Source organism: Epinephelus fuscoguttatus, linkage group LG1 (assembly GCF_011397635.1).
Source record: "Epinephelus fuscoguttatus linkage group LG1, E.fuscoguttatus.final_Chr_v1".
NCBI classification, from domain to species: domain Eukaryota; kingdom Metazoa; phylum Chordata; class Actinopteri; order Perciformes; family Serranidae; genus Epinephelus; species Epinephelus fuscoguttatus.
This window is the reverse complement of record NC_064752.1, coordinates 10,932,655-10,988,154: the sequence shown is the minus strand read 5'-3', so window position 1 is coordinate 10,988,154 and position 55,500 is coordinate 10,932,655. Positions and strand designations below refer to the sequence as shown.

The 55,500-nt window shown below is 37.5% G+C and overlaps 7 protein-coding genes and 6 pseudogenes across 8 annotated transcripts in view; all 13 read right to left on the bottom strand.

Annotated features, from left to right (window-relative positions):
• Positions 1 to 1,465: 1,465 nt before the first annotated feature.
• LOC125889476 (transcription factor HES-5-like) lies at positions 1,466 to 2,063 on the bottom strand. The gene is made up of 2 exons (XM_049577509.1): positions 2,016 to 2,063; positions 1,466 to 1,935 (listed from the first exon to the last, which is right to left on the bottom strand). Exons 1-2 carry the CDS (start codon positions 2,058 to 2,060, stop codon positions 1,603 to 1,605), a joined length of 378 nt encoding a protein of 125 aa, XP_049433466.1. The 5' UTR covers positions 2,061 to 2,063; the 3' UTR covers positions 1,466 to 1,602.
• A 4,268-nt stretch (positions 2,064 to 6,331) lies between these two features.
• Positions 6,332 to 6,963, bottom strand: LOC125889404 (transcription factor HES-2-like). Its single transcript, XM_049577369.1, has 2 exons — positions 6,805 to 6,963; positions 6,332 to 6,695 (listed from the first exon to the last, which is right to left on the bottom strand). The coding sequence occupies exons 1-2, from the start codon at positions 6,925 to 6,927 to the stop codon at positions 6,363 to 6,365; spliced, it is 456 nt and encodes a 151-aa protein (XP_049433326.1). The 5' UTR covers positions 6,928 to 6,963; the 3' UTR covers positions 6,332 to 6,362.
• A 3,570-nt stretch (positions 6,964 to 10,533) lies between these two features.
• LOC125889406 (transcription factor HES-2-like) lies at positions 10,534 to 11,101 on the bottom strand. Its single transcript, XM_049577401.1, has 2 exons — positions 10,979 to 11,101; positions 10,534 to 10,866 (listed from the first exon to the last, which is right to left on the bottom strand). The coding sequence occupies exons 1-2, from the start codon at positions 11,099 to 11,101 to the stop codon at positions 10,534 to 10,536; spliced, it is 456 nt and encodes a 151-aa protein (XP_049433358.1).
• A 3,716-nt stretch (positions 11,102 to 14,817) lies between these two features.
• On the bottom strand, positions 14,818 to 15,385 carry LOC125889407 (transcription factor HES-2-like). Its single transcript, XM_049577416.1, has 2 exons — positions 15,263 to 15,385; positions 14,818 to 15,150 (listed from the first exon to the last, which is right to left on the bottom strand). The coding sequence occupies exons 1-2, from the start codon at positions 15,383 to 15,385 to the stop codon at positions 14,818 to 14,820; spliced, it is 456 nt and encodes a 151-aa protein (XP_049433373.1).
• A 3,839-nt stretch (positions 15,386 to 19,224) lies between these two features.
• LOC125889420 (transcription factor HES-1-like) lies at positions 19,225 to 37,856 on the bottom strand (annotated as a pseudogene).
• On the bottom strand, positions 19,255 to 19,910 carry LOC125889391 (transcription factor HES-5-like; annotated as a pseudogene).
• LOC125889413 (transcription factor HES-2-like) lies at positions 23,899 to 24,712 on the bottom strand. Its single transcript, XM_049577430.1, has 2 exons — positions 24,590 to 24,712; positions 23,899 to 24,478 (listed from the first exon to the last, which is right to left on the bottom strand). The coding sequence occupies exons 1-2, from the start codon at positions 24,710 to 24,712 to the stop codon at positions 24,146 to 24,148; spliced, it is 456 nt and encodes a 151-aa protein (XP_049433387.1). The 3' UTR covers positions 23,899 to 24,145.
• On the bottom strand, positions 28,038 to 28,604 carry LOC125889455 (transcription factor HES-2-like; annotated as a pseudogene).
• LOC125889396 (transcription factor HES-5-like) lies at positions 32,179 to 33,082 on the bottom strand (annotated as a pseudogene).
• A 4,171-nt stretch (positions 37,857 to 42,027) lies between the features above and the next one.
• On the bottom strand, positions 42,028 to 42,731 carry LOC125889429 (transcription factor HES-2-like; annotated as a pseudogene).
• Positions 42,732 to 45,964: 3,233 nt separating this feature from the next.
• LOC125889438 (transcription factor HES-2-like) lies at positions 45,965 to 46,554 on the bottom strand. Its single transcript, XM_049577464.1, has 2 exons — positions 46,432 to 46,554; positions 45,965 to 46,319 (listed from the first exon to the last, which is right to left on the bottom strand). Exons 1-2 carry the CDS (start codon positions 46,552 to 46,554, stop codon positions 45,987 to 45,989), a joined length of 456 nt encoding a protein of 151 aa, XP_049433421.1. The 3' UTR covers positions 45,965 to 45,986.
• Positions 46,555 to 49,649: 3,095 nt separating this feature from the next.
• LOC125889466 (transcription factor HES-2-like) lies at positions 49,650 to 50,358 on the bottom strand (annotated as a pseudogene).
• Positions 50,359 to 54,777: 4,419 nt separating this feature from the next.
• Positions 54,778 to 55,500, bottom strand: part of LOC125889390 (uncharacterized) — an 11,274-nt gene continuing 10,551 nt past the window's right edge. For both annotated transcript variants that reach the window (XM_049577318.1, XM_049577330.1), the window contains exon 7: positions 54,778 to 55,500. This exon is cut by the window's right edge and continues 9 nt beyond it. The gene's annotated coding sequence lies outside the window, so the exon portion shown is untranslated.

Genomic DNA, 55,500 nt, shown 5'->3' with positions numbered 1-55,500 from the left:
CTGGATGGAATTACAATAGTTTAAAAGCGTGTTGAAGCTGATATATATCAGAGGAACAGTTACAACCAACAGCAAATATTCAAAACAAGTTTCAGCCTGAGAAGCCAGGGTGTCTTTAATCTCTGTCCCCTCAGGGCAAAGGTCTTTATCTATTGTCCCTCAGGGCTCTGTGAGTGAGTTTCCTCTGGTTTCCCACACTCTGTCCTTTCACTGCTTTTATTGGAGGAACAATAGAAGTGTGCCTCATTATGCATCTCATCAGATACAATGCCTGACCTCTTTAAAGTGAGAGATGGTTAACATAACATTTTCACATTAAAATACCTGAAACAGACAGTTATACAAAATAATGATGTAGCAAAACTGTCTTTGAAATGTAGATTTTGTCATTTGGTTTGATGATTTCACCTACTCCATAATGATAGAGTGAGATAACACTGATTTCTTAATTGAACCACATTCCAATGCTTAGTTTAACACTGAACAGCCATGTTATGGGTAAACAATAAGTGTGTGGGCTGAGTTTTATCTTGATTTGTCAATCAAAGGTAGAACCAATGATGGAGCCCTGTGTCAATTATTTTTAGATGAAAATAAAGGATGAAAGTCTAATTTTCATCATCATAAAAAGACACAACAACATGAGAAATATTTTCAGCTGGCAATGTTTTTTATTCAACATGGCACAATGAGCCATATAAAGCATGAAAGCTCCAACTAGAGGTGATGATACATCACAACAACGGTACTCAGAGAGAGTAAAGGAACAACTGTCTTTATAAAAGACAAACACAATATTGGAGGACACAGTCCACATCATACTTTTGAGATTTTTACCTCAAATGGATAAAAACATTTACATTTAGTCAACAAAAGACAAAATATTAAAAACTGACCTTACAACAGGTCACATTGTTCTTAATAACCACTAAACTGGTTTGATAATCAAAATGTAAAAAAATCACATGGTCACTGGAAAACTGTGACAGTGAGACATTAAAAAAATGTTTTCAGTAAATGAATAAACATGTTGATCTTACAACAGATCATTTTTCAGTAATCACATAAAGTGAGAGAATGTTCATTACAATTCAGATAATCAGTACCTATCAAGAGGTAATACATTTTTCCATGCACATTATTGTACCAAAACATGATGTGCAATGAGACATAAAAGTATCACAAAAAAATTGTGACACTAATCAAATCTTTTAGCATAAAAGGATAAACAATTGGATCTAAAAACAGATTCGTTAAAAGTAATCAGAAAGATCAAAGGCTATCATGACAGTATGTCAAAATAAGAGTTTTAAAGTTTTTTGATCACTATGATCAATAACAAATGTTGAAATAGCATTATATACTACCAATACAAGAAGTACAGTGATGTATGATGACAGTAATTGCATGACAAGAAGTTCTCTTTCTTAATGAAAGATATTGTTGTTGTCATTTCCTCAGGAAAACACACAAAATAAAACCTTGTGTAAAACAGAAGAACAAGTTCATCAAATGTCAGAATTCAGAAGAATTCATTTCCAGTAATCTTTGACCAATATGGTCATCTGAGTTTGTCTGGTAGTAACTCCAGTCTGTAGGTGTCTACCACGGCCTCCAGAGGGCGCTGTTGACTGGACTCTGTTCTTTGGTGATGCTGGTCTGGACTGTGGAGCTCAGAGGAGAGAAGTCAGCCTCTGTCAGGTTGTTATCAGAGGAACACTGCAGCTTGTTGAAGTGGTTCAGCAGTCTTCTCTGCTGTTGATGCTGCTGCTGCAGCTGTGTCAGGACACAAACTGTCATCTCCAGGATGTCTGCTTTCTCCAGCTTGGAGTCTGGCTGCTGTTTGAGGAACTCTGGACCCAGGAGAGACTTGAGCTGCTCAATGCTGCTGTTGATTCGCTCTCTGCGTAACTTCTCCACCAGAGGCTTTCTGAGCTGCAGGAAGAAGAACAAAGTCATTAATAAACTTATTCTGGAGTAAATGTTGGCATGAACAAAGACAAGCTTTCAATAACAATATTTAAATGTTGTTGGATGGCTGCAGTGATTGTAGGTGCCATGTCTGGATCTGGGAGACAGACAATGAATTCCATCTTGGTTAAAAAGTACTGTAAACTTGTAACATGTAACTAACAAACAATCAATGGAAATAGATGTTTGGGTTCATAATTTTTGTGCCAAACCCTGAAATCCAGCAGGTGCCATTCATGTCATTTATTCTTTGTTTGTCCTTGATTACTCTTTAATAGGGCCGTAACTGTACATGTATTTGTGTCGAACCGTTTGGTACGCGACTTTCGGTTTGGCACGACCCTGTACCGAATTATTGGGCGCCGGAAATTATTTTATTTTATTTTGTTTTATTTTAATTTTGTTTTTGCAAGCTGAACCATTTAAAATATCTAGTTCCCTGACGGACATAATTCAGTGACGGACCGAGTCCCGTAAATCTCCGCTTTCACTTTGTGCAGCGCATTCTTGCATTTTGACAACATGGCAAGTGAGCCTGACGAACCTGAAGACCCACCGGCAAACCTTAAGTCCTCCGTTTGGGAACACTTTGGTTTCAGGGTAAAATACGAAGATGGAAATAAACAATTTGACAAGACAAAAGCAGTGTGCCGACACTGCAGAACAGCGGTCGGGTGTGTACTTGGAAACACGTCTAACATGCTAACGCATCTAAAGCGACACCACCCGAGTTTGAACGTTAACTGGCGTGACTAGAAAGAGCAATCTGGTGCAAACTACGATATCGTCTTCGTTTGAAAAGAAAGAGCGTTTCCCTGACCATCGCGGTAAAGAAATAACCAACGCCATTGTTGTTGAGTAAAATTTTTTAAGCTGCACTTTAGATATAAGCATGTTTTGTTTACTTCACTTTAACAAAGTGGGAAAGCTAAGTAAGTTCCTAGTAAAACTGAATCTGAGCAGGCTTTAAAGCTGACCAGCTGCACTATACTTTTTATTTTAATTGAGTAAAACTGTTTAAGCAGAAATTTATATTTATATTTTTCATTCAAAAAATGTGTTAAAAAGACAGAAGGATTTTTTTTCGCTTTTATATTTTTATTTTCATTCAAACAATGTGAAAAAGCAGGATTTTATATATATTTGTTTCATTCAAAAATTGTGTAAAAAGAGTTAACTGCTGTGGTGGTACGTTTTAATAAGGTTACCAATAAGTAAAAGATATTTAATAGTTGTCTATTTTTTTCATTACTGTACCGAAAAACACCGAACCGTGATTTTTGTGTACCGTTACACCCCTACTCTCAAACAATTTTCATCTAATATGATTTGACTTGTTAAATATTTAAAAGACCTACCACATTTTTTTGACATTCAGTTCTTTCATGTTTTCATACGACTGTTAAAATAGGTCTTTGTGTTAAAATGCTTGTGTTGTGCCACAACCTAAAGTAAATTTCATTTCATTTATCCCCATTTTTTTTGTCAATAAATCACGTGACAATTTTCACTTAATGAAATTTAACTAGTGTCTGGAAATATTTAGATTATTTTATTTAAGAAAGTCTGTTTTAATGCAGTAATAAGACTGTGATGATCACAATATGTTTAGAAGCTTGAGAACAACACTCACTCTGCTGTCCAGATGTTTGAGTCTTCTGACTTGTGTGTTGTGGTCAGTGTGGGTAGAAAGTTGGTCTCAGTTTCCCACACTGACTCCTTGAATGCTGTGGTCAATGAACGACAAAAGGACTTTGAATGGAGCCTTTGTGACTGATACTGGACGTGTGTTGTAGTAGAAACAGAGCCTGACGTCACCAACCATCTGGAGGGAAAGAACACCATTGGCTGACTGGGACAGTTTGAGAAGTTTCAAATTCTGATAAAGAATTTATATTAATGGGGCAGCTACATTTATTTGGCAAATCATTATATGAACTCCATAATTATGACACATTGTCCATTCAGTCAAACTTGTGTACATATTTTTTTCTTTTAATCAGGACCTGGATCAAGATCTCAGCTCTGTAGATGAGGGTGGGAGGTTGAGGCAGCATTTCCTGAAGTGTGCCAAATCCCTTTAGAGAATAATCTGCTGCTGGAGGGTTTCGGATGATAATCACACTATGGTCTGATCAGAGTTTTCCAACACTCTGTCCAGTACAAGAAATTAGCATGTGTGTCTAAAAACAAATGGACCTTTTCATTGTTTTTATTTGTTTTTATCACACGTTGCTATTAAATTTTCCTTTCAGTTTTCTTCTTTTCCCATCTCTCTCTCTCTCTCTCTCTCTCTCTCTCTACCATTTTACAACTCATGAACTTTTCCTTTCACTCTATATATGAAGTCAATATTGGTTGGCTTGGAAACCAGCTCAGAAAGCACATGAAACAGATATGTTGATATAACCAATATACACTGAGGTCAATGTGTGATATTTGGCTGTAGTTGTATTCTGTCAGCAAAATTCTGACCTGTGTGGTTTAGATACTGAAAAATATTTTATTCCTCAGTGTCTTGATTTCAGTTTTAAAATATTATACGACTGTGATCCTGAAACAAAGCAGATATTTCACAATTTAAATTTATGAATAACAATTCAGTTTTACAATTAACCTCGCTGACAGAAACTTATAGAACATTTTTGGCAGATAATTTTTTATCATGGTCAAAAAATGTTGCAAAAAAAGTTTGAAACAGATTTGGATTTTGTGTTCATTTATTTTGGCGCCAGGGTGTCTTTAATCTCTGTCTCTTCAGGGCAGAGGTCTGGATCTATTGTCCCTCAGGGCTCTGTGAGTGAGTTTCCTCTGGTTTCCCACACTCTGTCCTTTCACTGCTTTCATTGGAGGAACAATAGAAGTGTGCCTCATTATGCATCACATTAGATACAATGTCTGACCTCTTTAAAGTGAGAAATTGATAATCCTTTTTTTTTTTTTTTTTACATTAAAGCACCTAACACTTACGTCAAAATATGTTTGCGTTCAAAAACGATCTCAATTTTTGATTTGATTTGATGACTAGACTTACTGGAAATAAGTGACCTAATTTTATCAATTATCAGAATGAAACCAGGTAAAAAACTGTCTTACATAAATTTACAGTAACCAGGTATGTTCAAAGGCAACAGTGTTGAAGTGGTTAGCATTGTGGTCTCACAGTAGGAAGGTTCTGACTTTTGAGCCTGTTGGGGCCTCTGTGTGCTGTCTGCAGGTTTTCTGCTGGTGTCCTGGCTTTCTCCCTCAGTTCAAAGACATGCACGTTGAGTGCTATACAGAGGTAGCATGGCTACAGAGAACTCCATGAATTAGGTGACCAACCCCCTGCCACTTTTTCATCATCATAACTAGGTCAGGTATTAGGAAAAATAACTCAAGACAACAATTTTCAGCTTGCAGTGTTTGTTTATTCAACACAATGAGCCACATAAATTATGACAGCTCCAACTAGAGGTGATGATACATCACAACAACATCTTGTAGATTTCCACAAGACACACTGTACTCACAGAGAGTAAAGGAACAACTGTCTTTATAAAAGACAAACATTTACAATCATTAAGGACACAGTCCACATTGTACTTTTGAGATTTTTTTTCTCCAAATGGATCAAAACAATTAGCTGTAGTGAGCAAAAGGAAAAATACTAAAAACTGACCTTACAACAGGTCACATTGTTCTCAATAACCACTAAATTGGTTAGATTCTTAAAATGTACTGGAAAACTGTGACATTTAACAAGCCTTTTACAGTAAAAGGATAAACACACTGATCTTTAAACAGATCATTTTTCAATAATCACACAAGTGAGGGAAAGTTCATAATGACAAAATGTCCTTAAAAGAGAACAGGTAAGATTTTTGATCAGTTCAAAATAAATACCTATCAAGAGGTAATAAATCTCTCAACGCACAGTATTGTACCAACACATGACGTGCAATGAGACATAAAAGTGTCACAGGAAAATTGTGACAAAATAAAACTCAAAAAGCATAAACATTTTGATCTAACAGCAGATCAGTTTTGAGTAATCAAAGATATTCTTGAAAAAGAAAAGTTTCTGACCAAATGATCAATAACAATTTAAAGATAACAAATGTAACCATACTGTGTTCCATCAATACAGGAAGTACAGTGAGATATAATAATAATAATTGCTGATGCAATCAGATTTGGTTCATGCAACATGCATGATAAGAAGTTCTTTTTCTTAACTTGAAAGATATTGTTGTTGTCATTTCCTCAGGAAAACACACAAAATAAAACCTTGTGTACAAACAGAAGAACAAGTTCATCAAATGCCAGAATTCAGAAGAATTCATTTCCAGTAATCTTTGACCAATATGGTCATCTGAGTTTGTCTGGTAGAAACTCCAGTCTGTAGGTGTCTACCACGGCCTCCAGAGGGCGCTGTTGACTGGACTCTGTTCTTTGGTGATGCTGGTCTGGACTGTGGAGCTCAGAGGAGAGAAGTCAGCCTCTGTCAGGTTGTTATCAGAGGAAGACTGCAGCTTGTTGAAGTGGTTCAGCAGTCTTCTCTGCTGTTGATGCTGCTGCTGCAGCTGTGTCAGGACACAAACTGTCATCTCCAGGATGTCTGCTTTCTCCAGCTTGGAGTCTGGCTGCTGTTTGAGGAACTCTGGACCCAGGAGAGACTTGAGCTGCTCAATGCTGCTGTTGATTCGCTCTCTGCGTAACTTCTCCACCAGAGGCTTTCTGAGCTGCAGGAAGAAGAACAAAGTCATTAATAAACTTATTCTGGAGTAAATGTTGGCATGAACAAAGAGAACATCTTATGATGGATACATTTTTCTTGGATGTTGAGTTTACCTTGTGGGTCAGAGTGAGATGCTCCTGAGAATTGGTCATTGCTGCAGTGATTGTAGGTGCCATGTCTGGATCTGTGTGCTGTAGAGGTCTCTGTAGAGAGAATCTGATCTGTGCTGGCTTCATCCCTCCTATTTATAGTCCCACATCTCCATATCAATGTGTGGGTCTGGGTCTGGACAGAGTTTCTCACACTCTCAGCCAATCAGAGAGCCTGGTCAGACAATAAGGGATGCAGCACACTTAATGCTGTTATCGCCCCGGGGGACAATGGTTAGATCTCAGGGGAACAGGTGGAGGACTGGGGGGGGTGATGGAGAGAGACTCACAGAGCTCTGTGTGAATCTGAGAAAGTGTTGACCCTGTAGAGAGAGCAGATCTGCTGCCTGATGCTGGGATCAATGACTTTGACTGAGCACACGCTCATCATCACATCGCACACGTGGAAGACAGACAATTAATTCCATGTTGGTTAAAAAGTACTGTAAACTTGTAACATTTAACTAAATTACATAATCAATGGAAATAGGTATTTGTGTCTGCTTGTGTTGTGCCACAACCTAAAGTATATTTCATGGCATTCATCCTCATTTTTGTCCTTCATAAATTTTACGATATTTTTTATTTAATAAGATTTGACTTGTTTCTGGAAAAACTTAGATTACTTTATCTTACAAAGTCATTTTTATTGCAGTAATAAGGCTGTGATGCTCACTATGTATTTAAAAACTTGAGAACAACATTCACTCTGCTGTCCAGATGTTTGAGTCTTCTGACTTGTGTGTTGTGGTCAGTGTGGGTAGAAAGTTGGTCTCAGTTTCCCACACTGACTCCTTGAATGCTGTGGTCAATGAACGACAAAAGGACTTTGAATGGAGCCTTTGTGACTGATACTGGACGTGTGTTGTAGTAGAAACAGAGCCTGACGTCACCAACCATCTGGAGGGAAAGAACACCATTGGCTGACTGGGACAGTTTGAGAAGTTTCAAATTCTGACAAAGAATTTATATTAACGGGCCAGCTAAATTTATTTGGCAATCATTTCCTCAACTTTCAATAATTTTGACACATTGACCATCCAGTCAAAATTTGTTCTTTCTTTTTTTTTTTCTTTTAATCAGGACCTGGATCAAGATCTCAGCTCTGTAGATGAGGGTGGGAGGTTGAGGCAGCTGTTTCCTGAAGTGTGCCAAATCCCTTTAGAGAATAATCTGCTGCTGGAGGGTTTCGGATGATAATCACGCTAAGGTCTGATCAGAGTTTTCCCACACTCTGTCCAGTACAAGAATGTAACATGTGTGCCTAAATTCAAGTGGACTTTTTTTTTTTTATTTTATTTTTTAAACACATGGTAGCCATTAGATTTTTCCTTTCAGTTTTCTTCTCTTCCCAGTGCTCTCCCTCTCTCTTTTTTTCTGTTGACATTTTACAGCTCATCAAAATTTCCTTTCAAACTGTACATTAAGTCAATATTGGTTGTGTTGGAAAGCAGCTCAGAAATCACATAAAAGCTATATGTTGATATCACCAATATATACTGAAGTCAGCATGCGGTATGTCATATTCGATATGGTCATATTCTGTCAACAAAATTCTGACCTGTGTGGTTTAGATGCAGAACAGTGTTCTCATTCAACAGTGATTTGATTCCAGTCTTAAAATATTATACGACTGTAGTCCTGGAATAAAGAAAATATTTCACATTTTTAAATTGAGAATTAACAATTTAGTTTTACAATTAACCTCACTGACAGACACTTGTAGAACATCTTTAGCAGGTCTTTTTTTTTTTATCACGGTCAGAAAAAATAGATTTAAAACATATTGGGAATGTTTGCGGGGAGCCGGGGTGTCTTTAATCTCTGTCTCTTCAGGGCAGAGGTCTTTATCTATTGTCCCTCAGAGCTCTGTGAGTGAGTTTCCTCTGGTTTCCCACACTCTGTCCTTTTATTGGAGGAACAATAGAAGTGTGCCTCATTATGCATCACATTAGATACAATGTCTGCCCTCTTTAAAGTGAGAAAATAATTATCCTAAATTACATCTAGCACGTATACCAAAATACCATTGCCTCCAAACACTATCTTGAAATATATATATATATGTATATATAGTTTTTTTATTCGACTTTGATGACTCGACTTACTGGAAATAGGTGACTTATTTTACGAATTATCAGAATGAAACCATAGGAAAAAAATGATTTACATACATTTACAGTAAACAGGTATGCTCAGAGGCAACAGTGTTAAAGTGGTTAGCAATGTGGTCTCACAGTAGGAAGGTTCTGATTTTAAACATGTTGGAGCTTCTGTGCGGAGTTTGCATGTTTTCCTCTGGTGCCCCGGCTTCTTCACTCAGTGCAAAGACATGCACGTTAAGTTAATGGGTGACTCTAAATTACCTGTATGTGGTAATTATTGTCCATCTAAGATGTCATCCCTGTGATTTTTTTTTTTTTTGGCAACCTGTCCAGGGTGTGCCAGCCTACAGCACAGTTTCAGCTGGAATGGGCTCCAGCCCCCTGTGACCCTCTAAAGGATAAGCAGTTCTAGCAGGTGGATGGATGATATTTTAAGGATAGAAAAATATTATCTTATAGCATGGCAATAGAGAACTCTGTAAATTAGGTGACCAACCCCCCGCCACTTTTTCATCATCATAACTAGGTCAGGTATTAGGAAAAATAACTCAAGACAACAATTTTCAGCTTGCAGTGTTTGTTTATTCAACACAATGAGCCACATAAATTATGACAGCTCCAACTAGAGGTGATGATACATCACAACAACAACTTGTAGATTTCCACAAGACACACTGTACTCACAGAGAGTAAAGGAACAACTGTCTTTATGAAAGACAAACATTTACAATCATTAAGGACACAGTCCACATTGTACTTTTGAGATTTTTACCTCAAATGGATAAAAACATTTATATTTAGTCAACAAAAGACAAATTAGTAAAAACTGACCTTACAACAGGTCACATTGTTCTCAATAACCACTAAAGTCATTTGATTCTTAAAATGTAAAAAAATACATGGTCACTGGAAAACTGTGACATTTAACAAGCCTTTTTCAGTAAAAGGATAAACATACTGATCTTTAAACAGATCATTTTTCAATAATCATACAAGTGAGGGAAAGTCCAGAATGACAAAATGTCCTTAAAAGAGGACAGTTAAGATTTTTGATTAATTCAAAAATGTAAATATCTATCAAGACGTAATAAATACCTCAACACACAGTATTGTACCAACACATGACAGTGAAACATAAAAGTATCACAGGAAAATTGTGACAAAAGGCAAACTCTTAAAAAAGAAAAGCATAAACATTTGGATCTAACAACAGATCAGTTTTGAGTAATGAGAGATATTCTTGAAAAAGAAAAGTTTCTGACCAAATGATCAATAACAATTTAAAGATAACAAATGTAACCATACTGTGTTCCATCAATACAGGAAGTACAGTGAGATATAATAATAATAATAATTGCTGATGCAATCAGATTTGGTTCATGCAACATGCATGATAAGAAGTTCTCTTTCTTAACTTGAAAGATATTGTTGTTGTCATTTCCTCAGGAAAACACACAAAATAAAACCTTGTGTACAAACAGAAGAACAAGTTCATCAAATGTCAGAATTCAGAAGAATTCATTTCCAGTAATCTTTGACCAATATGGTCATCTGAGTTTGTCTGGTAGTAACACCAGTCTGTAGGTGTCTACCACGGCCTCCAGAGGGCGCTGTTGACTGGACTCTGTTCTTTGGTGATGCTGGTCTGGACTGTGGAGCTCAGAGGAGAGAAGTCAGCCTCTGTCAGGTTGTTATCAGAGGAAGACTGCAGCTTGTTGAAGTGGTTCAGCAGTCTTCTCTGCTGTTGATGCTGCTGCTGCAGCTGTGTCAGGACACAAACTGTCATCTCCAGGATGTCTGCTTTCTCCAGCTTGGAGTCTGGCTGCTGTTTGAGGAACTCTGGACCCAGGAGAGACTTGAGCTGCTCAATGCTGCTGTTGATTCGCTCTCTGCGTAACTTCTCCACCAGAGGCTTTCTGAGCTGCAGGAAGAAGAACAACGTCATTAATAAACTTATTCTGGAGTAAATGTTAACATGAACAAAGACAAGCTTTCAATAACAATATTTAAATGTTGTTGGATGTTGAGTTTACCTTGTGGGTCAGAGTGAGATGCTCCTGAGAATTGGTCATTGCTGCAGTGATTGTAGGTGCCATGTCTGGATCTGTGTGCTGTAGAGGTCTCTGTAGAGAGAATCTGATCTGTGCTGGCTTCATCCCTCCTATTTATAGTCCCACATCTCCATATCAATGTGTGGGTCTGGGTCTTATCTGACTTTCTCACACTCTCAGCCAATCAGAGAGGTTTGTGAGACAATAAGGGATGCCACAAGCCAACTGGTTTTATTGATGCCCAGGCAATTGTTAGATCTCAGGGGAACAGGTGGAGGACTGGGGGGGTGATGGAGAGAGACTCACAGAGCTCTGTGTGAATCTGGGAAAGTGTTGACCCTGTAGAGAGAGCAGATCTGCTGCCTGATGCTGGGATCAATGACTTTGACTGAGCACACGCTCATCATCACATCACACACGTGGGAGACAGACAATTAATTCCATGTTGGTTAAAAAGTACTGTAAACTTGTAACATTTAACTAAATTACATAATCAATGGAAATAGGTATTTGTGTCTGCTTGTGTTGTGCCACAACCTAAAGTATATTTCATGGCATTCATCCTCATTTTTGTCCTTCTTAAATTTTACGATATTTTTTATTTGATAAGATTTGACTTGTTTCTGGAAAAACTTAAAATTACTTTATCTTACAAAGTCATTTTTATTGCAGTAATAAGGCTGTGATGCTCACTATGTATTTAAAAACTTGAGAACAACATTCACTCTGCTGTCCAGATGTTTGAGTCTTCTGACTTGTGTGTTGTGGTCAGTGTGGGTAGAAAGTTGGTCTCAGTTTCCCACACTGACTCCTTGAATGCTGTGGTCAATGAACGACAAAAGGACTTTGAATGGAGCCTTTGTGACTGATACTGGACGTGTGTTGTAGTAGAAACAGAGCCTGACGTCACCAACCATCTGGAGGGAAAGAACACCATTGGCTGACTGGGACAGTTTGAGAAGTTTCAAATTCTGACAAAGAATTTATATTAACGGGCCAGCTAAATTTATTTGGCAATCATTTCCTCAACTTTCAATAATTTTGACACATTGACCATCCAGTCAAAATTTGTTCTTTCTTTTTTTTTTTCTTTTAATCAGGACCTGGATCAAGATCTCAGCTCTGTAGATGAGGGTGGGAGGTTGAGGCAGCTGTTTCCTGAAGTGTGCCAAATCCCTTTAGAGAATAATCTGCTGCTGGAGGGTTTAGGATGATAATCACGCTCAACTCTGATCTCCAGAGTTTTCCCACACTCTGTCCATTAAATGAAGTTAAGCTGTGTGTCTAAATCCATATGAACCTTCTGATTATTCTTTTATGACGGCCATTAAATAGATCCTCCTTGTTTTTTTCCCTTTGTTATTCAGATCATACACCTCAAAACATTTATTTAAAAATATATATTCAGTCAGTAGTGACTGTATTGGAATCGTGCACAGAAATTGCATAGCTGGTATTCCATTTGAAAACCTATAAGTTAATATAACCAGTATACACTGAGGTCAACATGTGGTATTTAGCTGTGGTTGTATTCTGTCAAAAAAACTCTGAACTGTGTGCAGGGTGGCCGCAGGTCCTTAAAAAGTCTTCAGTTATCCTAAATAAACATTTACCAATATAAGGCCTTAAGAAGTATTAAAGTGTCTTAAATTCAGATTGATTGGGTCTTAAATGTTTTTAGTCACATCACAGATGTAATTGTTGATGTTGGTGCTACAGGAAACATAATTTTAACAGGAAGGAAACACTATTTAACAAGGTACTCCACTTCGACACCCCTGTATGTGTGCAATGCTGCTATTTAAAAAAAGACTTTGCCCAGCATTTTTTCATCATGGTATGAAAATATTGAAAACTTTAATCTATAATTTTAAACTGATAAGGAGTTTTGCATTTCTGGGAGCCAGGGTGTCTTTAATCTCTGTATCTTCAGGGCAGAGGTCTGGATCTATTGTCCCTCAGGGCTCTGTGAGTGAGTTTCCTCTGGTTTCCCACACTCTGTCCTTTCACTGGAGGAACAATAGAAGTGTGCCTCATTATGCATCACATTAGATACAATGTCTGACCTCTTTCAAGTGAGAAATGATTACTTTTTTCTTAAAATATCCCCACCAAATCTAATACTTAAACCAAAATTCTTTTGCTTTAAAGTTGTATTTTGAAATTCATCTTTTATCATTTCATTTGATGACTTGACTCACTGGACATAAGTGACCTAATTTCATGAAAAATCTGAATGAAACCACATAAAAAAAATGTTCCACATAGAAATTTACAGTAAACAGGTTTGTTCAGGGGTGGCACGTTGTTGAAGTGGTTAGCATTGTTGCCTCACAGCAGGAAGGTTCTGGGTTTGAACCTTTTGGGGCTTCTCTATGTGGAGTTTACATGTTTCTCTGGTGCCCTGCCTTCTTCCTTCAGTTCAAAGACTTGCATGTTAAGTAAATTGGTGACTCTAAATTATCTGTATGTGGTAATTGTTGTCTGTCTTCATATTTCAGCCTTGTGACTGTTAGTGGACCTGTCCAGGGTGTACCTGCCTAGTGCAGTGTTAGATGGGATCAACTCCAGTCCCCCTTTGACCCTCTAAAGGATAGGCAGTTATAGCAGATGGATGGATGGTATCAAGATAATCTGTGTCATACACAGATGGGATGCAAAAGAATCCTTCAAGTAAGTGGGAAAACACATTTTTATCATCATAATGAGGACAGATGTAAAGAAAAAAACTCATTTTCAGCTGATAGTGTTTTTTTATTCAACACAATGAGCCACATAAAGTGTGACAGCTCCAACTAGAGGTGATGATACATCACAACAACAACTTGTAGATTTCTACAAGACACACTGTACTCAGAGAGAGTAAAGGAACAACTGTCTTTATAAAAGACAAACAATTTACTATCTTTACGACACAGTCCATATTGTACCTTTGAGATTTTTACCTCAAATGGATAATGGTCTTTCTAAAAGACAAACGAACTGCTGTATTTGAAGACACAGAAGTCACTACATTTAAAAAATACATTTCCAAATGGAAAACTTGTATTTATTAAACAAAAAAAATTAAATTGACCTTACAACAGGTCTCAGTGTTCTTAATAACCACTAAATTCAGTTGACTGTCAAAATATAAGAAGCACATTGTCAGTGGAAAACTGTGACATTTAATAACCCTTTTTCCAGAAAAGATTAAACACGTTGATCCTATAACAGATCATTTTCAGTCATCACATAAAGTGAGGGAAAATCCATAATGATAAAATGTCCATAAAATGGACAATTAAGATTACTGATAAATTCATAATCATCAATACCTATCCATTTGCACACACAGTATTGTACCAACACATGATGTGCAGTCAGGTATAAAAATGTCACAGGAAAATTGTGACATAAAGCAAAACTTTTAGAAACAAAGGTATAAACATTAGGATCTAACAGCAGATCAGTTTTGAGTAATCAAAGATATATTCTTGAAAAAGAAAAGTTTCTGACCAAATGATCAATAACAATTTAAGGACAACAAATGTAACCATACTGTGTTCCACCAATACATGAAGTACAGTGAGATATAATTATAATAATTGCTGATGCAATCAGATTTGGTTCATGCAACATGCATGATAAGAAGTTCTCTTTCTTAATTTGAAAGATATTGTTGTTGTCATTTCCTCAGGAAAACACACAAAATAAAACCTTGTGTACAAACAGAAGAACAAGTTCATCAAATGTCAGAATTCAGAAGAATTCATTTCCAGTAATCTTTGACCAATATGGTCATCTGAGTTTGTCTGGTAGTAACTCCAGTCTGTAGGTGTCTACCACGGCCTCCAGAGGGCGCTGTTGACTGGACTCTGTTCTTTGGTGATGTTGGTCTGGACTGTGGAGCTCAGAGGAGAGAAGTCAGCCTCTGTCAGGTTGTTATCAGAGGAAGACTGCAGCTTGTTGAAGTGGTTCAGCAGTCTTCTCTGCTGTTGATGCTGCTGCTGCAGCTGTGTCAGGACACAAACTGTCATCTCCAGGATGTCTGCTTTCTCCAGCTTGGAGTCTGGCTGCTGTTTGAGGAACTCTGGACCCAGGAGAGACTTGAGCTGCTCAATGCTGCTGTTGATTCGCTCTCTGCGTAACTTCTCCACCAGAGGCTTTCTGAGCTGCAGGAAGAAGAACAAAGTCATTAATAAACTTATTCTGGAGTAAATGTTTGCATGAACAAAGACAAGCTTTCAATAACAATATTTAAATGTTGTTGGATGTTGAGTTTACCTTGTGGGTCAGAGTGAGATGCTCCTGAGAATTGGTCATTGCTGCAGTGATTGTAGGTGCCATGTCTGGATCTGTGTGCTGTAGAGGTCTCTGTAGAGAGAATCTGATCTGTGCTGGCTTCATCCCTCCTATTTATAGTCCCACATCTCCATATCAATGTGTGGGTCCTGGTTTCACTGGACTTTCTCACAGTCTCAACCAATCAGAGAGCTTGGTCAGACAATAAGGGATGCAGCACACTTAATGCTGTTATCGCCCCGGGGGACAATGGTTAGATCTCAGGGGAACAGGTGGAGGACTGGGGGGGTGATGGAGAGAGACTCACAGAGCTCTGTGTGAATCTGGGAAAGTGTTGACCCTGTAGAGAGAGCAGATCTGCTGCCTGATGCTGGGATCAATGACTTTGACTGAGCACACGCTCATCATCACATCACACACGTTTTGTGTAATCTACAAATAAAGTACATGTATGATAAAAAAACAAAATCGAATTTTCTTTTTATCACTTTTATTGAGCAAACATTTAAAATGTAGTAGGCAAAATAACTGTAATTGAAATGATGATTTAGTTGGTCGTGTCCTTTTATTTTTACCTTGATCATTTTTTCTATTAATTTGGCTTCATTAAATGCACTATTTTGCAAAAAGCACCATAACGTGTTAAAAGACAGTGTGCTGCCCATTCATGGTACTTGAATTAAACTCAGCATAATATTCATGCAGCTGTCCAGATGTAGTCGAGTCTTTTGACACGTGCCTTGTAGTCGGTGTGAGGAACAAGCTGAGCTCAGTTTCCCACACTGACTCCCTGTATGGTGTGGTCAATGAACCACAAAGGGACTTCAGTGACAGATGCTGGCTGTGTGTTGTTATAGAAACACAGTCTGACATCATCAGCCATCTGGAGGGAAAAGATACCATTGGCTGGCTCTGACAGTTTGTAATATTTTAAATTTTAGTGGAAAATCTTGCACTGAGTATCACCAAAATGTCTCATTGTCACATGTTTTCAGTTTCTAGTCATTGCCGTACAATTTTGAACCTCCAGTAATAATCCTGCCTCATAACTGACCATCAACTGGATCAAAGTTTCAGCTCTACACATGAGGGTGGGAGGTTTCCCGGGGGGCTGCTGTTTCATGAAGTGTGCCAAATCCCTTTGGGCAGTGACTTGGCTGCTGGTGGGATGAATGTCATTCACACTGAAGTCTTCCCTCCAGAGCTTTCCCACACTCTGTCCATTAGCAGAAAGCATGTGCCCCACTACAAATGGACCTTTTGATGATTCTGTACAGAATCAGTGTGCGCCACCAAGCATTAAGTGTGAGACCCCCCCTGAAAAATAATTAACCATTAAAGTGAGTAGTTAGTACATAAGTTAAACTACAGGTTTCTGATCAAATTGCAGTGTGAATGCTGGATGTAGAAACTGTTAAACAGCATTTTGCCTAAAATGTGTCAAAGATATGAAAAAGTTAAATTAATGTGAGAACATCCGACATGTCCTAGCCAGTTTACAGTTTACGATAACCATCTCAGAAAATATTACGGTTTCATGGTATTAAAGAATTATTATCAGTCACAATAATCCTTACAGGAAGGGTTGTTTTAAAGTTGAACAAACTTTTTATTACTATAACTGAAACTCCAAAACCATTCTTTAAAGTAGAAGTATGTGTAAAAGGGTTTGTCTCCTGAAAATAACTAAAATACAGGTGAGATTCTCTACCCAGTTGTTTTATTTTTCAGTATAGATTAACAAATGTACATGGTTTTCATATCACAGTATACCCTGAAAGCGATATCGCTGAAACCCTAAGTTTGACAAAAGTTTCTACATGAATGTATACATCTTTATGGCAAGGTTAAAGATAAATGGATTTTGAGGGGGTTTGTTGCATTTGCTTTCAGTATTACTAACCTTTAGAATAAGTAAAACATTAAAAAGCATTTAAAAGTTGAATAATAGGAATTTATGAAAGATTTGAACTATTTTAAAGTTTGAGTGTAGTTTCAAGCTGAAAATATGAACGAGGACACAGAGTTTCAAAATGCATGGAAATAGGTAAATTCTGAAAGTTCCATTGATTTATTTAAATTTGGAAAGTTCCTGAAAATGTGGAATATTTTGGAAAGTATCAAAAGTAACCTAAAGTGGTAGCATACATGAAGTTTCTGTGTTGAAAAATATGTAAACAATTAAGTTGCAAAAATACCAGCTGAAGAATGATAAAAGGTGAGACAATCATTGGTTGTGAACACTTCCAGTATTCACACCAACTAACCAACTTCTTAGGTTAACTTACAAAGAATGAATGATTGACACTTTGCCAAAAATATTGGCTTCCATCAATGAAATGAACATTTAAAAAAAAAAAAAAAGTAGGAATCCTGATTTATGACAAAGGTTCAGTAACAAACCACAGGTGATAAAACCAGCTCCAGTTTTAGGAGCCAGGGTGTCTTTAATCTCTGTCTCTTCAGGGCAAAGGTCTTTATCTATTGTCCCTCAGGGCTCTGTGAGTGAGTTTCCTCTGGTTTCCCACACTCTGTCCTTTCACTGCTTTCACTGGAGGAACAATAGAAGTGTGCCTCATTATGCATCTCATTAGATACTAAGTCTGACCTCTTTAAAGTGAGAAATGGTTAACTTAAAATTTTCACATTAAAAGTGTCTGAACCTGACAATATTACAAAAACAGTGGAGCTTCAAATGTGTTTTTGAAATGTACATTTTTTTTTATCTTGGCTTGACATGGCTTTATATAAATAGAGTGACATATTAATAATGATGCCTCTGTGTCAGAATTCTTGATTGAACCACATTATCAGGCCTAGTTTTACAATAAACAGGTATGTTATGAATAAATAGTGTGTGCTGAATCTTATTTCCCAATTAATGATTGAGACCTAGGTCAGTTAAGTTAAAATAAAAACAAATGTAGAACGTATATTTCATCTTTGTGAAGAGTATAACCATGACACACAATGACACAAGAGCATAACATTTTCAGCTTGCAGTGTTTGTTTATTAAACATGGCACAATGAGCCACATAAAGTGTGACAGCTCCAACTAGAGGTGATGATACATCACAACAACTTGTAGATTTCCACAAGACACACTGTACTCAGAGAGAGTAAAGGAACAACTGTCTTTATAAAAGACAAACAATTTATAATCTTTGAGGACACAGTCCACATTGTACTTTTGAGATTTTTTTGTCCAAATAGATCAAAACATTTGCATGTACTGAGCAAAAGAAAAAAATCTGACCTTACAACAGGTCACAATGTTTTTAATAACCACTAAATTGGTTTGATCATTAAAACTTAAAAATTACATTGTCACTGGAAAACTGTGACAATGTGACATTAAACAAATCTTTTAAAGTAAAAAATTAAACATGTTGAATTTAAACAGATCAATTTTCAATAATCGCATAAAGCGAGGGAAAGTCAATTGAGACAGAATGTCCTTAAAAAAGACAGTTAAGATTTTTCACAACAAAAATCATCAATACATATCAAGAGGTAATAAATATCTCCATGCACAGTATTGTACCAACACATGATGTGCAGTGAGACATAAAAGTATCACAGGAAAACTGTGACATTAATCAAACTTTTAGAAAAAAAGCATAAATATTTGGATCTAACAAACAGATCAGTTATGGTTAATCAAAACGATTAAAGTCAATTATGACAATATGTCCATAACATAGAAGAACATGAAATACAGTGAGATATAATAATAATAATTGCTGATGCAATCAGATTTGGTTCATGCAACATGCATGATAAGAAGTTCTCTTTCTTAATTTGAAAGATATTGTTGTTGTCATTTCCTCAGGAAAACACACAAAATAAAACCTTCTGTAAAACAGAAGAACAAGTTCATCAAATGTCAGAATTCAGAAGAATTCATTTCCAGTAATCTTTGACCAATATGGTCATCTGAGTTTGTCTGGTAGTAGCTCCAGTCTGTAGGTGTCTACCACGGCCTCCAGAGGGCTGTTGACTGGACTCTGTTCTTTGGTGATGCTGGTCTGGACTGTGGAGCTCAGAGGAGAGAAGTCAGCCTCTGTCAGGTTGTTATCAGAGGAAGACTGCAGCTTGTTGAAGTGGTTCAGCAGTCTTCTCTGGGACTGTGTCTTCACCTGCTCTTCGGACAGGAAGTGTGTCACCTGTTGGACACACCTGGAGTAGCCCTGACCGACAGCTGCTGAGTCCACAGCTTGATGCTGCTGCTGCAGCTGTGTCAGGAAACACACTGTCATCTCCAGGATGTCTGCTTTCTCCAGCTTGGAGTCTGGCTGCTGTTTGAGGAACTCTGGACCCAGGAGAGACTTGAGCTGCTCAATGCTGCTGTTGATTCGCTCTCTGCGTAACTTCTCCACCAGAGGCTTTCTGAGCTGCAGGAAGAAGAACAAAGTCATTAATAAACTTATTCTGGAGTAAATGTTGGCATGAACAAAGACAAGCTTTCAATAACAATATTTAAATGTTGTTGGATGTTGAGTTTACCTTGTGGGTCAGAGTGAGATGCTCCTGAGAATTGGTCATTGCTGCAGTGATTGTAGGTGCCATGTCTGGATCTGTGTGCTGTAGAGGTCTCTGTAGAGAGAATCTGATCTGTGCTGGCTTCATCCCTCCTATTTATAGTCCCACATCTCCATATCAATGTGTGGGTCCTGGTTTCACTGGACTTTCTCACAGTCTCAGCCAATCAGAGAGCTCGGTGACACAATAAGACATGTGGAGCGGCAACGTACTGAATGCTGTGATATTGCTCCAGGGACAATGGTTAGATCTCAGGGGAACAGGTGGAGGACTGGGGGGGTGATGGAGAGAGACTCACAGAGCTCTGTGTGAATCTGGGAAAGTGTTGACCCTGTAGAGAGAGCAGATCTGCTGCCTGATGCTGGGATCAATGACTTTGACTGAGCACACGCTCATCATCACATCACACACGTGGGAGACAGACAATGAATTCCATCCTGTGTAAAAAGTAAGATATCACTTACATGAAACAAAATTAAACAATCAGTGGGAATAGATGTTTATGTCTTAATGCTGCAGTTGTGTTAAAACCTGAAATCTAGCAAGGATTTGTGGATTTTGTCTTATTACATTAGTTGCAATTTTGTATCTCAGAAATTGTGACATTTTTATCATTGGAAATATAAATGAATACATAAAAGATTTTTTTTGACATTCAGTTTTTGACTGTAATGCCCATGCTGTATTTAAAAACTTGAGAACAACACTCACTCTGCTGTCCAGATGTTTGAGTCTTCTGACTTGTGTGTTGTGGTCAGTGTGGGTAGAAAGTTGGTCTCAGTTTCCCACACTGACTCCTTGAATGCTGTGGTCATTGAACGACAAAAGGACTTTGAATGGAGCCTTTGTGACTGATACTGGACGTGTGTTGTAGTAGAAACAGAGCCTGACGTCACCAACCATCTGGAGGGAAAGAACACCATTGGCTAACTGGGACAGTTTGAGAAGTTTCAAATTCTGATGAAAATTTTATAATATTTTATTTTTGCCATCCTCTAATCGTTTAAGACATTTTGATCATCCAATGGTAATTGTACTGTGGTATCGGCAACTGGATCAAGATCTCAGCTCTGTAGATGAGGGTGGGAGGTTGAGGCAGCTGTTTCCTGAAGTGTGCCAAATCCCTTTAGAGAATAATCTGCTGCTGGAGGGTTTAGGATGATAATCACGCTAAGGTCTGATCAGAGTTTTCCCACACTCTGTCCATTAAAAGAAATTAACATGTGTGCCTAAATCCAAACAGAACTTTTGATGATTCTTTTTTTTTTTAACACATGGTTATTTTCAAATTTTTCCTTTTACACTGCCCCTCCCTTGTTTTAACATTTTACAGCTCAACAACATTTAGTACAAACCATATATGAAGTCTGAATTGTCTGTGTTAGAAACCAGCTCAGGAATCACATATCCCATTTAAATATTTGATAAAACAGTATTGGTAATATAACCAGTATACACTGAGATCAACATCTAATACTTGGCTGTAATCCATTGTCCTGAAATATAGGCAATCTTTGTTCCCTTTTCATTTTTAATTTATTTTCTTTCCTTTTTTTTTCATAATTCCCAATAACACTTTAGTTTTACTGAATGGACATTAACTTATAGAACAACACTGGAAGGCAATTTTTATTATGGCTTGAAAACATTTGAAACAGATTAGGAATTTACTTTTAGGAGCCAGGGTGTCTTTAATCTCTATCTCTTCAGGGCAGAGGTCTTTATCTATTGTCCCTCAGGGCTCTGTGAGTGAGTTTCCTCTGGTTTCACACTCTGTCCTTTCACTAGAGGAACAATAGAAGTGTGCCTCATTATGCATCACATTAGATACTAAGTCTGACCTCTTTAAAGGGAGACACTACTTATTTGTACTTAATACATTAAAACAACTGCACCTAACACTTATTCAAAAATTGTTTTGCCTTAAAAAACAATATCATCTATACATTTACCACTTGACTGGATGACTTAAAGGGCCAGTGTGTAATATTTGGCATGGTTTATTGTCAATCTGAATCTGAATATTCTACCCATTAATATGTTTATATAAGTGTATAATCGCTATAAAATAAAATTCGTTTGGTTTTCATAGCCTTATAATTATGCTTTCTTTTATATATTTATATATGTATATATATATATATATATATATATATATATATATATATGTCACTGTTTTCAACCCATTTTACACAATGGCCCTTTAATGCAAATAAGTGACTTAATTCATGAACTAGGGTACAGATCTCTGCCAGGCAGCTGCTTGAGCTGATCATGGCCACACTGGACAATTTTTGTAATTCCAGAAGATATGTCGCAACACATTTCAGAAGCTAATAAAGATAACTGGTCTATAGTCCCTTTCATACTGACTGTTTGAGGCGGGAATATCGCATCATCATACCACCTTGCTGTTCTGTAGAAAAGGTACGATTGCAGAATAGGGGGACAGAGTTGTGGTTCAGAATACCAAACTTTTGAAAGGATGTCAGTTTTGAGCCACGACGAAGGCCACAGCACGGCTTGCAGCAGACTATAAGGCTTGTTGTTTTTAACTAAGCCAAAATCCAGAAAACTTGCAGCCCCTACCAGCTGTTGAAAAGGACTGAGGAGTCAGCAGTTAGTGATGGTCTAAAACAGCCAGTAAAACAGGTTTTTCAACAACTATGAATAAACACACAACAAAGAGAAATCCTTGAGCATACAGTTATAGATATGCACTAAAATATTAGGCTGATTGGGCCGGTAGTTTGCAAGATTAACTGTGGACAGACAGAACCACACACACACACACACAACCACATGCACACACACACACAACCAAATGCATGACCCCCTTAAGGCTCAGGCCTGGTGAAGATACTAATCAGAATGAAACCATGTAAAAGATGTACTACCCATAGGTTTACTGTAAACTGGGGTGTCACAGTGGTGCAGTCGTTACAACTGTAGCCTCACAGAGGGAGGGGTCTGAATTTAAACCTGTGAAGTTAATTGTATGTGATAAAGCTAGTGTTCGTCTGTCTCTATCTGTCTTGTTATTGATAGGTGACCTATGGATGGTGCACATGCCTAGCGTAATGTCAGCTGAAACTGTCTCCAGGACACTTCAACCCAAGAGTTTATAGCTGTAGAGGATGGAGAGATGGATGATATTTTAAAGGTAGACAGATATTAATCATACAAAGGTGGGATGGCTGTAGAGAACTCTTAATTAGTTATGTAAGGGGAAAAGAAATGACTTTTTCATCATCATAACAAGGACATGTAAAAGGAATAAAATAACTCGAAGTATTTTCAGCTTACAGTGTTTGTTTATTCAACACAATGAGCCACATAAATTATGACAGCTCCAACTAGAGGTGATGATACATCACAACAACAACTTGTAGATTTCTACAAGACACACTGTACTCAGAGAGAGTAAAGGAACAACTGTCTTTATAAAAGACAAACAGTTTACAGTATTTGAGGACACAGTACTCATTGTACTTTAGAAGAATTTTTCTAAACAGGTTTGAATATTTGCACTTACAAACCAAAGAAAAATAGTAAAAACTGACCTCATAACAGGTCACAGTGTTCTTAAAAAACACTAAATTGGTTTGATTCTCAAAATGTAAAAAATACATGGTCACTGGAAAACTGTGACATTTAAACAAATCTTTTAAAGTAAAAGGATAAACATGTTGAATCTTTAAACAGATCATTTTTCAATAATCATAAAGTGAGGAAAGTCAGAATTGAGACAAAATGTCCTTAAAGAGGACAGTTAAGATTTTTCACAACAAAATTCAAAATGTAAATACCTATCAAGAGGTAATAAATCTCTCCATGCACAGTATTGAACCAACACATAATGTGCAGTGAGACATAAAGGTATCACAGGAAAATTGTGACAGTAATCAAACTTTTAGAAAAAAAAGTATAAACATTTGGATCTAACAACAGATCAGTTTTGAGTAATGAGAGATATTCTTGAAAAAGAAAAGTTTCTGACCAAATGATCAATAACAATTTAAAGATAACAAATGTAACCATACTGTGTTCCATCAATACAGGAAGTACAGTGAGATATAATAATAATAATTGCTGATGCAATCAGATTTGGTTCATGCAACATGCATGATAAGAAGTTCTCTTTCTTAATTTGAAAGATATTGTTGTTGTCATTTCCTCAGGAAAACACACAAAATAAAACCTTCTGTAAAACAGAAGAACAAGTTCATCAAATGTCAGAATTCAGAAGAATTCATTTCCAGTAATCTTTGACCAATATGGTCATCTGAGTTTGTCTGGTAGTAGCTCCAGTCTGTAGGTGTCTACCACGGCCTCCAGAGGGCGCTGTTGACTGGACTCTGTTCTTTGGTGATGCTGGTCTGGACTGTGGAGCTCAGAGGAGAGAAGTCAGCCTCTGTCAGGTTGTTATCAGAGGAAGACTGCAGCTTGTTGAAGTGGTTCAGCAGTCTTCTCTGCTGTTGATGCTGCTGCTGCAGCTGTGTCAGGACACAAACTGTCATCTCCAGGATGTCTGCTTTCTCCAGCTTGGAGTCTGGCTGCTGTTTGAGGAACTCTGGACCCAGGAGAGACTTGAGCTGCTCAATGCTGCTGTTGATTCGCTCTCTGCGTAACTTCTCCACCAGAGGCTTTCTGAGCTGCAGGAAGAAGAACAAAGTCATTAATAAACTTATTCTGGAGTAAATGTTAACATGAACAAAGACAAGCTTTCAATACAATATTTAAATGTTGTTGGATGTTGAGTTTACCTTGTGGGTCAGAGTGAGATGCTCCTGAGAATTGGTCATTGCTGCAGTGATTGTAGGTGCCATGTCTGGATCTGTGTGCTGTAGAGGTCTCTGTAGAGAGAATCTGATCTGTGCTGGCTTCATCCCTCCTATTTATAGTCCCACATCTCCATATCAATGTGTGGGTCCTGGTTTCACTGGACTTTCTCACAGTCTCAGCCAATCAGAGAGCTTGTGAGACAATAAGGGATGCAGCACAACTTAACTGCTGTTATTCACCCCGTGACAATGGTTAGATCTCAGGGAACGGGTGGAGGCCTGGGGGGGTGATGGAGAGAGACTCACAGAGCTCTGTGTGAATCTGGGAAAGTGTTGACCCTGTAGAGAGAGCAGATCTGCTGCCTGATGCTGGGATCAATGACTTTGACTGAGCACACGCTCATCATCACATCACACACGTGGGAGACAGACAATGAATTCCATCCTGTGGTAAAAGTAAGATATCACTTACATGAAACAAAATTAAACAATCAGTGGGAATAGATGTTTATGTCTTAATGCTGCAGTTGTGTTAAAACCTGAAATCTCATGGCATTGCATCCTCATTTTTGTCTTATTACATTAGTTGCAATTTTGTATCTCAGAAATTGTGACTTTTTATCATTGGAAATATAAATGAATACATAAAGATTGACATTCAGTAATAATTTGACTGTAATGCTCCATGCTGTATTTAAAAACTTGAGAACAACATTCACTCTGCTGTCCAGATGTTTGAGTCTTCTGACTTGTGTGTTGTGGTCAGTGTGAGGAACAAGTTGGTCTCAGTTTCCACACTGACTCCTTGAATGGTGTGGTCAATGAACGACAAAGGACTTGAATGACAGATGCTGGCTGTGTGTTGTAGTAGAAACAGAGCCTGACGTCACCAACCATCTGGAGGGAAAAGAACACCATTGGCTGGACAGTTTGAGAAGTTTCAAATTCTGACAAAATTTATATTAAAGAATCACCAAAATTTATTTGGCATGATCACCTCATATTCATACAATGACCTCAAATCATAATCTGTTCATAACTGACCATCAACTGGATCAAGATCTCAGCTCTGTAGATGAGGGTGGGAGGTTGAGGCAGCTGTTTCCTGAAGTGTGCCAAATCCCTTTAGAGAATAATCTGCTGCTGGTGGGATGATGTCATTCACGCTGAAGTCTGATCTCCAGAGTTTTCCCACACTCTGTCCATTAGCAGAAAACAGTCAAGTGCCGCTCTAAAAATGGACCTTTTGATCCCTGTGCTAAAGCAGTGTGTGCCACCAAGTAAAGTTTGACCTCCTCTAAAAATAATAACCCATCAAAATAAATAGTTGGTATTCACATTTGACACCTATAAGTGATAACTAGACAATCCAATTTTTAGAAAATTATGATGTGAATGTCCTTAATGTTATAAAACATAAACATAATTTTACCTAAAATGTATGAAAGATATCAGATAGTTGAATTATTGTGAGAAAGTCTCACATGTCTTAACGGGTTTACAGTTTGAATAGAGAAGTACAGTAGCACACATGAAATTTCTACATTGAAAAGTGTGGAACTAGTTATGTTGCAACAGAGGTCTTTATCTATTGTCCCTCAGGGCTCTGTGAGTGAGTTTCCTCTGGTTTCCACACTCTGTCCTTTCACTGGAGGAACAATAGAAGTGTGCCTCATTATGCATCACATTAGATACTAATGTCTGACCTCTTTCAAGTGAGAAATGATTACTTTTTTCTTAAAATATCCCCACCAAATCTAATACTTAAACCAAAATTCTTTTGCTTTAAAGTTGTATTTTGAAATTCATCTTTTGTCATTTCATTTGATGACTTGACTCACTGGACATAAGTGACCTAATTTCATGAAAAATCTGAATGAAACCACATAAAAAAAATGTTCCACATAGAAATTTACAGTAAACAGGTTTGTTCAGCAAGTACGTTGTTGAAGTGGTTAGCATTGTTGCCTCACAGCAGGAAGGTTCAGGTTTGAACCTTTTGGGGCTTCTCTATGTGAGTTTACATGTTCTCTGGTGCCCTGCCTTCTTCCTTCAGTTCAAAGACTTGCATGTTAAGTAAATTGGTGACTCTAAATTATCTGTATGTAGTAATTGTTGTCTGTCTTCATATTTCAGCCTTGTGACTGTTAGTGGACCTGTCCAGGGTGTACCTGCCTAGTGCAGTGTTAGATGGGATCAACTCTCTAAAGGATAGGCAGTTATAGCAGATGGATGGATGGTATCAAGATAATCTGTGTCATACACAGATGGGATGCAAAAGAATCCTTCAAGTAAGTGGAAAACACATTTTTATCATCATAATGAGGACAGATGTAAAGAAAAACTCATTTTCAGCTGATAGTGTTTTTTTATTCAACACAATGAGCCACATAAAGTGTGACAGCTCCAACTAGAGGTGATGATACATCACAACAACAACTTGTAGATTTCTACAAGACACACTGTACTCAGAGAGAGTAAAGGAACAACTGTCTTTATAAAAGACAAACAATTTACTATCTTTACAACACAGTCCATATTGTACCTTTGAGATTTTTACCTCAAACGGATAATGGTCTTTCTAAAAGACAAACGAACTGCTGTATTTGAAGACACAGAAGTCACTACATTTAAAAAATACATTTCCAAATGGAAAACTTGTATTTATTAAACAAAAAAAATTAAATTGACCTTACAACAGGTCTCAGTGTTCTTAATAACCACTAAATTCAGTTGACTGTCAAAATATAAAAGCACATTGTCAGTGAAAACTGTGACATTTAATAACCCTTTTTCCAGAAAAGATTAAACACGTTGATCCTATAACAGATCATTTTCAACATCACATAAAGTGAGGAAAATCCATAATGATAAAATGTCCATAAAATGGACAATTAAGATTACTGATAAATTCATAATCATCAATACCTATCCATTTGCACACACAGTATTGTACCAACACATGATGTGCAGTCAGGTATAAAATGTCACAGGAAAATTGTGACATAAAGCAAAACTTTTAGAAACAAAGGTATAAACATTAGGATCTAACAACAGATCAGTTTTGAGTAATCAAAGATATATTCTTGAAAAGAAAAGTTTCTGACCAAATGATCAATAACAATTTAAGGACAACAAATGTAACCATACTGTGTTCCACCAATACATGAAGTACAGTGAGATATAATTATAATAATTGCTGATGCAATCAGATTTGGTTCATGCAACATGCATGATAAGAAGTTCTCTTTCTTAATTTGAAAGATATTGTTGTTGTCATTTCCTCAGGAAAACACACAAAATAAAACCTTGTGTACAAACAGAAGAACAAGTTCATCAAATGTCAGAATTCAGAAGAATTCATTTCCAGTAATCTTTGACCAATATGGTCATCTGAGTTTGTCTGGTAGTAACTCCAGTCTGTAGGTGTCTACCACGGCCTCCAGAGGGCGCTGTTGACTGGACTCTGTTCTTTGGTGATGTTGGTCTGGACTGTGGAGCTCAGAGGAGAGAAGTCAGCCTCTGTCAGGTTGTTATCAGAGGAAGACTGCAGCTTGTTGAAGTGGTTCAGCAGTCTTCTCTGCTGTTGATGCTGCTGCTGCAGCTGTGTCAGGACACAAACTGTCATCTCCAGGATGTCTGCTTTCTCAGCTTGGAGTCTGGCTGCTGTTTGAGGAACTCTGGACCCAGGAGAGACTTGAGCTGCTCAATGCTGCTGTTGATTCGCTCTCTGCGTAACTTCTCCACCAGAGGCTTTCTGAGCTGCAGGAAGAAGAACAAAGTCATTAATAAACTTATTCTGGAGTAAATGTTTGCATGAACAAAGACAAGCTTTCAATAACAATATTTAAATGTTGTTGGATGTTGAGTTTACCTTGTGGGTCAGAGTGAGATGCTCCTGAGAATTGGTCATTGCTGCAGTGATTGTAGGTGCCATGTCTGGATCTGTGTGCTGTAGAGGTCTCTGTAGAGAGAATCTGATCTGTGCTGGCTTCATCCCTCCTATTTATAGTCCCACATCTCCATATCAATGTGTGGGTCCTGGTTTCACTGGACTTTCTCACAGTCTCAACCAATCAGAGAGCTTGGTCAGACAATAAGGGATGCAGCACACTTAATGCTGTTATCGCCCCGGGGGACAATGGTTAGATCTCAGGGGAACAGGTGGAGGACTGGGGGGGTGATGGAGAGAGACTCACAGAGCTCTGTGTGAATCTGGGAAAGTGTTGACCCTGTAGAGAGAGCAGATCTGCTGCCTGATGCTGGGATCAATGACTTTGACTGAGCACACGCTCATCATCACATCACACACGTTTTGTGTAATCTACAAATAAAGTACATGTATGATAAAACAAAATCGAATTTTCTTTTATCACTTTTATTGAGCAAACATTTAAAATGTAGTAGGCAAAATAACTGTAATTGAAATGATGATTTAGTTGGTCGTGTCCTTTATTTTTACCTTGATCATTTTTCTATTAATTTGGCTTCATTAAATGCACTATTTTGCAAAAGCACCATAACGTGTTAAAAGACAGTGTGCTGCCCATTCATGGTACTTGAATTAAACTCAGCATAATATTCATGCAGCTGTCCAGATGTAGTCGAGTCTTTTGACACGTGCCTTGTAGTCGGTGTGAGGAACAAGCTGAGCTCAGTTTCACACTGACTCCTGTATGGTGTGGTCAATGAACCACAAAGGGACTTCAGTGACAGATGCTGGCTGTGTGTTGTTATAGAAACACAGTCTGACATCATCAGCCATCTGGAGGAAAAGATACCATTGGCTGGCTCTGACAGTTTGTAATATTTTAAATTTTAGTGGAAAATCTTGCACTGAGTATCACCAAAATGTCTCATTGTCACATGTTTTCAGTTTTTGCCGTACAATTTTGAACCTCCAGTAATAATCCTGCCTCATAACTGACCATCAACTGGATCAAAGTTTCAGCTCTACATGAGGGTGGGAGGTTTCCCGGGGGGCTGCTGTTTCATGAAGTGTGCCAAATCCCTTTGGGCAGTGACTTGGCTGCTGGTGGGATGAATGTCATTCACACTGAAGTCTTCCCTCCAGAGCTTTCCCACACTCTGTCCATTAGCAGAAAGCATGTGCCCCACTACAAATGGACCTTTTGATGATTCTGTACAGACACCAAGCATTAAGTGTGAGACCCCTGAAAAATAATTAACCATTAAAGTGAGTAGTTAGTACATAAGTTAAACTACAGGTTTCTGATCAAATTGCAGTGTGAATGCTGGATGTAGAAACTGTTAAACAGCATTTTGCCTAAAATGTGTCAAAGATATGAAAAAGTTAAATTAATGTGAGAACATCCGACATGTCCTAGCCAGTTTACAGTTTACGATAACCATCTCAGAAAATATTACGGTTTCATGGTATTAAAGAATTATTATCAGTCACAATAATCCTTACAGGAAGGGTTGTTTTAAAGTTGAACAAACTTTTTATTACTATAACTGAAACTCCAAAACCATTCTTTAAAGTAGAAGTATGTGTAAAAGGGTTTGTCTCCTGAAAATAACTAAAATACAGGTGAGATTCTCTACCCAGTTGTTTTATTTTTCAGTATAGATTAACAAATGTACATGGTTTTCATATCACAGTATACCCTGAAAGCGATATCGCTGAAACCCTAAGTTTGACAAAAGTTTCTACATGAATGTATACATCTTTATGGCAAGGTTAAAGATAAATGGATTTTGAGGGGGTTTGTTGCATTTGCTTTCAGTATTACTAACCTTTAGAATAAGTAAAACATTAAAAAAGCATTTAAAAGTTGAATAATAGGAATTTATGAAAGATTTGAACTATTTTAAAGTTTGAGTGTAGTTTCAAGCTGAAAATATGAACGAGGACACAGAGTTTCAAAATGCATGGAAATAGGTAAATTCTGAAAGTTCCATTGATTTATTTAAATTTGGAAAGTTCCTGAAAATGTGGAATATTTTGGAAAGTATCAAAAGTAACCTAAAGTGGTAGCATACATGAAGTTTCTGTGTTGAAAAATATGTAAACAATTAAGTTGCAAAAATACCAGCTGAAGAATGATAAAGGTGAGACAATCATTGGTTGTGAACACTTCCAGTATTCACACCAACTAACCAACTTCTTAGGTTAACTTACAAAGAATGAATGATTGACACTTTGCCAAAAATATTGGCTTCCATCAATGAAATGAACATTTAAAAAAAAAAAAAAAAGTAGGAATCCTGATTTATGACAAAGGTTCAGTAACAAACCACAGGTGATAAAACCAGCTCCAGTTTTAGGAGCCAGGGTGTCTTTAATCTCTGTCTCTTCAGGGCAAAGGTCTTTATCTATTGTCCCTCAGGGCTCTGTGAGTGAGTTTCCTCTGGTTTCCCACACTCTGTCCTTTCACTGCTTTCACTGGAGGAACAATAGAAGTGTGCCTCATTATGCATCTCATTAGATACTAAGTCTGACCTCTTTAAAGTGAGAAATGGTTAACTTAAAATTTTCACATTAAAAGTGTCTGAACCTGACAATATTACAAAAACAGTGGAGCTTCAAATGTGTTTTTGAAATGTACATTTTTTTTTATCTTGGCTTGACATGGCTTTATATAAATAGAGTGACATATTAATAATGATGCCTCTGTGTCAGAATTCTTGATTGAACCACATTATCAGGCCTAGTTTTACAATAAACAGGTATGTTATGAATAAATAGTGTGTGCTGAATCTTATTTCCCAATTAATGATTGAGACCTAGGTCAGTTAAGTTAAAATAAAAACAAATGTAGAACGTATATTTCATCTTTGTGAAGAGTATAACCATGACACACAATGACACGAGAGCATAACATTTTCAGCTTGCAGTGTTTGTTTATTAAACATGGCACAATGAGCCACATAAAGTGTGACAGCTCCAACTAGAGGTGATGATACATCACAACAACTTGTAGATTTCCACAAGACACACTGTACTCAGAGAGTAAAGGAACAACTGTCTTTATAAAAGACAAACAATTTATAATCTTTGAGGACACAGTCCACATTGTACTTTTGAGATTTTTTTGTCCAAATAGATCAAAACATTTGCATGTACTGAGCAAAAGAAAAAAATCTGACCTTACAACAGGTCACAATGTTTTTAATAACCACTAAATTGGTTTGATCATTAAAACTTAAAAATTACATTGTCACTGGAAAACTGTGACAATGTGACATTAAACAAATCTTTTAAAGTAAAAAATTAAACATGTTGAATTTAAACAGATCAATTTTCAATAATCGCATAGAAAGTCAATTGAGACAGAATGTCCTTAAAAGACAGTTAAGATTTTTCACAACAAAATCATCAATACATATCAAGAGGTAATAAATATCTCCATGCACAGTATTGTACCAACACATGATGTGCAGTGAGACATAAAAGTATCACAGAAAACTGTGACATTAATCAAACTTTTAGAAAAAAAGCATAAATATTTGGATCTAACAAACAGATCAGTTATGGTTAATCAAAACGATTAAAGTCAATTATGACAATATGTCCATAACATAGAAGAACATGAAATACAGTGAGATATAATAATAATAATTGCTGATGCAATCAGATTTGGTTCATGCAACATGCATGATAAGAAGTTCTCTTTCTTAATTTGAAAGATATTGTTGTTGTCATTTCCTCAGGAAAACACACAAAATAAAACCTTCTGTAAAACAGAAGAACAAGTTCATCAAATGTCAGAATTCAGAAGAATTCATTTCCAGTAATCTTTGACCAATATGGTCATCTGAGTTTGTCTGGTAGTAGCTCCAGTCTGTAGGTGTCTACCACGGCCTCCAGAGGGCGCTGTTGACTGGACTCTGTTCTTTGGTGATGCTGGTCTGGACTGTGGAGCTCAGAGGAGAGAAGTCAGCCTCTGTCAGGTTGTTATCAGAGGAAGACTGCAGCTTGTTGAAGTGGTTCAGCAGTCTTCTCTGGGACTGTGTCTTCACCTGCTCTTCGGACAGGAAGTGTGTCACCTGTTGGACACACCTGGAGTAGCCCTGACCGACAGCTGCTGAGTCCACAGCTTGATGCTGCTGCTGCAGCTGTGTCATAAACACACTGTCATCTCCAGGATGTCTGCTTTCTCCAGCTTGGAGTCTGGCTGCTGTTTGAGGAACTCTGGACCCAGGAGAGACTTGAGCTGCTCAATGCTGCTGTTGATTCGCTCTCTGCGTAACTTCTCCACCAGAGGCTTTCTGAGCTGCAGGAAGAAGAACAAAGTCATTAATAAACTTATTCTGGAGTAAATGTTAACATGAACAAAGACAAGCTTTCAATAACAATATTTAAATGTTGTTGGATGTTGAGTTTACCTTGTGGGTCAGAGTGAGATGCTCCTGAGAATTGGTCATTGCTGCAGTGATTGTAGGTGCCATGTCTGGATCTGTGTGCTGTAGAGGTCTCTGTAGAGAGAATCTGATCTGTGCTGGCTTCATCCCTCCTATTTATAGTCCCACATCTCCATATCAATGTGTGGGTCCTGGTTTCACTGGACTTTCTCACAGTCTCAGCCAATCAGAGAGCTTGGTGACACAATAAGACATGTGGAGCGGCAACGCGCTGAATGCTCTTGTATTGCCCTGGTGGACAATGGTTAGATCTCAAGGGAACAGGTGGAGGACTGGGGGGGTGATGGAGAGAGACTCACAGAGCTCTGTGTGAATCTGGGAAAGTGTTGACCCTGTAGAGAGAGCAGATCTGCTGCCTGATGCTGGGATCAATGACTTTGACTGAGCACACGCTCATCATCACATCACACACGTGGGAGACAGACAATGAATTCCATCCTGTGTAAAAGTAAGATATCACTTACATGAAACAAAATTAAACAATCAGTGGGAATAGATGTTTATGTCTTAATGCTGCAGTTGTGTTAAAACCTGAAATCTAGCAAGGATTTGTGGATTTTGTCTTATTACATTAGTTGCAATTTTGTATCTCAGAAATTGTGACATTTTTATCATTGGAAATATAAATGAATACATAAAAGATTTTTTTTGACATTCAGTTTTTGACTGTAATGCCCATGCTGTATTTAAAAACTTGAGAACAACATTCACTCTGCTGTCCAGATGTTTGAGTCTTCTGACTTGTGTGTTGGGGTCAGTGTGGGTAGAAAGTTGGTCTCAGTTTCCCACACTGACTCCTTGAATGCTGTGGTCATTGAACGACAAAAGGACTTTGAATGGAGCCTTTGTGACTGATACTGGACGTGTGTTGTAGTAGAAACAGAGCCTGACGTCACCAACCATCTGGAGGGAAAGAACACCATTGGCTGACTGGGACAGTTTGAGAAGTTTCAAATTCTGATGAAAATTTTATAATATTTTATTTTTGCCATCCTCTAATCGTTTAAGACATTTTGATCATCCAATGGTAATTGTACTGTGGTATCGGCAACTGGATCAAGATCTCAGCTCTGTAGATGAGGGTGAGAGGTTGAGGCAGCTGTTTCCTGAAGTGTGCCAAATCCCTTTAGAGAATAATCTGCTGCTGGAGGGTTTAGGATGATAATCACGCTAAGGTCTGATCAGAGTTTTCCCACACTCTGTCCATTAAAAGAAATTAACATGTGTGCCTAAATCCAAACAGAACTTTTGATGATTCTTTTTTTTTTTTTTAACACATGGTTATTTTCAAATTTTTCCTTTTACACTGCCCCTCCCTTGTTTTAACATTTTACAGCTCAACAACATTTAGTACAAACCATATATGAAGTCTGAATTGTCTGTGTTAGAAACCAGCTCAGGAATCACATATCCCATTTAAATATTTGATAAAACAGTATTGGTAATATAACCAGTATACACTGAGATCAACATCTAATACTTGGCTGTAATCCATTGTCCTGAAATATAGGCAATCTTTGTTCCCTTTTCATTTTTAATTTATTTTCTTTCCTTTTTTCATAATTCCCAATAACACTTTAGTTTTACTGAATGGACATTAACTTATAGAACAACACTGGAAGGCAATTTTTATTATGGCTTGAAAACATTTGAAACAGATTAGGAATTTACTTTTAGGAGCCAGGGTGTCTTTAATCTCTATCTCTTCAGGGCAGAGGTCTTTATCTATTGTCCCTCAGGGCTCTGTGAGTGAGTTTCCTCTGGTTTCCCACACTCTGTCCTTTCACTAGAGGAACAATAGAAGTGTGCCTCATTATGCATCACATTAGATACTAAGTCTGACCTCTTTAAAGGGAGACACTACTTATTTGTACTTAATACATTAAAACAACTGCACCTAACACTTATTCAAAAATTGTTTTGCCTTAAAAAACAATATCATCTATACATTTACCACTTGACTGGATGACTTAAAGGGCCAGTGTGTAATATTTGGCATGGTTTATTGTCAATCTGAATCTGAATATTCTACCCATTAATATGTTTATATAAGTGTATAATCGCTATAAAATAAACTTCGTTTGTTTTTCATAGACTTATAATTCTTCTTTCTTTCATATATATATATATATATATATATATATATATATATATATATATATATATATGTCACTGTTTTCAACCCATTTTACACAATGGCCCTTTAATGCAAATAAGTGACTTAATTCATGAACTAGGGTACAGATCTCTGCCAGGCAGCTGCTTGAGCTGATCATGGCCACACTGGACAATTTTTGTAATTCCAGAAGATATGTCGCAACACATTTCAGAAGCTAATAAAGATAACTGGTCTATAGTCCCTTTCATACTGACTGTTTGAGGCGGGAATATCGCATCATCATACCACCTTGCTGTTCTGTAGAAAAGGTACTATTGCAGAATAGGGGGACGGAGTTGTGGTTCAGAATACCAAACTTTTGAAAGGATGTCAGTTTTGAGCCACGACGAAGGCCACAGCACGGCTTGCAGCAGACTATAAGGCTTGTTGTTTTAAACTAAGCCAAAATCCAGAAAACTTGCAGCCCCTACCAGCTGTTGAAGAGGACTGAGGAGTCAGCAGTTAGTGATGGTCTAAAACAGCCAGTAAAACAGGTTTTTCAACAACTATGAATAAACACACAACAAAGAGAAATCCTTGAGCATACAGTTATAGATATGCACTAAAATATTAGGCTGATTGGGCCGGTAGTTTGCAAGATTAACTGTGGACAGACAGAACCACACACACACACACACAACCACATGCACACACACACACAACCAAATGCATGACCCCCTTAAGGCTCAGTCCTGGTGAAGATACTAATCAGAATGAAACCATGTAAAAGATGTACTACCCATAGGTTTACTGTAAACTGGGGTGTCACAGTGGTGCAGTCGTTACCACTGTGGCCTCACAGAGGGAGGGGTCTGAATTTAAACCTGTGAAGTTAATTGTATGTGATAAAGCTAGTGTTCGTCTGTCTCTATCTGTCTTGTTATTGATAGGTGACCTATGGATGGTGCACATGCCTAGCGTAATGTCAGCTGAAACTGTCTCCAGGACACTTCAACCCAAGAGTTTATAGCTGTAGAGGGATGGAGAGATGGATGATATTTTAAAGGTAGACAGATATTAATCATACAAAGGTGGGATGGCTGTAGAGAACTCTTAATTAGTTATGTAAGGGGAAAAGAAATGACTTTTTCATCATCATAACAAGGACATGTAAAAGGAATAAAATAACTCGGAAGTATTTTCAGCTTGCAGTGTTTGTTTATTCAACACAATGAGCCACATAAATTATGACAGCTCCAACTAGAGGTGATGATACATCACAACAACAACTTGTAGATTTCTACAAGACACACTGTACTCAGAGAGAGTAAAGGAACAACTGTCTTTATAAAAGACAAACAGTTTACAGTATTTGAGGACACAGTACTCATTGTACTTTAGAAGAATTTTTCTAAACAGGTTTGAATATTTGCACTTACAAACCAAAGAAAAATAGTAAAAACTGACCTCATAACAGGTCACAGTGTTCTTAAAAACCACTAAATTGGTTTGATTCTCAAAATGTAAAAAATACATGGTCACTGGAAAACTGTGACAGTGTGACATTAAACAAACCTTTTACAGTAAAGGATTGGACATGTTGATCTTAAAACAGATCATCTCTCAATAATCACATAAAATGAGGGAAAGTCTATTATGACAAAATGTCTATAAAAAGGACAGTTAATTTTTTTTGGATCAGCTCAAATTAGCGATACCTTTCAAAAGGTCATCCACGTGCAGTGTTGTACCAACACATGACGTGCAGTGTGTCACAGAAAAATTGTGACATTAAGCAAAACTTTAAGAAAACAAAGAGTAAAAACAATTTGGATCTAACAACAGATCAGTTTTGAGTAATCAGACAGATTAAAGTCCATTATACAATATGACGGAAAAAGGACAGTTAACGTTTTTTGACATATAATAGTAATAATAATGATAATAATAATAATAATAATAATAATAATTGCTGATGCAATCAGATTTGGTTCATACAACATGCATGACAAGAAGTTCTCTTTCTTAATTTGAAAGATATTGTTGTCATTTCCTCAGGAAAACACACAAAATAAAACCTTCTGTAAAACAGAAGAACAAGTTCATCAAATGTCAGAATTCAGAAGAATTCATTTCCAGTAATCTTTGACCAATATGGTCATCTGAGTTTGTCTGGTAGTAACTCCAGTCTGTAGGTGTCTACCACGGCCTCCAGAGGGCGCTGTTGACTGGACTCTGTTCTTTGGTGATGCTGGTCTGGACTGTGGAGCTCAGAGGAGAGAAGTCAGCCTCTGTCAGGTTGTTATCAGAGGAAGACTGCAGCTTGTTGAAGTGGTTCAGCAGTCTTCTGCTGTTGATGCTGCTGCTGCAGCTGTGTCAGGACACAAACTGTCATCTCCAGGATGTCTGCTTTCTCCAGCTTGGAGTCTGGCTGCTGTTTGAGGAACTCTGGACCCAGGAGAGACTTGAGCTGCTCAATGCTGCTGTTGATTCGCTCTCTGCGTAACTTCTCCACCAGAGGCTTTCTGAGCTGCAGGAAGAAGAACAAAGTCATTAATAAACTTATTCTGGAGTAAAATGTTAACATGAACAAAGAGAACTTCTTATGATGGATACATTTTTCTTGGATGTTGAGTTTACCTTGTGGGTCAGAGTGAGATGCTCCTGAGAATCGGTCATTGCTGCAGTGATTGTAGGTGCCATGTCTGGATCTGTGTGCTGTAGAGGTCTCTGTAGAGAGAATCTGATCTGTGCTGGCTTCATCCCTCCTATTTATAGTCCCACATCTCCATATCAATGTGTGAGTCCTGGTTTCACTGGACTTTCTCACAGTCTCAGCCAATCAGAGAGCTCGCTAACACAATAAGGGATGCAACTCACTGAATGGTTTTATTGCCCCGGGGCATAATGGTTAGATCTCAGGGGAACAGGTGGAGGACTGGGGGGGGTGATGGAGAGAGACTCACAGAGCTCTGTGTGAATCTGGGAAAGTGTTGACCCTGTAGAGAGAGCAGATCTGCTGCCTGATGCTGGGATCAATGACTTTGACTGAGCACACGCTCATCATCCCCTCACACACGTGAGGAAAGAACAATTTATAGTATAACATATGAATAACATGTAGGATAGATTTAAAAACTAAGTGAACATTTTATTTTTCTGCTGCTGATGGTTCATTGAGTTAAACCTTACATGTGGCAGGTGCAATCCCTCTGTTTTGAACTGCTGATTACTTTTGGAATTTTCAAATTTGATAAAAAAAAAAATTCAAATTGCTTCATAAAAAATCTACCATTTTGCAAACTGTACAATATGTTCGAAAACAGTTTGCTGCCTCTTCATGGTACTTGAAATAAACTCAGTAGCACAATATTCATGCAGCTGTCCAGATGTAGTCGAGTCTTTTGACACGTGCCTTGTAGTCGGTGTGAGGAACAAGCTGAGCTCAGTTTCCCACACTGACTCCCTGTATGGTGTGGTCAATGAACCACAAAGGGACTTCAGTGACAGATGCTGGCTGTGTGTTGTTATAGAAACACAGTCTGACATCATCAGCCATCTGGAGGGAAAGGATATCATTGGCTGGCTCTGACAGTTTGTAATATTTTAAATTTTGGTGGGAAATCTTTTATTAAGTATCACCAAAATGACTCATTATCACATGTTTTCTGTTTCCAATCATTGCAATACATATTTGAACCTCCAGTAATAATCCTGCCTCATAACTGACCATCAACTGGATCAAAGTTTCAGCTCTACACATGAGGGTGGGAGGTTTCCTGGGGGGCAGCTGTTTCCTGAAGTGTGCCAAATCCCTTTGGGCAATGACTTGGCTGCTGGTGGGATGGATGTCATTCACACTGAAGTCTTCCCTCCAGAGCTTTCCCACACTCTGTCCATTAGCAGAAGGCATGTGCCCCACTACAAATGGACCTTTTGATGATTCTGTACAGAAGCAGTGTGCGCCACCAAGCGTAAAGTGTGAGACCCCCTCACAAGATAATTTACCATTAAGTTAAATAGTTTGTACACAACATAAGTGAAACTTTACAAGGCAGTTTCTGACCAAATTGCAGTGTGAATGCTGGATGTTGATAACTAGTGACTGGCCTGAAATGTGTGAAAGATATGACGAGAAAAAGCCCCACTTGTTGTGAACAGTTTCAGTGTAAAAAAAGTTTCTATGCGAATGTATGAATGAGTTGGAGGAAGTTGAAGATGAGTGGGTTTGTTTTTCTCATTTGTTTTCAATATTACTAACCTTCAAACAAAGTTGATTTTTTTTTTTTAAAGAATTACCAGGATTTGAAAGTTGAATAATACCCAGAATGTATGAAAGATGTGAAACATTTTAAAGTTTGAATGAAGTTTCAAGCCGAACGTATGAATGAGTACACAGAGTTTTAAAATACATCATAAGTCATTTCTGGAACTTCCATTCATACATTTGAACAGGAACAAAATCCCAGGTAACACAGAATATTTTTTATAGTATTTAAGTTACCATTGTTAGAAGTAGTGGCACACATGACGTTTCTGTGTTGAAAAATGTGGAAATGATTAAGTTGCAAAAATAACAGTTTGAGAATATTAATAAAGATCAAGATGAATGTAGGTTGTGAACACTTCCAGCATTCAAAGAACTAACCAACTTCTTAGTTTAACTGTGACAGAGTAACTGACAGACACGCTTCAAACACCATGCTAAAACACTGTCTGCCTCCCAGAAGATGAAATGACCATATTATGAAAAGTAGTAATCTTGATTTATAACAGAGGGACCATTACAAGCAAACATGCTACTTCAAACCAGCTCCAGTTTTAGGAGCCAGAGTGTCTTTAATCTCTGTCTCCTCAGGGCAAAGGTCTTTATCTATTGTCTATATAATTCATACTGGTTTTCAATCCATTTTCAACCCATTTTACACAATGGCCCTTTAATGCAAATAAGTGACTTAATTCATGAACTAGAGTTACAGATCTCTGCCAGGCAGCTGCTTGAACTGATCATGGCCACACTAAGGACAATTTTGTAATTCCACGATATATATGCAACACATTTCAAACTAATAAAGATAACTGGTCTATAGTCCCTTTCATACTGACTGTTTGAGTAATAGGAATGTCAGCATCATCATACCACCTTGCTGTTCTGTAGAAAAGTACGATTGCAGAATAGAGGACAGAGTTGTGGTTCAGAATACCTAGACTTTTAGAAAGGATGTCAGTTTTGAGCCACAGCCAGAAGCCATGGCACAGTACAGCAGACTATAAAGGCTTATTGTTTTAACTTGGAAGCTAAAATCCAGAAAACTTGCAGCCCCTACCAGCTGTTGAAAGGACTATGAGAGTCAGCAGTTAGTGATGAAATCTAAAACAGCCAGTAAAACAGGTTTTTCAACAACTATGAATAAACACACAACAAAGAAATCATGAGCATACAGTTATAGATATGCACTAAAATATTAGGCTGATTGGGCCAGTAGTTTCCAAGATTAACTGTGGACAGACAGAAACACACACACACACACAACCACATGCACACACACACACATTGCACGTGCCCATAAAAAGGCTCAGGCCTGGTGAAGATACTAATCAGAATGAAACCATGTAAAAGATGTACTACCCTGGTGGGTTTACTGCCAAACTGGGAATGTCACAGTGGTGCATGGGTTACAACTGTAGCCTCACAGAGGAGAGGTCTGAATTTAAACCTGTAAAGTTAATTGTAAGCATGTGATAAAGCTAATTGTTCGTCTGTCTCTATCTGTCTTGTTGATTGATAGGTGACCTATGGATGGTGCACATGCCTGGCGTAATGTCAGCTGAAACTGCTCTCAGGACACTTCAACCCAAGAGTTTATAGCTGTAGAGGGATGGAGAGATGGATGATATTTTAAAAAGGTAGACAGATATTAATCATACAAAGGTGGGATGGCTGTAGAAGAGAACTCTTAATTAGTTATATAAGGAAAGAAATGACTTTTTTTCATCATCATAACAGGACATGTAAAGGAATAAAATAACTGGAAGTATTTTCAGCTGACAGTGTTTGTTTATTCAACAATGGTACATAAATTATGCAACAACGCTCCAACTAGAGGTGATGATGCATCACAACAACAACTTGTAGATTTCTACAAGACACACTGTACTCAGAGAGAGTAAAGGAACAACTGTCTTTGTAAAAGACAAACAGTTTACAGTATTTGAGGACACAGTACTCATGTACTTTAGAAAATTTTCCAAACAGGATTTGAATATTTGCATTTACAAACCAAAGAAAAAGTAAAAAACTGACCTCATAACAGGTCACATTGTTCTTAAAAACCACTAAATTGGTTTGATTCTCAGAATGTAAAATACATTGTCACTGGAAAACTGTGACAGTGTGACATTAAACAAACCTTTTACAGTCAAAGATTAAACATGTTGATCTTAAAACAGATCATTTTTCAATTATCACATAAAATGAGGAAAGTCTATTATGACAAAAATGTCCTATAAAAAGGACAGTTAATTTTTTTGGATCAGCTCAAATTCAATACCTTTCAAGAGGTCATCCCATGCACAGTATTGTACCAACACATGAGCGTGCAGTGTATCACAGGAAAATTGTGACAGTAATCAAACTTTTAGAAAAAAAAGTATAAACATTTGGATCTAACAACAGATCAGTTTTGAGTAATCAAAGAGATTAAACTCCATTATGACAATATGTCGATAAAACCAGACGTTTAATTCTTTAACATAAAGTGCATGAACATAATAATAACAATATAACAAATGTTACCATAGCAATATATGCTACCAATACATGAAGTAGATATAATGATTGCAGATGCAATCAGATTTGGTTCATGCAACATGCATGATAAGAAGTTCTCTTTCTTAATTTGAAAGATATTGTTGTTGTCATTTCCTCAGGAAAACACACAAAATAAAACCTTCTGTAAAACAGAAGAACAAGTTCATCAAATGTCAGAATTCAGAAGAATTCATTTCCAGTAATCTTTGACCAATATGGTCATCTGAGTTTGTCTGGTAGTAGCTCCAGTCTGTAGGTGTCTACCACGGCCTCCAGAGGGCGCTGTTGACTGGACTCTGTTCTTTGGTGATGCTGGTCTGGACTGTGGAGCTCAGAGGAGAGAAGTCAGCCTCTGTCAGGTTGTTATCAGAGGAAGACTGCAGCTTGTTGAAGTGGTTCAGCAGTCTTCTCTGCTGTTGATGCTGCTGCTGCAGCTGTGTCAGGACACAAACTGTCATCTCCAGGATGTCTGCTTTCTCCAGCTTGGAGTCTGGCTGCTGTTTGAGGAACTCTGGACCCAGGAGAGACTTGAGCTGCTCAATGCTGCTGTTGATTCGCTCTCTGTAACTTCTCCACCAGAGGCTTTCTGAGCTGCAGGAAGAAGAACAAAGTCATTAATAAACTTATTCTGGAGTAAAATGTTAGCATGAACAAAGAGAAGCTTTCAATAACAATATTTAAATGTTGTTGGATGTTGAGTTTACCTTGTGGGTCAGAGTGAGATGCTCCTGAGAATTGGTCATTGCTGCAGTGATTGTAGGTGCCATGTCTGGATCTGTGTGCTGTAGAGGTCTCTGTAGAGAGAATCTGATCTGTGCTGGCTTCATCCCTCCTATTTATAGTCCCACATCTCCATATCAATGTGTGGGTCCTGGTTTCACTGGACTTTCTCACAGTCTCAACCAATCAGAGAGCTTGATGAGACAATAAGGGGTGCAGCACACTTAACGCTGTTATCACCCCAGGTGACAATGGTTAGATCTCAGGGGAACAGGTGGAGGACTGGGGGGGTGATGGAGAGAGACTCACAGAGCTCTGTGTGAATCTGGGAAAGTGTTGACCCTGTAGAGAGAGCAGATTTGCTGCCTGATGCTGGGATCAATGATTTTGACTGAGCACACGCTCATCATCCCTCAGACACGTGAGGAAAGAACAATTTATGGTGCAGTGTTTAACATATGAATAACATGTAGGATAGATTTAAAACTAAGAAATTTAAATTGATATGACATGATTTTCTGAAATGCATTCAATCAAAATTGCACCATTTTAGAAAATAATATTCAGGATGTTAGAAAACAGTGTGATGCCCATTGCATGGTACTTGAATTAAACTCAGCACAATATTCATACAGCTGTCCAGATGTAGTCGAGTCTTTTGACACGTGCCTTGTAGTCGGTGTGAGGAACAAGCTGAGCTCAGTTTCCCACACTGACTCCCTGTATGGTGTGGTCAGTGAACCACAAAGGGACTTCAGTGACAGATGCTGGCTGTGTGTTGTTATAGAAACACAGTCTGACATCATCAGCCATCTGGAGGGAAAAGATACCATTGGCTGGCTCAGACTCTGTGTAAAAAATATTAAATTTGGTGGTAAAATATATCATAAAGAATGACCAAAATGTCATTAGCATGTTTTCACTGTTTCCAATATTCATACAATGTAAACCTCAGTATCATAATCACTGCCTCATAACTGACCATCAACTGGATCAAAGTTTCAGCTCTACACATGAGGGTGGGAGGTTTCCTGGGGGGCAGCTGTTTCCTGAAGTGTGCCAAATCCCTTTGGGCAATGACTTGGCTGCTGGTGGGATGAATGTCATTCACACTGAAGTCTTCCCTCCAGAACTTTCCCACACTCCGTCCATTAGCAGAAAACAGTCAAGTGCCGCTCTAGAAATGGACCTTTTGAGGGTCCTGTGCTAAAGCAGTGTGTGCCACCAAGGGTAAAGTTTGGGACCTCCTCTAAAAATAATAACCCATCAAAATAAATAGTTGGTACACAACACTAAGTGAAACTAGACAATCCAATTTTTTAGAAAATTATGATGTGAATGTTTAATGTTGAAAAACATAAACATAATTTTACCTAAAATGTATGAAAGATATCAGACAGTTGAATTATTGTGAGAAAGTCTCACATGTCTTAACGGGTTTACAGTTTGAATAGAGAAGTACAGTAGCACACATGAAATTTCTACATTGAAAAGTGTGGAACTAGTTATGTTGCAACAAAAGTGGCGGGAGAATAATAAAGAGTGAGAAGAACATAGGCTGTGAACACTTCCAACATCCAAACCAATTCACTAAATTATTAGAACAATTTATAGAGTTACTGACAGAAACTTTTCAAACACCATGCTAAAAGTGTCTCTTCACAAGATGACTTGTCAATATTCTGAAAAAAGGTGTTGATGCTGATTCATATCAGAAGAAGAGTTACAACCACAGGCGTTATTTCAAACCAGCTCCAGTTTTAGGAGCCATGGTGACTTTAAACTCTGTCTCCTCAGGGCAAAGGTCTTTATCTATTGTCCCTCAGGGCTCTGTGAGTGAGTTTCCTCTGGTTTCCCACACTCTGTCCTTTCACTGCTTTCACTGGAGGAACAATAGAAGTGTGCCTCATTATGCATCACATTAGATACTAAGTCTGACCTCTTTAAAGAGTGTAATGCTTTACTCTAAACATTAAAAAAAGCACCTAAACTTGACAATTACCAAGATATTGATGTTGCAAAAGTGTCTTTGAAATGGACCTTTTTTCATTTAGTTTGATGACTTGACTTACTCCATGTAAAAAGAGTGATGTAACACTGATTATCCCTCCTCATCAAAAATCTTGAACCACATTCCAATGCTTAGTTTAACACTAAACTGTTATGGATAAACAATTACTGTGTGTGCTGGTTTGATGGTTTGTTTATAAATCAACGGTTGAAACGATGATGGAGACCTCTATTGATTAGGTTAATATGAAATATAAATGTAACTAACCATGATACACGATGATACAAGGACACAACATTTTCAGCTGACAGTGTTTGTTTATTCAACAAGGCACAATGTGCAACAACGCTCCAACTAGAGGTGATGATGCATCACAACAACAACCTGTAGACTTCTACAAGACACACTGTACTCAGAGAGAGTAAAGGAACAACTGTCTTTATAAAAGACAAACGCTATACAGTATTTGAGGACACGGTACTCACTGTATTTTAAAAATATTTTTCCAAATGGATTTAAACATTTGTATTTCCTGAACAACGGAAAAAAAAGTAGTAAAAACCGACCTAACAACAGGTCACATTGTTCATCATCACTAAATTAGTTTGATTCTCAGAATGTAAAAATTACATTGTCACTTAAAACTGTGACAGTGTGACATTAAACAAGCATTTTACTGTCAAAGGATAAACATGCTGATCTTAAAACAGATCATTTTTCAATTATCACATAAAGTGATGGAAAGTTCACCATGACAAAACGTCCACAAAAGGACAGGTAAGATTTTTGATAAATTCAAAATTGTAAATACCTATCAAGAGGTAATAAATCTCTCCATGCACAGTATTGAACCAACACATAATGTGCAGTGAGACATAAAGGTATCACAGGAAAATTGTGACAGTAATCAAACTTTTAGAAAAAAAAGTATAAACATTTGGATCTAACAACAGATCAGTTTTGAGTAATCAAAGAGATTAAACTCCATTATGACAATATGTCTATAAAACCAGACGTTTCAATTCTTTTAACAATGGTCAGTAACAATCCAAATATAACAAATGTTACCATAGCAATATATGCTACCAATACATGAAGTACAGTGAGATATAATAATAATAATTGCTGATGCAATCAGATTTGGTTCATGCAACATGCATGATAAGAAGTTCTCTTTCTTAACTTGATATTGTTGTTGTCATTTCCTCAGGAAAACACACAAAATAAAACCTTCTGTAAAACAGAAGAACAAGTTCATCAAATGTCAGAATTCAGAAGAATTCATTTCCAGTAATCTTTGACCAATATGGTCATCTGAGTTTGTCTGGTAGTAGCTCCAGTCTGTAGGTGTCTAACACGGCCTCCAGAGGGCGCTGTTGACTGGACTCTGCTCTTTGGTGATGCTGGTCTGGACTGTGGAGCTCAGAGGAGAGAAGTCAGCCTCTGTCAGGTTGTTATCAGAGGAAGACTGCAGCTTGTTGAAGTGGTTCAGCAGTCTTCTCTGCTGTTGATGCTGCTGCTGCAGCTGTGTCAGGACACAAACTGTCATCTCCAGGATGTCTGCTTTCTCCAGCTTGGAGTCTGGCTGCTGTTTGAGGAACTCTGGACCCAGGAGAGACTTGAGCTGCTCAATGCTGCTGTTGATTCGCTCTCTGCGTAACTTCTCCACCAGAGGCTTTCTGAGCTGCAGGAAGAAGAACAAAGTCATTAATAAACTTATTCTGGAGTAAATGTTAACATGAACAAAGACAAGCTTTCAATAACAATATTTAAATGTTGTTGGATGTTGAGTTTACCTTGTGGGTCAGAGTGAGATGCTCCTGAGAATTGGTCATTGCTGCAGTGATTGTAGGTGCCATGTCTGGATCTGTGTGCTGTAGAGGTCTCTGTAGAGAGAATCTGATCTGTGCTGGCTTCATCCCTCCTATTTATAGTCCCACATCTCCATATCAATGTGTGGGTCCTGGTTTCACTGGACTTTCTCACAGTCTCAACCAATCAGAGAGCTTGATGAGACAATAAGGGGTGCAGCACACTTAACGCTGTTATCACCCCGGGTGACAATGGTTAGATCTCAGGGGAACAGGTGGAGGACTGGGGGGGGTGATGGAGAGAGACTCACAGAGCTCTGTGTGAATCTGGGAAAGTGTTGACCCTGTAGAGAGAGCAGATCTGCTGCCTGATGCTGGGATCAATGACTTTGACTGAGCACACGCTCATCATCCCGTCAGACACGTGAGGGAGTAACATTTATGGTGCAGTGTTTGAATTACATGTACACAACATGTAGCAGGTGACATCTCTCTGTTTTTAATTAAAAATTTAAATTGATATGACATGATTTTCTGAAATGCATTCAATCAAAATTGCACCATTTTAGAAAATAATATTCAGGATGTTAGAAAACAGTGTGATGCCCATTGCATGGTACTTGAATTAAACTCACTAGCACAATATTCATACAGCTGTCCAGATGTAGTCAAGTCTTTTGACACGTGCCTTGTAGTCGGTGTGAGGAATAAGCTGAGCTCAGTTTCCCACACTGACTCCCTGTATGGTGTGGTCAGTGAACCACAAAGGGACTTCAGTGACAGATGCTGGCTGTGTGTTGTTATAGAAACACAGTCTGACATCATCAGCCATCTGGAGGGAAAAGATACCATTGGCTGGCTCAGACTCTGTGTAAAAAATTTAAAATTTGGTGGAAAAATCTATCATAAAGAATCACCAAAAGTATTAGCATGATCACCTCATATTCATACAATGTAAACCTCAAATCATAATCACGCTTCATAACTGACCATCAACTGGATCAAAGTTTCAGCTCTACACATGAGGGTGGGAGGTTTCCTGGGGGGCAGCTGTTTCCTGAAGTGTGCCAAATCCCTTTGGGCAATGACTTGGCTGCTGGTGGGATGGATGTCATTCACACTGAAGTCTTCCCTCCAGAACTTTCCCACACTCCGTCCATTAGCAGAAAACAGTCAAGTGGCTCTAGAAATGGACCTTTGAGGGTCCTGTGCTAAAGCAGTGTGTGCCACCAAGGGTAAAGTTTGGGACCTCCTCTAAAAATAATAACCCATCAAAATAAATAGTTGGTACACAACACTAAGTGAAACTAGACAATCCAGTTTTTTAGAAAATTATGATGTGAATGTTTAATGTTGAAAAACATAAACATAATTTTACCTAAAATGTATGAAAGATATCAGACAGTTGAATTATTGTGAGAAAGTCTCACATGTCTTAACGGGTTTACAGTTTGAATAGAGAAGTACAGTAGCACACATGAAATTTCTACATTGAAAAGTGTGGAACTAGTTATGTTGCAACAAAAGTGGCGGGAGAATAATAAAGAGTGAGAAGAACATAGGCTGTGAACACTTCCAACATCCAAACCAATTCACTAAATTATTAGAACAATTTTTAGAGTTACTGACAGAAACTTTTCAAACGCCATGCTAAAAGTGTCTCTTCACAAGATGACTTGTCAATATTCTGAAAAAAGGTGTTGATGCTGATTCATATCAGAAGAACAGTTACAACCACAGGCGTTATTTCAAACCAGCTCCAGTTTTAGGAGCCATGGTGACTTTAAACTCTGTCTCCTCAGGGCAAAGGTCTTTATCTATTGTCCCTCAGGGTTCTGTGAGTGAGTTTCCTCTGGTTTCCCACACTCTGTCCTTTCACTGCTTTCACTGGAGGAACAATAGAAGTGTGCCTCATTATGCATCACATTAGATACTAAGTCTGACCTCTTTAAAGAGTGTAATGCTTTACTCTAAACATTAAAAAAAGCACCTAAACTTGACAGTTACCAAGATATTGATGTTGCAAAAGTGTCTTTGAAATTGACCTTTTTTCATTTAGTTTGATGACTTGACTTACTCCATGTAAAAAGAGTGATGTAACACTGATTATCCCGCCTCATCAAAAATCTTGAACCACATTCCAATGCTTAGTTTAACACTAAACTGTTATGGATAAACAATTACTGTGTGTCATCATTTTATCTTGATTTACCAACCAAAGGTTGAAACGATGATGGTAAGAAATAAGTTGAAATAAAATATAAATGTACGTAACCATGATACACAGTGATACGAGGACACAACATTTTCAGCTGACAGTGTTTGTTTATTCAACAAGGCACAATGAGCAACAACGCTCCAACTAGAGGTGATGATGCATCACAACAACAACCTGTAGACTTCTACAAGACACACTGTACTCAGAGAGAGTAAAGGAACAACTGTCTTTATAAAAGACAAATGCTATACAGTATTTGAGGACACGGTACTCACTGTATTTTAAAAAATTGTTTTTCCAAATGGATTTAAACATTTGTATTTCCTGAACATCAGAAAAAAATAGTAAAAACCGACCTAACAACAGGTCACATTGTTCATCATCACTAAATTAATTTGATTCTCAGAATGTAAAAATTACATTGTCACTGTAAAACTGTGACAGTGTGACATTAAACAAGCATTTTACAGTCAAAGGATAAACATGCTGATCTTACAACAGATCATTTTTCAATTATCACATAAAGTGACAGAAAGTTCACCATGACAAAACGTCCACAAAAGGACAGGTAAGATTTTTGATGAATTCAAAATCATCAATACCTATCAAGAGGTAATATCAATCTCTCAACACATGATGTGCAGTGAGACATAAAAGTATCACAGAAAAATTGTGAAATCAATCAAAACTTTTAGGAAAAAAGTATAAACATTTGGATCTAACAACAGATCAGTTTTGAGTAATCAAAGAGATTAAAGTCCATTATGACAATATGTCTATAAAACCAGACGTTTCAATTCTTTTAACAATGATCAGTAACAATCAAAAGATAACAAATGTTACCATAGTAATATATGCTACCAATACATGAAGTACAGTGAGATATAATAATAATAATTGCTGATGCAATCAGATTTGGTTCATGCAACATGCATGATAAGAAGTTCTCTTTCTTAACTTGAAAGATATTGTTGTTGTCATTTCCTCAGGAAAACACACAAAATAAAACCTTCTGTAAAACAGAAGAACAAGTTCATCAAATGTCAGAATTCAGAAGAATTCATTTCCAGTAATCTTTGACCAATATGGTCATCTGAGTTTGTCTGGTAGTAGCTCCAGTCTGTAGGTGTCTACCACGGCCTCCAGAGGGCGCTGTTGACTGGACTCTGTTCTTTGGTGATGCTGGTCTGGACTGTGGAGCTCAGAGGAGAGAAGTCAGCCTCTGTCAGGTTGTTATCAGAGGAAGACTGCAGCTTGTTGAAGTGGTTCAGCAGTCTTCTCTGCTGTTGATGCTGCTGCTGCAGCTGTGTCAGGACACAAACTGTCATCTCCAGGATGTCTGCTTTCTCCAGCTTGGAGTCTGGCTGCTGTTTGAGGAACTCTGGACCCAGGAGAGACTTGAGCTGCTCAATGCTGCTGTTGATTCGCTCTCTAACTTCTCCACCAGAGGCTTTCTGAGCTGCAGGAAGAAGAACAAAGTCATTAATAAACTTATTCTGGAGTAAATGTTTGCATGAACAAAGACAAGCTTTCAATAACAATATTTAAATGTTGTTGGATGTTGAGTTTACCTTGTGGGTCAGAGTGAGATGCTCCTGAGAATTGGTCATTGCTGCAGTGATTGTAGGTGCCATGTCTGGATCTGTGTGCTGTAGAGGTCTCTGTAGAGAGAATCTGATCTGTGCTGGCTTCATCCCTCCTATTTATAGTCCCACATCTCCATATCAATGTGTGGGTCTGGGTCTAGCTGGAGTTTCTCACACTCTCAGCCAATCAGAGAGCTTTGTCTGACAGTAAGGGATGCCACACTCTGAATGGCTTTATTGCTCTGAGGGCAATGGTTAGATCTCAGGGGAACAGGTGGAGGACTGGGGGGGTGATGGAGAGAAACTCACAGAGCTCTGTGTGAATCTGAGAAAGTGTTGACCCTGTAGAGAGAGCAGATCTGCTGCCTGATGCTGGGATCAATGACTTTGACTGAGCACACGCTCATGATATTCACCCTTTGACTTACCTTTATGAGTGCAAGTTTACACACTCAACTGCTATATAATAAGCAGTCTTCTGTATACAGGGTTGTACTCTGCATGTCATTGAATTTCCTCCTTAGAACAGACTTGTAGTGCTGCAAGACACCTGCAACCAACATTAGATGGTAGTATCATATTTATCTGAACCGGGACAAAGTTGTGCTGGTGTCCAGATGTAGCAGGTGTGTCCTCTGTCTTGTGGCTGGTAGCCTGTGTGAGTAGAAGGCTAGTCTCAGTTTCCCACACTCTTTGCATGGTGTGGTCGGCGCACAACAAAAGGACCTTTCAAGAAGCTTTTGTGACGGCTGCTGGTCGTGTGTAAAGGATACAGAGCCTGACGTCACCGACCATCTGGAGGGAAAGAACACTCTTGGCTGCCTCCAAGGTTTCATACAAACTGAAAATACATTGAATAAAATACATATAATATCAGCAATCGTGCTGAATTGTCACTTTTAACTTATAACTGTAGACAATATAAATATCAAGTCATAATACAATTTTGCTTGGTGGATCAAAAGCTGAGCTCTTTATATGAAATTAGGGGGTTAAGACAGATGTTTCCTGAAGTGTGCCAAATCCCTCTGGACGAGAGCTGACTGCTAATCAAACTGAACTGTGACTCAGTTCTCCAGAGCTTTCCCACACTCTGTCCACTGTGACATAATTTCACTGTAGATGCTGTGTAACAACAGGACTGTCTTTGACACAAGCAGAAGACATTTTATATAATTTTATTGTATTTCTTTTAGGGTTGAACTCAAGATTTTAATAATTAATTTTCTAAAACCTTAACATTAGCTACAAATGTACTGACCTGTACTGTAATCATACATATTCTTTGAAAATCCAAAGTTTACAACAAAAACATACACAGAGTTAAAACAGTAAAATGGGTATTATCCAGAATAGTATCAATACTTTGTCTGATGTAAACACTGGACAATCACCAGCTTTAATTAATTGGTATCCTTAAACTCAGTATTGTAGTGTAACATTCTCAATGTGAAAATTAAGTTACAGTCTCATCTAACATGTAACATACTGACATTGTATGATCTGTTATTTTAAATTAAAAATATTCTGTTACACCTGATGACCTTGCAGTGTTTTAACAGTATTCACAATGGACTGACTTTATGATCATGACTGTAAACAAACAAGCAGGTTATTACTGTAATACCGCCTTAATCCCTCTTAACCTCTGTCTCTTTAGGGCTGAGGTCACAATCTGTTGTCCCTCAGGGCTCTGTGAGTGAGTTTCCTCTGGTTTCCCACACTCTGTCCTTTCACTGTTTCATGTCAGGATCAATACAAGCATGTCTCATTATGTATCATATCACATGACCTGAAATGTGCAGGTGCTTGTAGGCGAGACTGGTCGTCTTTAAACATTTTACATTCCAACACACTGAACTGACAATTCCGCCAAAATCATGACTCAGCAGAAGTTTGTCAATGAAACATGATTAGAGGCTTACATCTCCACATGATTTGGTGACTTATGATGCGCCAGAATATGACATGTATCAGTTTATCTAATGTCAAATTTACCCTGCTGTGAATGCAGCTGTGTGTTGTTTGAACCATGGAGTTATGATAGAGCACTCTGTCAACAACAAAATGCAACAAAGAACATGTTGAATCTGTTGTTTATCATCACAATGTCACTGTGTGTCAAAAAAATACAATGTGAACACAACACAGATGATCAGATTAGGTTTTGTTTATTCACACAAACTCAATAATAAAGTTTGACATTTTTAACTGGAGGTAAATGTGATGATACATCACAACAGTACTCACAGTGAGTAGAGGATCAGTCATCTTTACAAGAGATACAGTTTGAGATCAATCAACACTTAGTCGTACATTAAATATTAAAAATGGACATTACTTGCACTTTAACAAAAGTATAGGATAAAAACTGACCTTAGAAGTCAGTTTTACAGTAAAAGGGATAAACACACTGATCTTAGAACAGATCATTTTTAAATCATCACATAAGTGAGAGAAAGTTCACCATGACAAAACGTCCACAGTTAGGATTTTTGATAAATTCAAAATCATCAATACCTATCAAGAGGTAATAAATCTCTCCATGCACAGTATTGTACCAACACATGATGTGCAGTGAGACAAAAGTATCACAGGAAAATTGTGACATTAATCAAAACTTTAAAAAATAAATAAAAATAAACATTTGGATCTAACAACAGATCAGTTTTGAGGAGTACATTATGACAATATGTCTAAAAAAAAACCCCAGACATTTCAGTTTTCTTTTTACTGTGAACAATCAAGACATAACAAATGTTACCATAGCAATATAAACTTCTAATACATGAAGTACAGTGAGATATAATAATAATAATAATAGCTGATGCAATTGGATTTTGTTCATGCAACATGCACAATAAGAAGTTCTCTTTCTTAATGAAAGATGTTGTTGTCATTTCCTCAGGAAAACACAAAATAAAACCTTCTGTACAAACACAAAATTACAGTTAATTAACCATAATTTAAGATTACATTAATATTATGTTTTTTAATGACAATTTATTGTATTTGTACATATTTAACTCTAATTTTACATACAATTTTCTGTATGTTTTTACAGGTTTACCACCATTTTCGATAAGACAATGAAATAACTGTAAATTAACAGATACTAGCAGTAATTTAAATATTTACCTTTAGAATTACATGTAATTACCAATAATATTAAACTATTACTATGAAATTTAAAGGTAAATTAACATATTTCTTTCATATTCAAATGTAATTTTACATAAAATGTGATGCAATTTTACAGATCTTTCTTGATAATGAAGAAATGTACGTAAAATTACAGAAATCTGTAGTGTTTTCCATAAAATTGCAGGTCATTAAGCATGTGTGGTTAAGGTGATTTTATGTTTTTTAGAGGTAATGAGTAGTATTTGTACAAACACAAAAGTAATTGACTGTACATTACTGTATAAAGACAACTTAAAGTATATTATTTTACAAAAAGTGCACTTTAAATAATGTAATTTTACAGAAAGTATTCTGTATTCTTACAGATGTTTACTTTTTTAAACAATAAAATGCCTGTAAATTTACAGATATTGGGAGTAATTTAAATTTTTGCCATTTATATGGTACACATTTTGTATAAAATGGGTTTTTTTGGTTTTTTTTCCACAGGTTTATCACCATTTTCAATAAGACAATAACTGTAGATTAACATATATTAGCAGTAATTTAAACATTTACCCTTAAAATTACATAATACTAACCATAATAAGATTACATTGTTATGTTTTTAAAGGCAACTCAACATGTCTTTTTCATATTCAAATGTAATTTTACATGTGATGTCATTTTACAGATCTTTCCTAATAATTGTAATGAAGAAATTTATATAAAATTACAGAAATCTGTGATTATTTCCACAAAATTGCAGGTTATTTAACATCCATGGTTAAAGTGATTTTATGTTTTTCAACTGTACATTACTGTAGAAAGACAATTTAAAATATTATTTTATGGAACGTGCACTTTAATTAATGCAGTTTTACAAAAAGTATTCTGTATTCTGACAGGTTTTGACTTTCAAACAATGAAATGCCTGTAGATTTGGAGATATTGGGAGTAATTTAAATTTTGCCATTAAAATTCCAGGTAATTTACCATGATTTAAGATTATGTTAATATTATGTTTTCAATGGCAATTTATATTTGTAAAGATGTGAATGTAATTTTACATTAAATGTGAGGTATTAATTTACAGATTGCTGTCCATGGTAACAAAGACATACACAATTACAGAAATCAGTCATTCAAAGTGTATTCCTTAAAATTGGGGGTTATTAATCATGTGTTTAAAGTGTATTTTTAAAAAGGGTAATTGGTGGTATAAATAAAACATACATGCATCATACATAAAGGTAATTCACTGAAAACTACTGTAAAATAAATAAATAAATATATATATATATATATATATATATATATATATATATATATATTTTATTTTTTTATTTTTTTACAGAAAGTACTAGATTATTATCTAAGATTTTTCTGTTAAGTACAGTGGGATCATGGGTGTTGTTTTCATACCATTACTGGTGAAAATCTGATTTTATGAGATATATCAGTTTCCTTTTTGGTTTATAAATCTTATGGTGTCTTGTAAGCCCATGGGGACTGGGCATATTAATATGCAGGATACCATAATAAAGATGTCATTCATTCTTTCATTCATTCTATCTATCTGACATCAGTGATGCCAACTTAGCAGGCCTGCTATCAAGCCTGTGGCTAAAACGATCTGGACTGCCTGCGTTATCTAATGTAATGTTAACAGAGAGAAGCTGCTCTAACTTATGTCTCTCTAAAAGACGCACCATCTGCAACAGCAGGACAGGAAAAATCAGTCAGGCTCCATATTCATATCACGTTTAATGAATTAGTTACTCAACATGTAACATAGAATTCAAATTGACACACCTTTTTTTTTTCTTTTTTTTTTTTTCTCTAAAGATAATTTTATGGGCATTTCCGCCTTCAATTGACAGGACAGTAAAGTGTGAAAGGGGGAGAGAGAGAGGGAGAGACATGCAGCAAAGGGCCACAGGCCGGAGCCGAACCCGGGCCGCTGCGGCAACAGCCCTGTATATGGGGCACCTGCTCTACCACTAAGCCACCCACGCCCCGAAATTGACAAACTTTTAACATGATACAAAGAACTGACTTGGAACGTTCAGAAACTTCAGAAACAGGATGGCAGTTCCCTGGGGTCCCAGACTGCTGCTGCTCCCA

Coding starts and splice junctions, on each gene's coding strand:
- LOC125889476 (XM_049577509.1), bottom strand. CDS start 2,060: ATGGCACCTACAATCACTGCAGCCATCCAACAACATTTAAATATT. Junction 1,936..2,015: donor TCCAACAACATTTAAATATT/GTTATTGAAAGC, acceptor TTCTTCCTGCAG/CTCAGAAAGCCTCTGGTGGA.
- LOC125889404 (XM_049577369.1), bottom strand. CDS start 6,927: ATGAAGCCAGCACAGATCAGATTCTCTCTACAGAGACCTCTACAGCAC. Junction 6,696..6,804: donor ATCTCACTCTGACCCACAAG/GTAAACTCAACA, acceptor TTCTTCCTGCAG/CTCAGAAAGCCTCTGGTGGA.
- LOC125889406 (XM_049577401.1), bottom strand. CDS start 11,101: ATGAAGCCAGCACAGATCAGATTCTCTCTACAGAGACCTCTACAGCAC. Junction 10,867..10,978: donor ATCTCACTCTGACCCACAAG/GTAAACTCAACA, acceptor TTCTTCCTGCAG/CTCAGAAAGCCTCTGGTGGA.
- LOC125889407 (XM_049577416.1), bottom strand. CDS start 15,385: ATGAAGCCAGCACAGATCAGATTCTCTCTACAGAGACCTCTACAGCAC. Junction 15,151..15,262: donor ATCTCACTCTGACCCACAAG/GTAAACTCAACA, acceptor TTCTTCCTGCAG/CTCAGAAAGCCTCTGGTGGA.
- LOC125889413 (XM_049577430.1), bottom strand. CDS start 24,712: ATGAAGCCAGCACAGATCAGATTCTCTCTACAGAGACCTCTACAGCAC. Junction 24,479..24,589: donor ATCTCACTCTGACCCACAAG/GTAAACTCAACA, acceptor TTCTTCCTGCAG/CTCAGAAAGCCTCTGGTGGA.
- LOC125889438 (XM_049577464.1), bottom strand. CDS start 46,554: ATGAAGCCAGCACAGATCAGATTCTCTCTACAGAGACCTCTACAGCAC. Junction 46,320..46,431: donor ATCTCACTCTGACCCACAAG/GTAAACTCAACA, acceptor TTCTTCCTGCAG/CTCAGAAAGCCTCTGGTGGA.